The sequence below is a fragment of the Trichomycterus rosablanca genome, chromosome 17 (genome assembly GCF_030014385.1).
Source record: "Trichomycterus rosablanca isolate fTriRos1 chromosome 17, fTriRos1.hap1, whole genome shotgun sequence".
NCBI classification, from domain to species: Eukaryota; Metazoa; Chordata; class Actinopteri; order Siluriformes; family Trichomycteridae; genus Trichomycterus; species Trichomycterus rosablanca.
The window spans coordinates 3,464,161-3,531,121 of record NC_086004.1 but is presented as its reverse complement, the minus strand read 5'-3'; the positions used below and the strand labels follow the sequence as shown (position 1 = coordinate 3,531,121).

The 66,961-nt window shown below is 41.0% G+C and overlaps 2 protein-coding genes across 3 annotated transcripts; both read left to right on the top strand.

The window, feature by feature from the left end:
* The first annotated feature begins 36,539 nt into the window (after positions 1–36,539).
* On the top strand, positions 36,540–41,424 carry s1pr1 (sphingosine-1-phosphate receptor 1). The gene is made up of 2 exons (XM_063013187.1): positions 36,540–36,592; positions 37,557–41,424. The coding sequence occupies exon 2, from the start codon at positions 37,758–37,760 to the stop codon at positions 38,853–38,855; it is 1,098 nt and encodes a 365-aa protein (XP_062869257.1). The 5' UTR covers positions 36,540–36,592; positions 37,557–37,757; the 3' UTR covers positions 38,856–41,424.
* Positions 41,425–48,091: 6,667 nt separating this feature from the next.
* On the top strand, positions 48,092–66,613 carry zbtb37 (zinc finger and BTB domain containing 37). 2 transcript variants are annotated; one of them, XM_063013374.1, is made up of 4 exons: positions 48,092–48,182; positions 52,106–53,068; positions 53,224–53,323; positions 65,714–66,613. In XM_063013374.1, exons 2-4 carry the CDS (start codon positions 52,131–52,133, stop codon positions 65,726–65,728), a joined length of 1,053 nt encoding a protein of 350 aa, XP_062869444.1. In that variant the 5' UTR covers positions 48,092–48,182; positions 52,106–52,130; the 3' UTR covers positions 65,729–66,613. The 2 variants fall into 2 exon arrangements, with proteins under 2 accessions (XP_062869444.1, XP_062869443.1); XM_063013373.1 differs by lacking the exon at positions 65,714–66,613 and adding an exon at positions 56,754–57,754.
* The last annotated feature ends 348 nt before the right edge of the window (positions 66,614–66,961 follow it).

Here is a 66,961-nt window from a genome sequence, read left to right as displayed (position 1 = left end):
ACACTGTAGTATATACTTCTCTAAACATGTGATATACATTGATCAGCCATAACATTAAAACCACCTCCTTGTTTCTACACTCACTGTCCATTTTATCAGCTCCACTTACCATATAAAAGCACTTTGTAGTTCTACAATTACTGGCTGTGGTCCATCTGTTTCTCTACATGCTTTGTTAGCCCCCTTTATGCTGTTCTTTAATGGTCAGGACCCCCACCGGACCACTACAGAGCAGGTATTACTGACATGGTGGTGGTGTGTTAGTGTGTGTTGTGCTGGTATGAGTGGATCAGACACAGCAGCGCTGCTTAAATACCGTGTCCACTCACTGTCCACTCTATTAGACACTCCTACCTAGTTGGTCCACCTTGTACATGTAAAGTCAGAGACGATCGCTCATCTATTGCTGCTGTTTGAGTTGCTCATCTTCTAGACCTTCATCAGTGGTCACAGGACGCTGCCCACAGGGCGCTGTTGGCTGGATATTTTTGGTTGGTGGACTATTCTCAGTCCAGCAGTGACAGTGAGGTGTTTAAAAACTCCAGCAGCGCTGCTGTGTCTGATCCACTCATACCAGCATAACACACACTAACACACCACCACCATGTCAGTGTCACTGCAGTGCTGAGAATCATCCACCACCTAAATAATACCTGCTCTGTGGGGGTCCTGTGGGGGTCCTGTGGAGGTTCTGACCATTGAAGAACAGCATGAAAGGGGGTAACAAAGCATGTAGAGAAACAGATGGACTACGGGCAGTAATTGTAGAACTACATAGTGCTTCTATATGGTATGAATCTTGTGTAAGCATTAACTACCTGTTTCTGTCCTGAATGTAACCAGTGTGTAAAACATGATGGTAAAATCCTAAAAAATTAATAAATAAATTTTAGACAGGATTAGTTCAGACTATAGATGAGGAACAAACCCAGGTACCAGCATCTGTAACAGGGAGGGTCGCGCCTTATCACTGAGGCACCAGGTGTAGCCCCGATGCTTAACCAACGCAGAACAACACTGACAACTGAAACGACAAACTGAAAGGTGGACAAAATAATGGAAACAACTAAAAGACACAAAAGAAGCCGAGCAAAAAACCGCAGCCCGAAGCAGAGATGTAAAAGATGTGGTATCACACTTCCCACACTCGGCCAGAAAGGAAAAGGTTCACCACATAGGAACTTCAGCCAGAAATCAGAAATCTCATGCGGCCAGGCGCTCGCACCACAGGGGCATCGGTGATAAGCCCCCGGAGAAACGCACGACCACAGAGGAAAGCAGGAATATTAGATAAAAGAGTGAAGATAAAAACTTCCCGAATTCATCTGCTGCTCATATCAGAGCCTCAAGTGCACAGTAGGAGTCGATGTTGCAGTGGTAGAGAGTTGATTTTTCATCCGGCCCTTCCTTGTTCAGATACAACCAACTGTCTTCATTAAGTGCCTAGCCAAACTATACTAGCGTATTAAAGTCCTGCACCACCTACTGGATGCAATTTAATCATATGAACTCTGTACATACAGTGAGGGCCAAAAGTCTGAGACCACCAGCAAAAGTGCTCCCATGTTGCTGTTTTCATGACAGTTGAATTACCATAACAGGTTGAGTGAAAAGTTGAACCTTTGAATGGTTTATATGAATTTTACAATTTCATAATATTTGGTATGATCATGTTTATAATATGTGAACAATATTATATGTAAAGTAATATTAAAATCAAGTGTATTATTGTGACGTGTTAAGTAAAATCTAAAGTGTATTATTTACATTCAAATTAATCTTTGTATTTTCTGAATTAAAAATACATACCGTGACAGTAGAAAACTTTGAGAGTACCACTCCAACAACAAAAATGCACATTTTAATACTTTCAGTTCTGTAATTGTGTATCAGTATCAGTATTTGCACTCTGTAAAGTGTAGAGTAGATTCTTCCTCTCTGTAACAGCGCACATCTAACATCCGATCAGATCTGCTGTCCTGCTGGTACATGTTGTAGTATCTGTCGTGTATTCCTAATTCTTTTTGTTTCTCAAAGCTTATAAGGGAAAAATAAATGGCTTATAATGACTTTTAAGAGGCTTGTTATTTTCTGTGAATAAATAATTGTAACAGATATTTTATTTGGTCAAAAATGCTTTTACAGCATTCAGGATTTTTTAAAATAGGTTTATTTAAATATAGTTCATAAATATACGCACATATACACATCTAAATCAAGTTTTATTTTTCTCAGTCAGTGAGAAGGAATGACAGTTTGACATTTCCCATTGCTTTCTGTTCCACTGCAGACTGGATTGAATATACACTGTATGGACAAATGTTTGTGGACACCCAACCTAAGTTTTAGCCAAATCCAAAAAACAATAAGTTCAATATGTGCTTAATAACGTGTTAACATTCTCATACTATGTCTAAATGAAATTCATTTTGAATTACTTCAGTCCAGCGTCAGCTTTACGTTTCTTACGTTCCCAGAGTATTTACTGTTTGTTTGGGCCACAGATCAGGAAAGTTCGTTATTACTCTGGCATTTCCTGCATTATGATTATCTGTGTTTGGGACACAGACTTTTATAAGGTTGTGTTTTATCTGTGTATTTGTGCATTTGCAACTTCTATTCCCACAATTCAATTCTTCAATACAGTGACAATGCTGAGAAAATAAATCATACATTAGTATTGTTATCCAGTCGTCAGTCAGTGCAGCGTAAACGTAAACAATGTTAATTTCTGAAAGGTGCCGTCGCTTCCACACAGTTGGGACAGGAAAGCCCGGCCCGGCTGGAGACCACAGATAAACTTCCCCATATAGTCTACATTTCTATGTGTGTATGTATAGGGCAGCGTGTTGGTGCAGTTAGTGGAGTTAAAGCACAGCAACATACGTAGATCCCAAGTACCTTAAACATCCATGCAAAAGGTGGATTGGCTGCTCTGAAAGCCTTTAGATGATGTTTAGGGTGTATTCCAGCCGTCGGGCATGTTTTGGGTAATGTTGGACATAACAGGATATATATGTTGATGCCCAGGACATGAAAGGAATGCAAGGGTAGTTATAATGACCAAAAGACCACAAAAAGTGGAATTCTAAAACCTAAGATATGACTTAGTAACCCTTCTGAATGGGACATTTACTCTTTTTACTATTATTACTAAACCTTGACTTGTTACAGAAGAGAACAGAAGTGTACCCCACACTTTTACACTACAGTATTTAGCCTGTGAGCTTTCTTTTAACCACTGTAAGGACATAGTTGATCTAGGACAATAACAGGGATGTAGAAATCTTGATGTAAAATTGTGGCCAAACCTTTGGTGTAAAAACCTTATTATTTTACTGACTGACTGATGACCGTATGAATGTTTTTCAGTTGTATTTGGGTATTAGGTACCCACAGCCCTTTAACCTATAATAAACAAAGAGCTCCATTTAGAGAATTACAACAATATTATTCCAGGTGTGCTAAAGATATACAGCACAAACACTGAGTTTCTCACACTAGTGGTGTTTTAACACAAGAGTCAGAATTAAAATAAATATAAGTGCAAATCTTATTATTTTGAAGGCTGTGCTTTCGTAATAGAGAACAGTGGCTCCAAATAGATTTAATCCAACAGTTTACACAAAAAACTAATACAGCGGTATCTTGAAATTCAACATCAGTTGGTTCTGAGACTGGCGTTGAGTTTAAAAGGCGTTGAGTTTTAAGGTATTGGACTTGCATATATTTTAGGCTCATGTAAAACAATGGGGTTGTTTTTGACACGTATACACTGAAAATAACACAAATATAATATAAAAACACTGAAATAAGAAGCTGATTCTTACTATTACTCAGAACCTCGAGCTGTAACACGAGTTTAAAAGTGAAACAGTGAGGAAAATCCAGATACATGTGGAGCTTTCAGAGTGAAACTGATGGTTATTCCACACAAATGCGGATTCGTCTCATATTCACACTTTGATGATGTTCTTACCGCACCGCTCAAGCCTAGCGAGGAACAAAGCGGCTGTTCATGGTTAATCTGAAATTAAATTAATAAATGTAAAAAAAATAAACAAACTGAACATGTTGAGTTTAAGGTAAATGTTGAGCTTAAGGGTACAAATTTCTCAACAAAGAGAGTTAAGTTTCAAAGCTTTGGAGTTTAGGGGACATTGAGTTACAAGGCTTTTGGGTGTGTCTCTCCGTACACAACGCTGAGCTGCACTGCACTCGTCAAAGTGTAGGTGATAAAATGCATACGGCTGCTGCTCACGTGTCGGAGGGGGCATGGGTTAGCTTCGTTCTCCGCAATCAGAGCAGGGATCGGCATTGGTGGAGAGGAAGCATGACGCAATCGGGCAATTGGACGCGTTAAAAGGGAGAAAATGCAGATGGGTGAGTAAAATAAGTCCAATTAGTCTAATTACTTTCTTTGAAAATAAGGTAAGAAACACAATTTTAATATGAATAACACAAGAATAAAAATAAATATCACATGTTCAGATAGCCCATAGGCTATCATCATAGGTTTTATTTTTTTTATGTATCTGAAGAGCCGTTCCAGCTTCACTTCCTGTGTTTTGATATGTACTTTATGATGATTGCTTTTATGATGATTGCTCGGCTGAGCAGATCTTTCTATCTCTAAAATGATTATGCTTATCTAGTCTCTCTTTAAGGATGATGAAAGCTTTCCCATGATCACATGATCCTTTGAGCATTAAGATAACAGATTCTATATCTCAAGAGTCCAGACGTTCAAATTACATAAGAAATCTGAGTGCTTCTGAGAGTTAGAAACGTCATTACGTATAAGTGTTCAGCAATGATCGGATTGGTATCATTTATTGATGCAGAGATTGTTTTAATATTATTTCCTTTGTGTCGTGGTCACTTAATTCCTTGTTAGTGATTAAGTAAGTTTGTTGCTGATCACATGGACAAATTAATTGGATGTTCCAGCAACACTTACTCACTCACTTTCTTAACCACTCTTCCAATCATGGTCAGCGGGGTGCTGGAGCATATCCCAGCTTTTCAATGGGCGCAAGGCACACAATAACACCCTGGACAGGACGCCAGTCCATTGCACACACATACACACACACACCCATACACACATTCAGTGTCTCCAATTAACCTGACTGCATGTTTTTGGACTGTGGGAGGAACCGGAACTGCTGGAGGAAACCCACACAGACACAGGGAGAACATGCAAACTCCACACAGAAAGGACCCGGACCGCTCCACCTGGGAATCGAACCCAGGACCTTCTTGCTGTGAGGCGACAGTGCTACCCACTGAGCCACCGTGTCTGTTCCAGCAACACAATGTCTAAAAACTTTAAACCATATCAAGAATATGTGAACTGTACTGAAAACAACTCAGTTCCAGGAGACCAACAGACTTGGTTTAACTGCCAAGTAAAGTGATCAGAGATCTAACCATATGTGTACCAGAATTTGTACCAGAAACTTCTTCTTCAAGTCAAACTGTGTCCCAATACACAAACCAAAGTCCGTAAATACAGTGTTTGTCTTTTTTTGGTTTGGAGAAACTCCACTGCCATTCAAAGAGCTCTGAACTACCTTTAGGATTTTTTTAATGCATTTTCTCCCAACTTTTTAGCACGTCCAATTGCCCAATTGCGTCATGCTTCCTCTCCACTAATGCTGACCTTTGCTCTGATTTTAGGAGAACGAAGCTAACCCACGCCCCCTCCGACACATGGGCAGCAGCCGTATGCATTTTGTCAACCACACTAGGCAAGTGCATATATGCGAATCAGCCCTGTGTACGTAGAGACACACCCTGATCAACGCACTCTTTCCCCGCCTCTGTGCAGGCGCCATCAGTCAGCCAGCAGAGGTCGTAGTTGCATAAGTCACGAGGAGTCCCCATCCAGTTTACTACTACCCCACCCCTATGAACAACAGGCCAATCGTTGTTCATATGGCCGCTCAGCCCAGCCGGATGGTGTGCTAGCGTGTGTTTTTACTGCTGCGCCACCTGAGCGGCCCTCAACTACCTTTAGGATTAATCAGAATGTTGATTGTGAGCCCCCATGTCCAACATCAATGCCTGACCTTAGAAAATACTTCTTTGATTGAATGTGTACTATGCCATGCCATATGCTCAGTGTTTCCGGTAGCATTGGACTCACTGTGACTATGGAATAAGGTAAAATGTTTGATGAATGACTAAATAAGCCAACATCATGCAGCCCTACAAGTTAGAGTCAGATTATTTACTTTATGGAATATAAATTCCTGATAGTCAGGAGAAAACAAAGCTGCTGACCAACACACCAGGAGCCGAGTGCATCAGTCATCTGCCGGGCAGTGAAGAATATATGGGCTTCTCCCAGGCCTCTAGACTTCTGATTTGACCCCATGTGCACACCCATCACCAAAATCTTATCGCTGGTTCAGCCCCTGTGAGAGCAGCGTGGTTATGAACCCTGCACCCAGACAAAAGAAATCAGCCAGACAAAAGAATATCCGCACATGGCACCGGGTCACTTCCCATAGTGCTAATCCATCTCCATTGCTGCCCTCCGCAGAGAGACGAAACAGCTGAGACGCACAAAATCAGTCTGACAGAAAGGTCAGACAGAAAGCATATGTGCTTGTTTGCCCTTTTATATTATGAGCAATGAATATATTTATTTTCCACGGCTTTTATAAATCAGATCATTTATACAGAGCCGTATACACACTCAAACTAAATATAATTATGATACATAATGGTCCTGAACGTATTCAACAATACTGATAATGTTTTAATGGATAGCTGTCGTCTTATTGCACCCAGTACAGTGTAATTGACCAGTTTTTGGGGAGATTTGTGCAAATTTAGGATGGTTATATTAATGTTTTGAATATCCTGTAGTGTGGGGTGTATATAATTAAACACTGTCTATTATTACAGGGAGTCCCAACATTTAATGAAAAAGACAACTGCTGAACTACCACTGCCCAACAGTAAAGATCAGAATCAAATTAAGAGATAGATAGATAGATAGATAGATAGATAGATAGATAGATAGATAGATAGATAGATAGATAGATAGATAGATAGATAGACAGACAGACAGACAGACAGACAGACAGACAGACAGACAGACAGACAGATAGATAGACAGGCCGACAGACAGATAAATAGATAGATAGACAGACAGACAGGCAGACAGACAGACAGATAAATAGATAGATCAACAGACAGACAGACAGACAGACAGACAGACAGACAGATAAATAGATAGATCAACAGACAGACAGACAGACAGACAGACAGATAAATAGATATATCAACAGACAGACAGACAGACAGACAATAGATCGTGCCTCAGAGACTAAGAGACACTTATAGTCTGGATTTAGCGCCATCTGATTTCCATCTTTTTGGATGCTCAAGGAAGCTTTAAGGGGAAGAACATTTTCATGTGACGGACGGACGGACAGATAGATAGATGGATAATGCAGGTAGGTGCAGTTCAAAATTAAACAATGAAATAAACGCTGGTTAATTTTTATAAGCTTCACATACTCAGAATGTTCCTTCTTTATTTGAATTGAACACAAACATGTACATTAACTCCATGTATTTTTTATAATTTCTGAATCCCAAATGTGTTTTTTCTGATCTTACACACATACATAAGGTATGTAGAATCATTTGCATGCATTGCATGAGACACTTGGGCACCACACACACACACACACACACACACACGATTAAGAATCTCAGTTGGAGCACACACACACACACACACACACACACACACGATTAAGAATCTCAGTTGGAGCGCACACACACACACACACACACACACACGATTAAGAATCTCAGTTGGAGCACACACATACACACACACACACACACATATGTACACTCACATACGACGTCACTCTCTGGATTCTGAATCTGGCCTGTGCCCCGGGGGTCATTAACACATTCTTTTTACTGGGGATTTCACACAGCTTGAGCTTTTTCCTTCCTTTTGCATTCTTTCACTGGCCTTCTTTCCCAGCATAGGCTTGGCACCGACTGAACAGGGATCTCACGCTGGCAGTGAGTACTCAGTGTGTTCTGTTCCAGCGTTCCCTCTCTCACCGTCATTCTCTCTTTCCCACCTTATACTGTCCCATCCTTCCCGCTCACCCACTGCTCCAGCGTGGGTTTAACTTTCTTTACAGCTACAACGTTTCTTGGAAATCTGAGTTCTTATTAGAAACTGTCTGGCACTCTGGACTTATTATTATAAACGTTCTGAATTTTACTACACAGAGTCTTCACATTATGTTATAAAATTACATCAAATCTTTGTTACCCATCTTCTTAATAATAGCACAACATTATAAGTCATAACAAACATCCTTATTCCTGAGCCACAGTCACAATATTTGTGCACTAGTTGTGAAATAAATTGCAGTTCACATCTATATAGTGCAATTTAGCCTTAACTTAGCATTTCAGCTATGGCTAATTTAATATTTCGTGTAAATTTTGTGTTTTCCGGGGCTCGCAATTGAAATCTTAGTTCTGCTACCGGTAGGCTGGGTGCCCCTAGCAGGCACGATTGGCAGTGCCTGCAGCAGACAAAATTGGCCACTACTCTGCTGGGTGGGAAAAGACAGGACTAATAAGTGGGTGGGGTTTTCAACGCTGTGTAAGGACCCTGATAATCAGCCCAAGCCGCCTGTACAGAAGTGGAGGAGCATGAAGATCGGTGCGTGACTCTCTGTGCGTGATATCCGGCCTCAAATGCAAATCCACTAAAGTATGCGCAAAAAAGAAGGGGTTAAGGGACTGTGCACACATCAGAGGGTGCGTGGGGCAGGCAAATATAGCTGCTTCCCAGCAGAGGAAGACTAATTGGCTACGCCAAAATAGGGAGAAAACTTTTAAATTTTAATGTTCTAAAAACAGTCATCCATCATGCACACACTGTGTTATACTTTGGGAGAATCAACCTCATTGGTCAACCTGTCACAGCTGGTTGCAAGCAAACTAACTTACTGGGAAGCCATAAACATTCATTCATTCATTCATTCATTTTCTTATCCACTTATCCAATAAGGGTTGCAGGGGGGTGCTGGAGCCTATCCCAGCTTTTCAATGGGCGCAAGGCACACAGTAACACCCTGGATGGGACACCAGTCCATTGCAGGGCAGACACACACACACATACACACACACATTCACCTATAGGGAAATTCAGTGTCTCCAATTAACCTGACTGCATGTTTTTGGACTGTGGGAGGAAACCGGAAGACACACGCAGACACACAGACAACAGGCAAACTCTGCACAGAAAGGACCCGGACCGCCCCACCTGGGGTTCGAACCCAGGACCTTCTTGCTGTGAGGCAACAGTGCTACCCACCAAGCGACCGTGCTGCCCGCAAGCCATAAACAGTAAAAGACAAACACAACAGCTAAATTAGTCTACCAACGTATATGTGCCATATCTTGTATTTATTTGGAATTATTTATAAGTATAAAATCTGCTGTTTTCATTTATTTTTGATCTCCTGTGTCAAAAGTCAAGTACACAACTTGTTGAATATAAACTATGCCATACCTTAAATGATAAACGAAACATTGCAGTTTGTTTGGTCAGCAATGTAAATGTATATGTCAATTATTTTCCCGTCTCTGGAAGGCAAAACTAATTTAACTTCTTTATGCAATATTATCATAAACAAAGAGCACAGATGTGGTAAATGTGGCAGCATCCATTAAAAGTGTCATTACATAATAACAATACTGTCGTTGTAAACTGTGGAGTGAAGAACACAAAGCTCAGTTCTGCAAGGTACAGTGACCACACTCACATCCCATAATTGTTCCCCGTATGCTAATCTACTCTGGTATGGTAACGTAAGATCTCCACTAGACTTTGGCCTTTACTGAAGGTAATTGTTAGCTAAATGCTAAGTAGTTTTGAATGTTACTCAGAGGTGGGAAGCGTCACGGTACGTTACTCAGTTACACACAGTTAGTGCTGCAGTCAGGACCACTTTGATCAATTCCAAAATAAGTAACAATAATTAAATAGTCAAAATTAAGTCGACATTAGATAAAGTCTAAAGGGTGAGACTCTAGACATTGTCAGGAAATTGGCCTTGTCTTAAAAAAGGTGTATCAAAGAAGTTTGTTTCAATCATTTAATTACAGAAGTTACATTAACCTAACAGTCTGTCAACAACCATATACAGAACTGCCATGCTGATTTACTTTTAATACAGCTTCAGTAAATACATAAATATTTAAATATCATCTGTATACTTCTATACTTAATTGTGTTTGTTTGTTTATTAGGATTTTAACGTCATGTTTTACACTTTGGTTACATTCATGACAGGAACGGTAGTTACTCATTACACAAGATTCATCAGTTCACAAGGTTATATCAAACACAGTCATGGACAATTTTGTATCTCCAATTCACCTCACTTGCATGTCTTTGGACTGTGGGAGGAAAGACACAGGGAGAACATGCAAACTCCACACAGAAAGGACCCGAACCGCCCCACCTGGGGATCGAACCCAGGACCTTCTTGCTGTGAGGCGACAGTTCCCCAACTGTTCTGTAAACTTATGTAGAGCTAAACTGTGACCTCCTACTTTCAGTGGCTTAGATGCCATAGGTAAAACACTCATATTTTACAAAAATCTAAGTAAAAGTTCATCAATGCATGAAAACAACAACACAGCTCTGCCATGCTGCCACTGTTGGGCTCTTGAGCAAGGCCCTTAACCCTCTCTCTCTGACATATCTCAGCTTCCAAACAAGATGGGATATGTGAAGAAAGAATTCCATTGTACTGTATACCTGTAAGGCGGCACGTTGGCTCAGTAGATAGTACTGTTGCCTCACAGCAAGAAGGTCCTGGCACCCCGTCCAGGGTGTTACTGTGTGCCTTGCGCCCATTGAAAAGCTGGGATTGCCACCCTGATTGGGTAAGCGGTTAAGAAAGTGAGTGAGTATGTATATATGACAAATAAAGGCATTCTATATAGTGAAACAAAAATGACAATTTATACCATTTTTTAATGTCAACTGTAGATTTTAATAAATGTTCAACACTGCTGCTTGTTTAGATTTTATTCAATCCAACAAGTATTGAGCTATGCATCTATCTCTATCTATGCATCTTATATCTGCTTTGGGAGAGAAATGTTTAACTATCCCTAACACCCGTGTGTACAAACTAGCAGTAATGTGTACACACTAGCAGTGTCTGTAAACCTAATTAAACCGTCCACACGGACAAGAGCAGCCGTTGTTCTTTACTTTCTTCTCTTTCACTCGTTGGTGTTTGTGATGAGTCACGGCTTTCCAGTGACTACGTCCGTGCTGTCCTCAGTGACATTTCAAAGTTTGGACTGTTCAACCTTAAGACGTTTTTGAAATGAGCTCATCAGACGAGTGGAGGAACAGACATTCATTCCTCTGTGAAACGAGCTACACTGCATCTGCCACGTCTGCCTCCTCTTTCTCCAACCGCCTGATTTTCCAGTCGTCCCTGCCCCCCTCCCTGCGAGGCCCTCAGGAAACGCTCATTTGGAGACGTAATTATAGTCACTCTTCCTCTCTCCAAGGCCACTGTATGTTCAGAACTCACAAGGACACGAGGATATTTATGTTAGACTATAAAATACACGTATCATCGAACGGAGGAAATGAGACAATCGCTGTTAATAAAATAATCCAACCATGACTCAGATGCGCAGTGGAGTGAGTTTAATACTCAGTAGATTTAGTAAACACTCCTGGTTTTCCCATGGGTTTCTGTTTATATCCTGATTTCGGCTCATTAGCAAATCGCTGGGCTCCTCCTGTTGGGTAAGCTCTACCCGCTTCATTGGTGCGCTGCTGAACTTTTCATCCACTTTTTCTGTCAATTTTCTTCGCATGCTCGACCGACTTTCTTGAAACGCCAGCCAACGCCCACACACTTATTCCTCCTTTACCTCCTGTGATTTACCTCCAAATGATCAAACTCAATTGCCATTAATTGCCCCACATGTGGTATACACCATCAAAGCCTCAGAATCTCAGGACACCCACATAAATACACTGACTGAGATCAGAGGGTCCTGAACCCTAAACTGCCCGCTTCCCATAAATTCCTCTTTCTCGTATTCATCGTCAGTCTCGTTCCTTCTCTCTAGAGCATTTATTAATAGACTGCTCTGACATCTGCTACTATACTTAATTATCTGACTAATGCTGCAATAAAGCGTTTCCTAAAACTGTATTAATAAGTTTTATTTTCAAAAATCTGAACATTTCTTTGTACAGTGAACGACAAGTCAGACCTGACTGAACTGGTTTATAGCAAGCTAGAAAAAACCTAACAGTAAGTAACACCAAGTTACATTCATTTAATTTAAGTGGGAGGCACGGTGGCTAAGTGGGTAGCACTGTCGCCTCACAGCAAGAGGGTTTTGTTTTCGATCCCCAGGTGGAGTGGTCCGGGTCTTTTCTGTGTTGAGTTTGCATGTTCTTCCTGTGTCCGCGTGGGCTTCCTCCGGGTGCTCCGGTTTCCTCCCACAGTCCAAAGACGTGCAAGTGAGGTGAATTGAAGATACAAAATTGTCCATGACTGTGTTTGATATAACCTTGTGAACTGATGAATCTTGTGTAATGAGTAACTACCGTTCCTGTCAGGAATGTAACCAAAGTGTAAAACATGACGTTAAAATCCAAATAAACAAACAAACAAACATTTAAGTGCCTCACTGTTGACTCTTTGAGAAACGATGATAAATTATCATTCAATATTAATTATCACTGCCCAGCAGAGTGATCTCCCATTTTCAGTGGCTTAGATTTCAGAAGTATTTCCACTTATATTTTACCAAATTCAAAATAAAAAGTGCATCAATGCATTAAAACAATCCAACCACCTAGAAACATAACTCATGTTTGGAGGGGAAAGGCATGGACACAAGACTGTGCATTATTATAGTGTTTATATTAAGGAAAAGAGCTACAGATTGCATAATGATCTTTTATACTTCAGCTCATGTTTGAGTTTTATTGAAATTGTCATAAAATAGTGGCACAAAAATGACTGACTCGTTGGGCTTGGTGTCCACCTTTTTTAAACTCTATTTATTAAGAATTTTAAAACAAAATTCCATCACTTTTCTTTATGATGTATTTTTCCAGCGTCGTACCAACTTTTTAATGCCGTCAGCAAAAAAACATTTTTTTGGTTGAGCTTGTAGCCACTGATGCATTGCTGCTTTCATCATCATCACATGAAAATCTTCTTCACCTTAAAGCTTCTTTGATCGTCCAAAAAGGTGGAAATCAGATGGTGCTGAATCTGGGCTATAAGCGTCTCTCAGTCACTCAGACACGACCAATTACTACTCCACCCTCACCGCTTCCTACCAATATATAAAAGAGTGGAAACTTTTTGAAGATAATTATTTTACATCATTGACCAATAGAGCCAATTTGTTTTTCATTGTAAATAGAAAATTTTTAAAGCATTAACACACCAACCAGCAAGATACAAGACTGAGTATTATTGTATTTAGCAAGGGGAAGAGCTACATAATCCATAATGTCCATAATGACTTTCAGCTTATTATCTAGTGAAATTGTCTATGACTTAAGTCTTTGGGCTGAACCTCTTTTGTGTCTCCCTAACACTGTTTAAAACATGAAAGTCCCTATTAAACTAAATATAAACTTATTCTAAACTTAAGACTAAACTTAATTAAGAAAAAAGACTCCCAGTTTGTCCCATTAGCAGAGTATCACGTTTACTGTTTATTATTCATCAAACCTTCACTGCATCAGAACTTCAACTCTACAGCTTCAGACTTTAAGGTCTCTGCATAAGCTGTTAGCATCAGATAAAAATTGTGAGCACTAAACATTTGGCTGCATATGTGGAAGTAGAACAATCAGAATAGAGATTAATCTGTAGTTTTATTGCTAAGGGTGACATGAATGTCTGGTTATATTCGTCTATCATGTTAACTGAATAAAAACAGATGAACTATGAACACTATGAGCATTTTCTTGGAATAATCCTTGCAACAAGTCACATTCTTAAGCATCCATTTAAGGGCACACATGCCATAAAACTATGATTTAGAACTGAACTGAGGTTTATAGGCAGAAAAGATTTAAATAATTTCTAGCATGAAGCCACTGAGTTTATTGTCTGACCGTAAGCACCGGTCCCTACAGTGCTGACCCTGCTCCAGCTCTCTGCTCACTGTGAGAGGTCTGGAGTGAAGATCTGGAATGAACTGGTGACACTTGTAAAGATGATTAATGTCTGTTTAAGATTGTTTTGTCAGTGCTTACATTTTTAATCATGGCACAGATGATGTATGGAAACGCAGCATGTTTAACATCATGCTTTGATATTTTAATTAGGCTTTCATATTTTAATTTGTCACAAATATGCAAATCACTGCATAAGCATACGAAGCATGCTGGTCTCTACGTAAGCATATCTGGCATTTTGTCAGTAATCTGAACATTGTAATATTATAGCAATAACAATACCAATGGTACATTTACATATGATTTAAATAAGGGCATTTTCAGGTGTATACTAGGCCCACATTTGAGAGTAGCTTTTAAAGTGCTTTATTATTAATATTTCAATTAAAATTTGGTTAAATTCACATCTAAAAATACTTTTTAAATGTAAGTGTGACTATGGCTTTAGTAATTTGTTGGGATACGAACAAAACACTCTGTGACTGAAGGATTTCTGTACGAACCAGTTGATGGGCTCAAGCCAGACTATTGTGGTGCTGTCCGTCTGGACTGCGTATAACAGGAGACAGACTGTAAGAATAAGATTTGGAAAGTAAAACACACGCCTTCCTGCCAAGAATAATACGAGATCATGAACAATTACTGACTAACGCTGCCAAGTCGTGCAATGCAGTTCATTTAAAGAGATCAAGTTTGACAGCGGTCATTTCATTTTTATATAGGGAATAACACGACCGGCATTAGCTGGTCGTCTAAGCTAGTTCTGGATAACAAGTACTGATCTTTTACTTGTTTAAATTGGACTGTTTCTGATATATGCAACAAAATCTTTGTTGTGTTTGATGTGTTCCTGTGTCTAATCCATGTCTAATTATGTAGTTTACTTTGGTTTCTGGCTTTGAGTGTTCTTGTTCAAATGTGTTTGTTCACACATTCTGTACTTTGTGTGAATCTTTATACAGGGAAGGAAAACATACTGGACATTTAAAGGATTTACAGTTTAAAATTGGACTTCTGTTGTACCCTAAATGAGAAATGAGAAAGATTCAAACTAAAAGATCATAATATGTTAATTGTGTCTGCACACAGGTGGCGCAGCGAGGTATTCCACTAGCACACCAGCACCGAGATTCTGAACTCGTTGGTTTGAAACTCGGTGTTGCCACCGGTCGGCTGGGCGCCATTTGGCAGTGCCTGCAGAAGATACCAATTGGCCGACGTATCTGCAGGGTGGGGGCCGGACTATGTGTGGGTCTTCATACGCTGTCTAAGGACCCTGATTGACGGAAGAGACGCCTGTGCAGAATGCAGGAGCGACAAGAGGAGGGCTGTATACGTGTCGGAAGAGGTGTGTACAGCGACGTGCTCTCCTCGGATGCAATCTGGTATCTTTCAGTGGCAGAAGACAAATTGAGTGAGGAAAATGGGGGGGGGGGGGATGCATTTAATATATATATATATATATATATATATATACAGTGTATCACAAAAGTGAGTACACCCCTCACATTTCTGCAGATATTTAAGTATATCTTTTCATGGGACAACACTGACAAAATGACACTTTGACACAATGAAAAGTAGTCTGTGTGTCTAAGTAGTCAGCTTATATAACAGTGTAAATTTATTCTTCCCTCAAAATAACTCAATATACAGCCATTAATGTCTAAACCACCGGCAACAAAAGTGAGTACACCCCTAAGAGACTACACCCCTAAATGTCCAAATTGAGCACTGCTTGTCATTTTCCCTCCAAAATGTCATGTGATTTGTTAGTGTTACTAGGTCTCAGGTGTGCATAGGGAGCAGGTGTGTTCAATTTAGTAGTACAGCTCTCACACTCTCTCATACTGGTCACTGAAAGTTCCAACATGGCACCTCATGGCAAAGAACTCTCTGAGGATCTTAAAAGACGAATTGTTGCGCTACATGAAGATGGCCAAGGCTACAAGAAGATGGCCAACACCCTGAAACTGAGCTGCAGCACAGTGGCCAAGATCATCCAGCGTTTTAAAAGAGCAGGGTCCACTCAGAACAGACCTCGCGTTGGTCGTCCAAAGAAGCTGAGTGCACGTGCTCAGCGTCACATCCAACTGCTGTCTTTGAAAGATAGGCGCAGGAGTGCTGTCAGCATTGCTGCAGAGATTGAAAAGGTGGGGGGTCAGCCTGTCAGTGCTCAGACCATACGCCGCACACTACATCAAATTGGTCTGCATGGCTGTCACCCCAGAAGGAAGCCTCTTCTGAAGTCTCTACACAAGAAAGCCCGCAAACAGTTTGCTGAAGACATGTCAACAAAGGACATGGATTACTGGAACCATGTCCTATGGTCTGATGAGACCAAGATTAATTTGTTTGGTTCAGATGGTCTCAAGCATGTGTGGCGGCAATCAGGTGAGGAGTACAAAGATAAGTGTGTCATGCCTACAGTCAAGCATGGTGGTGGGAATGCCATGGTCTGGGGCTGCATGAGTGCAGCAGGTGTTGGGGAGTTACATTTCATTGAGGGACACATGAACTCCAATATGTACTGTGAAATACTGAAGCAGAGCATGATCCCCTCCCTCCGGAAACTGGGTCGCAGGGCAGTGTTCCAGCATGATAATGACCCCAAACACACCTCTAAGACGACCACTGCTTTATTGAAGAGGCTGAGGGTAAAGGTGATGGACTGGCCAAGCATGTCTCCAGACCTAAACCCAATAGAACATCTTTGGGGCATCCTCAAGCGGAAGGTGGAGGAGCGCAAAGTCTCGAATATCCGCCAGCTCCGTGATGTCGTCATGGAGGAGTGGAAAAGCATTCCAGTGGCAACCTGTGAAGCTCTGGTAAACTTCATGCCCAGGAGAGTTAAGGCAGTTCTGGGAAATAATGGTGGCCACACAAAATATTGACACTTCAGGAACTTTCACTAAGGGGTGTACTCACTTTTGTTGCCGGTGGTTTAGACATTAATGGCTGTATATTGAGTTATTTTGAGGGAAGAATAAATTTACACTGTTATATAAGCTGCACACAGACTACTTTTCATTGTGTCAAAGTGTCATTTTGTCAGTGTTGTCCCATGAAAAGATATACTTAAATATCTGCAGAAATGTGAGGGGTGTACTCACTTTTGTGATACACTGTATATACTGTATATATATATATATATATATGTGTGTGTGTGTGTGTGTGTGTGTTAATTGCTGTATTGCTAAATTCAAGTCTGATTTGGACTATACACTAATGTATCAGTCAATGGGCTACACTCGTGGTTATGCTGTGTCAGCATGTGTGCCATGTAATATTTTAATTCAACTATACATTTGTGCATTTGTTGGGGGCTGAGATCCAACTTCATATTGCCTCATATTTCAGAAACAAACCTTAAGCTTGGGTTGGGGATCAACAGGAGCACTACTGGAAACCCCTGGATCATCTATAAGTAGTGAAAAAACAAAACAGAAACCAGGGTGCCTTAGTTGGCTCTGGTCATTTGGAAATCACTTTTAAATGCTGATTGATGAACAATTATCAGCGAGATCAATCTGCAAGGAAAAATCAAGAAAACTGATCAAGCACAGCACAGGTTGTGTAAACTGTAAGCCAGACTTTACCACCTAATAATGGTTCCAGTCTGACCAATGCTTTTGTGGCTAAATCAATGTGATCTTCTGCAATCATATGCACAGATCTTGCAGGTAAACGACAGCTGTTGTAGCAGAAGTTTTACAGTTAGAATTTTGGCTATAATTATGAGCAAATTACTAGAGTAATTTGTTTATTTTTTACCACGGCACTTATCAATACACACTTTCGACTTTCAGACTTCCTCCTCCTTCATGCACAGTGGGTTTCTCGGTTTTAAAAAAAGCTTCTAGTTTTAATCTTTTTTGCATTATTTCCTTTTGCAGCAACAGTATCTTAACTATCTATAGCAACAAAGCCCACCATGGCTGTGAGCCTTAAATACGAGGGGTAAAACGTATTTGGTTGCTCGTGACTGGCAGGAGAGATGGAGACAGGCTAGCCTGAACAACAGTTGTAGGGTTTTTGTGTGTCTAATAAATATTTTAAATATATTTGTTGTATAGGGAACAACAAAGTGTGGATCAGTCAATATATGACACCAAATTACACTGATCAACCATAACATTAAAACCACCTCCTTGTTTCTACACTCACTGTCCATTTTATCAGCTCCACTTACCATATAGAAGCACTTTGTAGTTCTACAATTATTGACTGTAGTCCATCTGTTTCTCTGCATACCTTTATAACCTGCTTTCATGCTGTTCTTCAATGGTCAGGACCCCCACAGGACCACCACAGAGCAGGTATTATTTAGGTGGTGGATCATTCTCAGCACTGCAGTGACACTGACATGGTGGTGGTGTGTTAGGTTGTGTTGTGCTGGTATGAGTGGATCAGACACAGCAGCGCTGCTGGAGTTTTTAAATACCGTGTCCACTCACTGTCCACTCTATTAGACACTCCTACCTAGTTGGTCCACCTTGTAGATGTAAAGTCAGAGACGATCGCTCATCTATTGCTGCTGTTTGAGTCGGTCATCTTCTTGACCTTCATCAGTGGTCACAGGATGCTGCCCACGGGGCGCTGTTGGGTGGATATTTTTGGTTGGTGGACTATTGTCAGTCCAGCAGTGACAGTGTTTAAACACTTCATCAGCGCTGCTGTGTCTGATCCACTCATACCAGCACAACACACACTAACACACCACCACCATGTCAGTGTCACTGCAGTGCTGAGAATGATCCACCACCTAAATAATACCTGCTCTGTGGTGGTCCTGTGGGGTCCTGACCATTGAAGAACAGGGTGAAAGCAGGTTAAAAAGCATGCAGAGAAACAGATGGACTACAGTCAGTAATTGTAGAACTACAAAGTGCTTCTATATGGTAAGTGGAGCTGATAAAATGGAACAAGGAGGTGCTTTAATGTTATGGCTGATCAGTGTATATAGCAGTTGCTTGGCAGAGCCAGGATATCAAACCTTCAACCTTTATACTGATAAACCAAACCCATAAACACCAAACTACTGCTGCTCGTTATTTTCACTTAGACAAAAAAATACACCTCAGTCAGAAACAGGATCCCAGTAAGTGTTTAACGTTAGCTTTTGCTCATATTTCCACTGTGCCACATTCTGGCTGTGCTGTTGGTAAACCATCTAACCGGCTGAACTTAAGTCAGATGGTTGTGATAAATGACTCAGTGGAAAGAAATAGAGTCGGAAGTGGGAGGACTCTTCAGGAATGTATATACAATATCTGCATTTCTAGGAATGTTCATTCACAGGAATTCAATACTTCAGTACCATTAAAACTATATATGTGGACAGCACACATATGGATGTTGTTACAGACAGGCTGAAGTGTCCAAACCATGGAGCGTTCTGTATTCAGGTCCAAACTGAGCCGGAGAACTAAATCATTGGCAGGAGGGACTGTGAGAGATTTAGAAAAAGGAGGAATGGAGAAGAGGGAAAATAGGGTAGAGGGGGTGTTGTTTCCTCCCAACAAAAGACTCGTTCCTCTCAGCGCCGCTCTGTCTTTTCAGAACCCTGCATAGTTTATGTCGCTCCATGGAGACCGCTTTTTGGAAGGGGTCTCTGAGAACTTCGGGTTCACGCAATGCTTCATTTTCTCTGAGCTTCAGCAGCACTCAGCTTTTTGCCTATAAACCTTCTTCTAAAAATGGGACAAGAGAAACTATTAAAGTAATATGTGTACAATACATTTAAATTTTAATGCCCCCAAAATGGTAACATCTTTATACCTTCACTCATACTTTCACACCTGTAGGATCGAAATACAATAACATGCCTCCTAATTACAGGCCAGCTAAATAATTGCTTTTAAAATACATTATTTAACATTGTTTATAGTGTCACTATTTAGCCTGTTCTTCAATGGTTAGGACCCCCACAGAGCAGGTATTATTTAGGTGGTGGATCATTCTCAGCACTGCAGTGACACTGACATGGTGGTGGTGTGTCAGTGTGTGTTGTGCTGGTGTGAGTGGATCAGACAGCAGCGCTGCTGGAGTTTTTAAATACCGTGTCCACTCACTCATTGGACACTCCTACCTAGTTGGTCCACCTTGTAGATGTAAAGTCAGAGATGATCAGTGAGATGACAGTGAGGTGTTTAAAAACTCCATCAGCGCTGCTGTGTCTGATCCACTCATACCAGCACAACACACAATAACACACCACCACCATGTCAGTGTCACTGCAGTGCTAAGAATCATCCACCACCTAAATAATACCTGCTCTGTGGTGGTCCTGACCATTGAAGAACAGCATGAAAGGGGGCTAACAAAGCATGTAGAGAAACAGATGGACTACAGTCAGTAATTGTAGAACTACAAAGTGCTTCTATATGGGAAGTGGAGCTGATAACATGGACAGTGAGTGTAGAAACAAGGAGGTGGTTTTAATGTTATAATATGTGTATGTTCTTTCCCCGGTCTGTTTTTCTGGTGGGTTGTAACTCATTGGTGGATTGAGTAGCTGGCGGAGTTGCACAATCCTTGTGTTTTTAAGGTTGTCTCCCATGTCTCCTGGCAATCACATTATATGGGGTGTAGTGTTGTTGTTCCTCAACTTAGTTGTTTTCTGTTATTTTCCTTTTTTAGTTTGTGCAACTTTTGACATGCAGTCAGGTTAATTGGAGACACTGAATTGCCCAATATGTGAATGGGAATGTGTGTGTGTGTGTGTGTGTGTGTGTGTCCTGCGATGGACCGGCGTCCCGTCCAAGGTGTTACTGTGTGCCTTGTGCCCATTGAAAAGCTGGGATAGGCTCCAGCACCCCCCCAAATGAAAATGAATGTCTGCCTGTTGGCCTGGCAACCACATTTCTGTGTAGTCATAAAGCTTTAAGATCGCTTTAAAGGTCATAAAAAAGTTAAAGACTTTAATGACAATGTGGAATTTAACAGGCAGACTAATAAACTGTATTTACTACAATCATCTGTTTAAAATGTGAAAATGTGGCTTTTCCCCTGAGGTAACAAATATATAGGAAACACTATCAGCTTTCCAAAAGCAGGTAAACATCTAAACATCATATATTTTACTTTAGAGCTACACAAGCTTAATAATTCACAGAATAATGACTGATGAACACCAGCCTCACTGAAGTGAGTGTTTTGTGTTGCCGTCATTGACTGACACATGAAGTCATTGTGTTTGCTCTGTGTTCTCCTGCTGCACACACACAATAAATCCAACCGGTCAGCTGTTTCAACATCTATAGTGGGATTTATTTACAGAGCTTCCAATTTGCTTCCTATTGAGCAGTGTTTCGTTTTATCTAAGCACACAAACCGTAGTGAGGGCCGAACTCATGAACAAGCTGCAGGTCTGTCCTCAACACTTCACCAAGTGGAAAAAATATCCGGCATAACATTAAAACCACCTCCTTGTTTCTACACTCACTGTCCATGTTATCAGCTCCACTTACCATATAGAAGCACTTTGTAGTTCTACAATTACTGACTGTAGTCCATCTGTTTCTCTACATACTTTGTTAGCCCCCTTTCATGCTGTTCTTTAATGGTCAGGACCCCCACAGAGCAGGTATTATTTAGGTGGTGTATCATTCTCAGCACTGCAGTGACACTGACATGGTGGTGGTGTGTTAGTGTGTGTTGTGCTGGTATGAGTGGATCAGACAGCAGTGCTGCTGGAGTTTTTAAACACCTCACTGTCACTGCTGGACTGAAATTAGTTCACCAACCAAAACTATCCAGCCAACAGCGTCCCATGGGAAGCGTCCTGTGACCACCGATGAAGGTCTAGAAGATGACCAACTCAAACAGCAGCAATAGATGAGCGATCGTCTCTGACTTTACATCTGCAAGATGGACCAACTAGGTAGGCGTGTCTAATAGAGTGGACAGTGAGTGGACACGGTATTTTAAAACTCCAGCAGCGCTGCTGTGTCTGATCCACACATACCAGCACAACACACACTAACACACCACCACCATGTCAGTGTCACTGCAGTGCTGAGAATGATCCACCACCCAAATAATACCTGCTCTGTAGTGGTCCTGTGGGGGTCCTGACCATTGAAGAACAGGGTGAAAGAGGGTTTAAAAAGTATGTAGAGAAACAGATGGACTACAGTCAGTAATTGTAGAACTACGAAGTGCTTCTATATGGTAAGTGGAGCTGATAAAATGGACAGTGTGTGTAGAAACAAAGAGGTGGTTTTAATGTTATGGCTGATCAGTGTATATCTCCTGCACATTAGAGTTATTTTGCTCTAACATTTGCCCACATCCACCTGAATACAAATGCAGAGATCTACAGAAACAGCAGGTAGTTTTTAAATCTGAAAACATTTGCAAAACATGTACCAAGAAAGATTAAAGTCTATATCGGCTTTCTATAGATTAGTCTGGCTCGACCTCTGAAGTGTTTTGTTGTTTATCTGTGCATCTTTTAATATGCCCTAAAAAAACAAGCATTTTAAGGAGATGGTTAATGTTCCTAAATTGACAAAGTGCCAAAATAAAGTGATTTTATTTCTGTTCCGTTCTCATTTTTCTCATTGCTGATAAACTTAGGTCAGTTTGCTACATTCTGTTCTGTTTTGTTTGAGATTACGATGGTGGATTAGAGCATCAAAAAACACTTTGTTCCTCATATCTGACTTTTCATGCTTTTCAGTCTCTTTTACTGAATGTGTGAGTGTGTGTGTGTGTGTGTGTGTGTGTACTTATGTTTCTATGTGCTTAAACACAAAGTCCTCTTTTGTTCAGAAATCTGCAAAGCCTCTTTAGTAACTAGAGGTACGAGGGGGCTTAATCACATTTGGGTGAAACCCAAACAAACTCATTCCATGTGTCACCGCTGTTAATGACCGATGTATGACACATGACAGGAATCTACTCTGGATTAACAGTGAGAAGTAAGATCATGGTATCGTAATCCCACATTATACTGATGCACATCAGGTGTGAAGGGTTATATGAAGTTTTTTCTCCTTTTGCTGCTTCTGTAGTGATTGGACGGTTCCCCTGGACACGAAGCACAATTTTAAAACGCTCATTTATATGTAATACTCAAGAAAGAGTACTTATGTTGATTTAGACTTTATCCAAATACAATTAAAATACAAGACAAGGTCAGTACAATGATGGAGCAGGTAGTGTGGGTGCCGCACAGCACCAGGATCCTGGGAACTTTAGATTGATTCTTGTCTCTGGCCGCTGTCTGTGTGGAATTTAGCTTATTTTGTCATCACTAGATGTACACATTGTGAATTGTCACTGCATGGCTTATATACAAAAACATTATATGTAGAAAACATTGGAGCCTTCTAAGAGATTAAAATATATATTTTTACAAACTCATCTTAATTTATTGAATATTTAGAGCCATGAACACAAGCTGGATGTAAAGATCAAAATTTAGGATCAACAAATAAGTGTCACACAGCTAGTAATTTTATGACCTTTCCAAAGAATGGGTATTATTAATTTCACAGTGGGCAGCACAGTGGCTCGGTGGGTAGCACTGTCGCCTCACAGCAAGAAGGTCCTGGGTTTGATTCCCTGGCGGGGCGGTCCGGGTTCTTTCTGTGTGGAGTTTGCATGTTCTCCCCGTGTCCCCGAGCTCCAGTTTCCTCCCACAGTCCAAAAACATGCAGTCAGGTTAGTTGGAGACACTGAATTGCCCTATAGGTGAATGGGTGTGTGTATGTTTGTCTGCCCTGCGATGGACTGGCACCCTGTCCACCCATTGAAAAGCAACCCCCCGCCACCATGACTGGATAAGCGGTTAAGAAAGTGAGTGAGTAACATCACAGTACCTAAGGCCTCTATGCAGCAACTCAATACCAAGGCCTGTCGTAGGTCAACTCAATACCAAGGCCTGTAGTGAGTGGTGGGGTGTGTGAGCAGTCACAGAGCACATCTATAAAGTCTGGCATAGAGTTTGGGTTTGGGGTCAGAGTGCAAATAAGTCATATAGAAAATGAACGAGGAGGAAGAGCAGAATTGGGTCAGAGTAGAACATTGGTGCCAGCTTCATTTGACTAGGACAAAATCACTAGTCAAATGAAACTGTTAGCTCAACAATCACTAATAAAATAAAACTAAACTACAGATTTAGAGCTTCGTTTTAAAAACCCTATGGCTGAATGATTTATTAGTATTTGATATATATTTTTATATTTAATATATAATTTCAGTACAGAGATGTGTGCTGGAATTGTCAGTAATCACAGTCAGTAAAAAAATTCCTTCATGAAAACAAAACTTCACAGCTGGACCCGATTTGAGTAAGAACACACACATTACACACATTACACACATTACACACATTACACACATTACACACATTACACTCAGCTTGTGGACGAGCTTAATCCATACTGAGATTTCTTTGACTCTGGATGAAAGATAATAATGCGCTGATGAGGTTCAAATGTGACGTTTGGAATGCAGCCATGTAGCCAATGCAGCCTGGGAACTTTGGGAAAACGATGCTATTTGGTGAAAGGTATTCACAGCTGGGTTTAAATGGTGCAGGATTTTCACAGAGAACGAGTGAGGGCATTTCCGACAGGACATAACAACCATGCCAATACAACCAGGAACGTAACTACCGGGGGGGCAAGAGGGGCATATGTACTGGGGCCCATGGTGGGTGGAGAGCCTCCACAACATGAATTAAACCCCCACCGCACAGGTCGGTGATATTATATTACAATATTTTCGTTAAGTAAAATATTAAGTGAGTGAGTGCCTTTAATTCATTCTGATATTGCATATATATATATATATACAGTGTATCACAAAAGTGAGTACACCCCTCACATTTCTGCAAATATTTTATTATATCTTTTCATGGGACAACACTATAGACATGAAACTTGGATATAACTTAGAGTAGTCAGTGTACAACTTGTATAGCAGTGTAGATTTACTGTCTTCTGAAAATAACTCAACACACAGCCATTAATGTCTAAATGGCTGGCAACATAAGTGAGTACACCCCACAGTGAACATGTCCAAATTGTGCCCAAAGTGTCAATATTTTGTGTGACCACCATTATTATCCAGCACTGCCTTAACCCTCCTGGGCATGGAATTCACCAGAGCTGCACAGGTTGCTACTGGAATCCTCTTCCACTCCTCCATGATGACATCACGGAGCTGGTGGATGTTAGACACCTTGAACTCCTCCATCTTCCACTTGAGGATGCGCCACAGGTGCTCAATTGGGTTTAGTCCATCACCTTTACCTTCAGCTTCCTCAGCAAGGCAGTTGTCATCTTGGAGGTTGTGTTTGGGGTCGTTATCCTGTTGGAAAACTGCCATGAGGCCCAGTTTTCGAAGGGAGGGGATCATGCTCTGTTTCAGAATGTCACAGTACATGTTGAAATTCATGTTTCCCTCAATGAACTGCAGCTCCCCAGTGCCAGCAACACTCATGCAGCCCAAGACCATGATGCTACCACCACCATGCTTGACTGTAGGCAAGATACAGTTGTCTTGGTACTTCTCACCAGGGCGCCGCCACACATGCTGGACACCATCTGAGCCAAACAAGTTTATCTTGGTCTCGTCAGACCACAGGGCATTCCAGTAATCCATGTTCTTGGACTGCTTGTCTTCAGCAAACTGTTTGCGGGCTTTCTTGTGCGTCAGCTTTCTTCTGGGATGACGACCATGCAGACCGAGTTGATGCAGTGTGCGGCGTATGGTCTGAGTACTGACAGGCTGACCTCCCACGTCGTCAACCTCTGCAGCAATGCTGGCAGCACTCATGTGTCTATTTTTTAAAGCCAACCTCTGGATATGACGCCGAACACGTGGACTCAACTTCTTTGGTCGACCATGGCGAAGCCTGTTCCGAGTGGAACCTGTCCTGGAAAACCGCTGTATGACCTTGGCCACCATGCTGTAGCTCAGTTTCAGGGTGTTAGCAATCTTCTTATAGCCCAGGCCATCTTTGTGGAGAGCAACAATTCTATTTCTCACATCCTCAGAGAGTTCTTTGCCATGAGGTGCCATGTTGAACATCCAGTGGCCAGTATGAGAGAATTGTACCCAAAACACCAAATTTCACAGCCCTGCTCCCCATTTACACCTGGGACCTTGACACATGACACCAGGGAAAGACAACGACACATTTGGGCACAATTTGGACATGTTCACTGTGGGGTGTACTCACTTATGTTGCCAGCTATTTAGACATTAATGGCTGTGTGTTGAGTTATTTTCAGAAGACAGTAAATCTACACTGCTATACAAGCTGTACACTGACTACTCTAAGTTATATCCAAGTTTCATTTCTATAGTGTTGTCCCATGAAAAGATATAATGAAATATCTGCAGAAATGTGAGGGGTGTACTCACTTTTGTGATACACTGTATATATATATATTCATCCAGTGTTCTCTTTAATCCAAACCGACCACCTAGTCTTAGAGGCAACTACATCCCTGCCAATAAACCCAGGAATCACTGATTAGAGAAATGTATTACTGGAAACACTGGACAAATAAGCAGCTGCATGCAAGTCTAGGATTAAGATGAATAATGGCGAGTGTTTTCTGGAGTGGTGTAGAGAGCATCATTATTGACCATTTAAGTAATAAATCTTGTTTTATCAGTTAGCAGTTTGATGGCAAATGTTAGAAAAATGCTTCAACAAAAAGTGCTTCAACGTTTCCAGCTGTGAATCGTATGAGGAATAATGTTCAGGAGCTGATTTTAATAGTTTGAACCACTTATTTTTCCATTTAATGTTATACTGTGTAATTTATTTATTCATTTATTAGGATTTTAACGTCATGTTTTACACTTTGGTTCCATTCATGACAGGAACGGTAGTTACTCATTACACAAGATTCATCAGTTCAAGTTTTAATGTCAAACACAATCATGGACCATTTTGTATCTCCAGTTGACCTCACTTGTACACCTTGGACTGTGGGAGGAAACCGGAGCTCCCGGAGAAAACCCACATGGACACGGGGAGAACATGCAAATTCCTCACAGAAAGGACCCGGACCGCCCCACCTGGGAATCAAACCCAGGACCTTCTTGCTGTGAGGTGACGGTGCTACCCACCGAGCCACCGTGCCGCCCCTGAATTACAGAATTATGTGCATCAAAAGTTGTGCTAAGATGCAGAATAAGATGCACAGAATAATCACTTGCTGAGTTTAGTGTGGATGGATTTAACTGTACACAGCAGAGCCCTGGTATCAAATCCATCTAAAGCTTTGGGATTAATTGAAATGCTGAGTCAGGCATTATTACTCAACGTGAGTCGAAACTTACTTATGCTCTTAATGGAAATGATTCACCTGCTATGTTTTAAAATGTGCGGCATGTAGCGCAGTAGGTAGTGCTGTCACATCACAGCAAGAAGGTCCTGGGTTCAATTTCACAGCTGGGTGGTCAGGATCCTTTCTGTGTGGAGTTTGCATGTTCTCCCTGTGTCTGTGTTGGTTTTCCTCCCACAAGTCCAAAGACATGCACGTTTATTTGAAGCTACTAAACAGTGTGTGTGTGTTTATTCTTTTTCTTAAAACTGTAACTAAGCTCTATACGAATGTCCTCATTTGTCATGTCAATAAAGCTAATTTTAATTGTTTGTTTGTTTATTAGGATTTTAACGTCATGTTTTACACTTTGGTTACATTCATGACAGGAACGGTAGTTATTCATTGCACAAGATTTATCAGTTCACAAGTTTTAAAGTCAAACACAGTCATGGACAATTTTGTATCTCCAATTTACTTCACTTGCACGTCTTTGGACTGTGGGAGGAAACCGGAGCACCCGGAGGAAACCCACGCAGACACAGGGAGAACATGCAAACTCCACACAGAAAGGACCCGGACCGCCCCACTTGAGATCCTTCGAAAGCTACCTTAGAACTTGAATGTGTGTGTGAGTGTCCTTTGATGGACTGCCAACCTGTCTGGTCCCTTCTCACAATGAATCAGAACCACAGCAACCCTGACCAGGATAAGGTGGCAGTAAAACAGACGATGACTGAATGTTTCAAAGCTAGACTGACGTGAGGTGTCCACAAACATTTGGCTGTGTTTGGCGGCAGGGTGACTTGCGTTCGGGCTCGATGGAATTCATGTCCAGACTGTGAGAAAGAACCAGAGCAAGGAGGGAGCGCAGCTTTTATTTAGAGCAGAAATTTGGGGGCCTGAGAGCACCGTGCGGATGATTGTTATCTGCTGTTGACGTTTCCTTCTCCTGGCTTGACCCTATTAGCAGGCTGAATGTTTGCAGAGCTGCAGGGGAGGTTTATTTTGCTGCTTCACATATCAAACCAGCATGGCATTCCTTGTGTACTCTTGGGACGAATTCAGACGTCACACACAGATGGTGGATTTTCTCCACTCCTCTCTGAACTCCTTATCATATATAACATTTCTCAAGCTCTTTGGGTTTCTTTATAAATGATGCAGCTACACACCGATCAGCCATAACATTAAAACCACCTCCTTGTTTCCATATAGAAGCATTTTGTAGTTCTAGAATTACTGACTGTAGTCCATCTGTTTTCGTCTCTGACTTTACATCTACAAGGTGGACCAACTAGGTAGGAGTGTCTAATAGAGTGGACAGTGAGTGGACACGTTATTTAAAAACTCCAGCAGCGCTGCTGTGTCTGATCCACTCATACCAGCACAACACACACTAACACCACCACCATGTCAGTGTCACTGCAGTGCTGAGAATGATCCACCACCTAAATAATACCTGCTCTGTGGTGGTCCTGTGGGGGTCCTGACCATTGAAGAACAGCATGAAAGCAGGCTAAAGAGGTATCTAGAGAAACAGATGGACTACAGTCAGTAATTGTAGAACTACAAAGTGCTTCTATATGGTAAGTGGAGCTGATATAATAGAGAGTGTAGAAACAAGGAGGTGGTTTTAATTTTATGGCTGATCAGTGTATTGTTCCTTTGAGCTGATGACAACAAGATACTCACTCAACAAAGCAGAAATCATCCTATGGCCCCGCCAGAAACTCAACACAATGTTTATGTGGTTTCACCTTGGAGTTTCACATTTCAGTTGCAATGTTTCAAACAGATTACTCAACAAATACTGTATCACCAATCACACAACACAAGACTTGGGTGCGGGAAGAGGTGGAACTGCATCCCGATACTTGAGCAAGACTAAATGAATTAAATGGATAAGGAGCATCACATGTATGGAATATATCAGTATGAAACTTAATGTATTCGGCAGCACATGGACCAGAGGAGAGCTGCTGTGTCCCAAATAACATGCTACATACAAAATAGTGTGCTAAATTAGATTCCGACCAATGACAAGGCTACTATTTCACACACACTAAAATAATTGAGTGTGAATTGAGACACAGCCTTTTAACTTGCCATCAAAGCATCCTACTTTAACCCCTGCATAACGCCCACGTGACCGTCTTAAAGAACATACTGTGTGGATCTGTGTGTGTTTATGTGTGTGTGTGTGTGTGTAGGTTCACGTCTCAGCTCTGACTCGTCCATTCATTTCTCACAGCGTTCCCGGGATCGTGTTCCTCTGGAATGTTTTACAAGACCAGCTCGGTGTTGTGACTGAATGTTAGCAGTATTTTTACAGCCCACGTCTGACGAGGAGCCAAATCGCTCCACCTTCCTGCCTTGCTTCTTCTCCGTGTGCCACCGGAGAGGGCGGCACCTGAACGCAACGACAGACCTATAACCTTAAATAAGGTTAAAGAGGCTCTTTTATTACATCTGTATTACATGTCAGATTAAATACGGTTACAGAACACGCTCGTTTCTGATTGGCTATTGTGTAAGAGCAAATGGAACCTTGACAGTGATCAGAAATGATGGTTTAAGTCAGTGTTTCTTAAACACAGCTACAATACTAAGGGGAAATGTAGGGGGGAAATAGAAGTAACTTTTAAAGAGATACAGGAAAAAGCGTTAATGTTTGAAATCTTATTTTCATTCCATTACAACTTAAGTTACTGGAACACTGGGTGCAGGGCAGGGACACAACATATTCAGGGGTTAAACTCATGATCTACAGATAACATACTGAATGATTTTCTGTTACAGTTAGTCCTCTACATGTGAACATGATCCGTTCCAAGAGCTCATCCAAAAGTTTAGTTTATTCACTAGTCCAACAAAGTTAGCAGTTGTAGCCTAGCGGTTAAGGTACTGGACTAGTACTGGACTAGTAATAGCAAGGTTGCTGGTTCAAGCCCCACCACTGCAAGGTTGCTGCTGTTAGGCCCTTGAGCAAGGCCCTTAACCCTTAATTGCACTGTCACAGTACTGTAAGTCGCTTTGGATAAAGGCATCTGCTAAATGCTGAAAATGTAAATGTTAGCCAAGGCCAAAGGTTTCTATAAAGACAACTTAGTTTATATACATTAAATAAAGTTTATACCAAACAAAAATCTGTAAACTTTCCTATAATAAGTGGCACAAAACATAGATTATAGTTTATACATCCTGTATGTCGTGTGAGTTCCATTTTTGCTAGATCAGACTATGGTTATAAAATAGCCAGTGTGTTTTTTTGGTTGACCACTGTAAATGTGAACTTAGAATGTGGGATCCTGGATAGTGGAAGAGACACAAACTAACCTGACATGCGCTCACAAACATCCAGCACATGTTTGAATTTATATTGAGCTTATTATATGTATTTAAACATTTATTATTTTTTAGGATTTTAACGTCATGTTTTACACTTTGGTTACATTCATGACAGGAACGGTAGTTACTCATTACACAACGTTCATCAGTTGACAAGTTTAATATCAAACATAGTCATGGACAATTCAGTGTCTCTAATTCACCTCACTTGCACATTTTTGGACTGTGGGAGGAAACCGGAGCTCCCGGAGGAAACCCACACAGACACGGGGAGAACATGCAAACTCCACACAGAAAGGACCCAGACGGCCCCACCTGGGGATCGAACCCAGGACCTTCTTGCTGTGAGGCGACAGTGCTACCCACCGAGCCACCGTGCCGCCCTTTTGAATCTATTTTTTAAAAATTGAACAAATGGACATGAGTGTTGATATTTTTGAAAGTTTGCAAGTTGAAGGTTTGGTGTCTGTCTGAAAACCTGGTGATCTCTCTACATAGATGCATTTTACATCATCTTATGGGGCACAGCAAGAAGGTCCTGGGTTCGATCCCCAGGTGGGGCAGTCTGGGTACTTTTTATGTGGAGTTTGCATGTTCTCCCCGTGTCCGTGTGGGTTTCCTCCCACAGTACAAAGACGTGCAAGTGAGGTGAACTGGAGATACAAAATTGTCCATGACTGTGTTTGACATTAAACTTGTGAACTGATGAATCTTGTGTAATGAATAACTACCATTTCTGTGATGAATGTAACCAAAGTGTGAAACATGACGTTAAAATCCTTTTAAAATAAATAAATGCATCATCTTATGAGCTCGGGCGGCACGGTGGCTAAGTGGGTAGCACTGTCGGCTCACAGCGAGAAGGTCCTGGGTTCGATCACCAGGTGGGGTGGTCCGGGTCCTTTCTGTGTGGAGTTTGCATGTTGTCTGTGTGGGTTTCCTCCGGGTGCTCCGGTTTCCTCCCACAGTCCAAAGACATGCAATTGAGGTGAATTGGAGATGACTGTGTTTGACATTAAAACTTGAACTAATGAATCTTGTGTAATGAGTAACTACCGTTCCTGTCATGAATGTAACCAAAGTGTAAAAACATGACGTTAAAATTTTTATAAATAAATTAACACATCATCTAATGAGCTCTTAGAATTCTTTCTACTGAGGCAGCTGATCAGGTAGGCATCAAGGCAGCTCACTAGGTTTTCAGACAGACCCTTCTGTACTTATAAACTCTCACCTACCACACTGCCTGTTTGTACTGCAGTGATTAGAAGGTATTAAGTTGTTTAACTAAAATTAACTAACAAAACGTGGTTCTTGTTTTTATACCCGTACAGCAGAATAACCATTAATGCCACATTTTTCCACGTTAAACATTACGTGTGAGATTTTGGCTCTTACCGGTTTTTTTTTATGTCTGTCTGATATTTATTTGGCCTCTGAGTAGCACATGTTTCTGTAATAGCCCAGTTTAATAGGCTCAGGTCGTGTGAGCGCTGCTCATGGGGTGAACGTTGAGAGGAACCACATGGCATGGTGAAATACAGGCTGGGAAAACGAGAGCCTGTTGCAGACACCATGACTGGATGAAAGAGGACATACGGTACAAACTGGGATGACAAAACATTACTGGGCACGTTGTGTAACCGTATACAGTACAGCATGTTTTCTGTTCCTGGTTTGTACTTTTTATGGATGTGAATGGATAAGAATGGTCATAGCAAGTGCAGGAAGTAAAAAGCCCCCCTACTGCCCCCCTGCTGTCCCTCTGCTGTCCCCCTGCTGTCCCACCGCTGTCCCTCCGTGTGACTTTTCGCCTTTCCTTCTCCCAGACTTCTGAAACAGGAGTGTAAACAAAGGCAGGGGGTCTTTATAAAAATTCCACTTTACTATTTTCCTGCTTGCTTTCTTCCCCTCCAATTTTCACTTGGTGCGAGTTCACCCCTTTAAGCTGCTCTCTCAGCAGGGGGTATGCCCTTAATCTTTCAAGAAAAAAATCATTCAGCCTCTTTGGGTCTTACACGGAGGTCCAGAGCGGTGACCCATGGCCTCTGGGACCATGACCTCTAAACATGGTTTCACATTGTCTACAGGACGATCTATCAACGTCCTACTGCTGGACGGCACAATGTGTGTGTTTAAATGAGCAAAATAATCAGCGATGAATCTAATTTTTGTAATAATTTATACAACATATGGGTTTAAGTAATCTGATTATAAGAATACTCATCATTATATGAAGAAAGATTATTTTATACCCACACACACACACACACAAACACACACACATATGCAGAGTTTGGATGAGGCCTTTGGCTGTTCTAGCATGACTGTGACCTCCTGCACACAAAGAAAGGTCTTTAAAGACGTAGTCTGAAGAGTTTGGTGTTAATGTGGCCTCTATCCTCAACCCAAATGAACACTTTTGGGATGAATTACAATGTTGAACGTGAGCCAGGCCCTCTCATCTAACATTAGTGCCTGATCAAAAGCTCTGGTGACTAAATGGACAGAACTTCAACATCTTGTAGGACGTCTTTCCAGAAGAGTGGAGGCTGTGATAGCTACAAAGGAGATGGACAGAGTAACCTTTCTAACAAAATCTAGCAATCTAACCATGATCAGGTGTCCACAGATTTATGGTTATACATTAAGCCATTTTCATTACTACCTAAATAATCTGCTAACGATTCAAATCTGATCCCATTATTAGTGTGATAAAAACACACTTGGGTTGATCTGCATTAAGGGGACAGTGGTAGCCTAGTGGGTAGAGCTTAGGGCTTTTTAGTTGAGAGTTTGAATCCCGGCTCTGACATGCAGCCACTGTTGGGCCCCTGAGCAAGGCCCTTAACTCCCTCAACCCATCAGGGTGCCGTACAATAGCTGCGCTATACCCTGCGCTCTATTGTACACTTGTATATGACAAATATTGCATTTACTTTTGGAGCATTTATCAGACGCTTTTATCCACATCGACAATTATGACATGAGTTCAATTAAAGCAACTGAGGGTTAAGGACCTTGCTCAAGGGCCCAACAGTGGCAACTTGGCAGTCCAGTACCTTAACCACTAAGCCACCACTGCTTTCTAAATATATGACTTACACTGATCAGGCATAACATTATGACCTAATATTGTGTTGGTCCCCCTTTGCTGCCCCATACACAACAAACTGTGCTGCTCTGTGTATTCTGACACCTTTCTATCAGAACCAGCATGAACGTCTTCAGCAATTTGAGCTACAGTAGCTCGTCTGTTGGACCGGACCACACTGGCCTTCGCTCCCCACGTGCATCAGTGAGCCTTGGCTGCCCATGACCCTGTCACCGGTTTACCACTGTTCCTTCCTTGGACCACTTTTGATAAAAACACCCCACAAGAGCTGCAGTTTTGGAGATGCTCTGACCCTCTCACTCAAATCCTCACGCTCGTCCATTTTTCCTGCTTCTAACATCAACTTTGAGGATAAAATGTTCACTTGCTGCCTAATATATCCCCCCCACTAACAGGTGCCGTGATGAAGAGATGATCAGTGTTATTCACTTCACCTGTTAGTGGTCATAATGTTATGCCAGGTCGGTGTATATGACAAATAAAGGCGTTCATTCATTCTCTCTTTCATTGATTCATTATTGAAGCTGAAATGTGAAATAGGTTGAACCGCTTGGTTTCAGATAACTCCTTTTTTTTCGCTGGACTGCATGTCGATATGAATGAAGCGAGGATTATAAGAGTTATCTCTGAGTAATGAGGGTTGGAAATAAAGAGAAGTAACAAAAAACTCAACATCAGGAAACCACATTTTTCCCCCGACAGAGCTGCCTTAAATCAGCAAAGGTGGAGGAAACCCACCAGAGACACTTCAAGTCTCCAACAGAGACTGATTTATAGTGGCACTGTACAGAGCACAAAGCTGGAGCATCATTTGTCACGTTATATTTTTCTCTTGGGAATGGCTTTAAAAATGGGCAGTTTGAGGCTCAGATTTAATTGGTGGAGGTTCGGGATTCACTTCAGATTTATAACCACGACGTCTATCAACTGAAATATTCCAGACTGATAATGAACTCGGGAATAGGATTAACCTTAATTGTAAGTAAAACCAATCTGACAGATGAAGCATGAAGATGTGCCCGAGGGTGTTATCTCAAATGAGCTCCCCCTACTCCCCTCAAAGCACAAACAACCCCCTCCTTATCTCCAGGCACCAGGACTCGCAATGCCCTTGACGTGAAGAGACGGTCGGAATCAGAAGACTGTCCAGCGAGTTTGATTAACGGACAGAAGAAACTGGAAGTGAATAGGTGGATATTTAGACCTTCCTCAGATCTCAAGATTTGGGGTTCCACCACAGGATGGAACAATGGGATCACAGTTCAAGGACATTAATAAATAATATTTCAACACTTTTCAGCCTAATCTATTGAGGAATAAAAGCAAAGAAATGTAAAAAAATCAATGCCTGTGTTAATCTAAATGTTAATCTAATGGCAGCTGTTATTTATAACAATAATAACTACTTTCATTTTCATTAACTGCTTTATCCTGGTCAAGTTTCTGGTTCAAGAGAGGCTTAATTGTTATTTCAGCTACACCGACTAGGCATAACATTATGACTACTTACAGGTGAAGTGAATAACACTGATCATCTCTTCATCACGGCACCTGTTAGTACGTGGGCTATATTAGACAGCAAGTGAACATTTTATCCTCAAAGTTGATGTTAGAAGCAGGAAAAATGGGCGAGTGTGAAGATCTGAGCCAGTTTGACGAGGGCCAAATTGTGATGGCTAGACGACTGGGTCAGAGCATCTCCAAAACTTCAGCTCTTGTGGGGTGTTCCCGGTCTGCAGTGGTCAGTATCTATCAAAAGTGGTCCAAGAAAGGAACAGTGGTAAACCGGCGACAGGGTCATGGGCGGCCAAGGCTCACTGATGCACGTGGGGAGCGAAGGCTGGCCCGTGTGGTCCAATCCAACAGACGAGCTACTGCAGCTCAAATAGCTGAAGAAGTTAATGCTGGTTCTGATAGAAAGTGTTCTCCCCGTTTCTGTGTGGGTTTCCTCCGGGTGCTCTGGTTACCTCCCACAACAACAAGACCTGCAGTCAGGTTAACTGGAGTTACTAGAAATCACCCTGAGTGTGACTGGCGATCTGTTTAGGGTGTTTTGTGCTTTTTGCCCAATGAATCAAACCCGCCGCGACCCTGATCAGGATAAAGCGGTGGTAAAACGATGAAAGAATAAATGACAGTGGCACAATGACAGTGGGTAGCACTGTCACCTCACAGTAAGAAGGTCCTGGGTTTGAATCCCCATCCAGGCATCCATAATACGTTCTGTGTGGGTTTCCTCCGGGTGCTCTGGTTACCTCCCACAACTCTAAAGTCAAGTTAATTGGAGATACTAGAAATTGCATTGTGTGTGTGTGTGTGTGTGTGTGGACGGATCAGTGTGTGTGTGTGTGTGTGTGTGTGTGTGTGTGGACGGATCAGTGGGTGTGTGTGTGTGTGTGTGGACGGATCAGTGGGTGGGTGTGTGTGTGTGTGTGTGGACGGATCAGTGGGTGTGGGTGTGACCAGTGGGTGGAGCTGGATGTTTGCAGCTCGTGCTCTGTAGCGAAGCCCCGTAGAGCGCGAGACACACGAGACTGTCAGAGCCGCAGCGCGCGCTTTCACTACACAGAGCAGGTAAGATTCCATCTCCTCTTCTTTATAATTACACTAAACTGGTTTAATTACATAATCTGGTGTAAAATATGGTTTTATAGGTTGAAAAGTGAATAAAGTGCATTATTATATTTATCCAAGTTCTATTATAAAGAAATAAAGATGTAAAAATATGCGCCACTGAACTGGAGCTGGAGCTGCTGATGATCCACCTGCATTAAGATCTGATCATTTTAACTAATGGATTTAAATCACATCATTAGATTAAAACTATTCTGGAGAAAATCATTAAATCAGTTGGGAGCTGGTAATGTAAAAGCATTTTGCATTTTATTCTTAACATAGTGTAAAAACTGTGATAAAGAATCCGTTTCCTAACACCTGAAGAAAAGCATCCAATAGATATTTAACAGACAGAAAAATAATGAATTACATTTCTTTCTGTGTTTAACACTTTTTTGAGTATTTTAACGAGATTAATGTGATTTTTAGAGCGATTTTCTTATGTTGGGTTTGTGCTGTTTAATCAGAATTAAAGTTCCCAAACGCAAATGATTCAGTTCTGTATAAAGTTCTCATATTAGAATGAAAAGCATTATAATCTGATCTACAAATAATTTGGTTGTATTTTTAACATTTGGTCGTATTTATGAATCACTTTTATATGGTTTGCATGGTCATTCAAGGGGGCAAATACTCTTTTTGAGTCGTTTTGGTTTTAATCTTACATGCATTTGCATCTACGTTTATTAACAAGGTCTAATTTCATTTTTAACCATTTAAAAGTCCAATGTTTGAATTAAGGATCCATATTAATTCTCTGCTCAGTGGAACTTTTCCTAGTTTTTGTATGATACATAGAAGAAACTGTTAAATCTAAGTTATAAAGAATAAATGCTGTATGTAAGATGTTTAGGGGATGAATGAAGTATAACATTGTTCTAACACCATTCATTGTATTTATTTCTGTTTCTGTTACTTTCAGCCTGTTCACAATGCCATCCTTGGATTTGCCTTCACTATTCTTCCACACTAAGGATTTTTATCTGACCTAAGGAACGTTAGGAAACTTATCATCATATAAGAAGTGGATACAAACCAACCCTGGTCCTCCAGAGCCCCTCAGTGGACTAACAGTGGATTGCACTACTCCTGGATCATACACTAGCTCAGCCAGACTGGGACCATGGCAGACTCGGTGTACTCTGACCTGATAGCCAAGCACTACAACTTCACTGGGAAGTATCGTAAGATAGAAAAGCCTTCCGGACTCAAGGCTGATTCTGTTGTGTTCATCATCGTTTGCTGCTTTATCATTTTGGAGAATATCCTGGTTCTTCTCACGATCTGGAGAACCAAAAAGTTTCACAAGCCTATGTATTACTTTATTGGGAACTTGGCGCTGTCAGACTTGCTGGCGGGAGTGGTGTACACGGCGAATATCCTGCTCTCAGGAGCCAATACGTATAAACTCAGTCCTATGCAATGGTTCTTCCGAGAGGGGAGCATGTTTGTGGCCTTGGCTGCTTCGGTGTTTAGCTTGTTGGCTATTGCAATCGAGCGTCACCTCACCATGCTTAAGATGAAGCTCCACAACAGCGGTAATACATGTCGAGTCTTCATGCTCATCAGCACCGTCTGGTTCATTGCTGCTATTCTCGGTGGATTGCCTGTAATGGGCTGGAACTGCATCCAGAGCATGACCACCTGTTCCACGGTGCTGCCGCTCTACCACAAAACCTACATCTTGTTCTGCACGACTGTTTTTAGTGTCATCCTCATGGCCATCGTGGCCCTCTACGCCCGGATCTACGTGCTCGTGCGCACCCGCAGCCGCAAGCTGGTCTTCCGAAAGGTCACTAATGGGCGCGCGAGCGGAAACAAGAGCTCAGAGAAGTCGATGGCTCTTCTGAAGACGGTCATCATCGTCCTGAGCTGTTTTATCGCCTGCTGGGCGCCGCTTTTTGTCCTGCTCCTCCTGGATGTAGCCTGCGAGATTCGCACCTGCCACATCCTGTACAAAGCAGAGTGGTTCCTCGCTCTGGCTGTACTCAATTCTGCCATGAATCCACTCATCTACACGCTCACCAGCAATGAGATGCGTCGGGCGTTCATCAAGATGCTGATGTGCTCTCAGCCGTCAGGCAAGTTCTCCAGGCCTATCATGGGTGCTGAGTTCAGCCGGAGCAAATCGGACAATTCTTCACACCCAAACAAGGAAGAGCCGGAGTATTCACCCAGGGAGACTGTTGTATCCTCGGGAAACATCAATTCTTCTTCTTAAAAAGACTGTGGACGTGTTTTTTTCCTAGTAGTGAATGTATGTGGATGTAAATGTGTATAAGTGTGAAATTTCCAAGGGTCCTAAGAAGATGAGGTGCCAAGATGAGAACCCGAGGAAATAAAACATGTTCAGTCGTCCACATTGTCCAGAGGAGTGAACATTTAATACTGGTCCCCCTGCAGCACGGTTGTATAAGTGGTACAATAGTTTCTACACCAACTTTCTTTAATGGTATGAAACCACGAAAGGGCAAAGCTGGGAGAATCTAAGACTAAACATAGAGATCTTTACGCCCTTGCCTGAACTACAAACTGCTGCTCTCTTACAAAACCATTCTTGCCACTTACGAAGAAGCACTGAAACGTCTTCCTCTTCCTCTGAAACCTTTCAGAAAAAGCACTTAACCAACGGAGCTCTGTAAACTTGATTAATCAGTATTACCCACCATTTCTATGGAGTGTTTGTTTGCATCTGGCTGAAAAGGGCATTAAAAACAATTGGCTTGTACTGATTTTGTAAAAGGACTCACATTTCTAGTTAAATAGTTCTAGTTTAATTTTAGTCAAATGATAACAAGGCAGCCAGCGTTGGTTGTTGGTTTCACACGTGCTTCTTCTGGTTTGATTTCTTCCTGCTTACATGAGTATACGTGAATATAAAAGTGAGAGTGATAAACTGGTGCCTGTGTCTAAGATAAATTCCCATTGCCAGATAGTGAGTTGGCTTACAAGCTAGTCATTGCAAGGCCTGCTGTTTTCATAACTAAAACGCCAAAACGCTTGTGTTAGCTCTTATTTTAATTTATCTGATGTGATCTTTGAAGTTAACTCTGTTGTTGTCGACTTAATAAATGCAGTTTAACTTTCAGAAATGAACATAGAGGCCGCTCAGGTGGCGCAGCGGTAAAAACACACGCTGGAACCAAAGCTGGGATCTAGAATACATCGTATCGAATCTCACATGAACAACGATTGGCCTGTTGTTCAGATATGGGCAGGATTAAGCCGGATGGGGTCTCTCTCTCATAACTAATGCAATCACGACCTCTGCTGGCTGATTGATGGTGCCTGCACAGAGATGAGAAAAGAGTGCTGTCAGGGTGTGTCTCTCCGTACACAACGCTGAGCTGCACTGCACTCGTCAAAAGTGTAGGTGATAAGATGCATACGGCTGCTGCCCACGTGTCGGAGGGGGCGTGGGTTAGCTTCGTTCTCCTCAATCAGAGCGGGGATCGCCATTGGTGGAGAGGAAGCATGACGCAATCGGGCAATTGGACGAGCTAAAAGGGAGAAAACGCATAAAGAAAATATATTATAAAAAAAAGAAATGAACATAGAGGTTTCTGTCACTTTCCAAAAACATGCAGATAGTGGATTAGCTGCTTTAGATAGTCCCTTAATATAAGTAAGTAAAGGAATAGTGTGTGTTGCCCTGCAATGGTGTTCCTGGTGTTCCTGACCAGGAGGAAGCATTTAGTGAAAATGAATAAATAAATTAATGCATGAATAAATAATTGGGTAACAGTGTATAAAATATCAATCTGTACACCGCTATATTTATAGTTACAGTTATAGCACTTACGTGACTTTGGATTTTCTGTGTTATAGTTTGAAGTTTTTCCCTTGTAGATTTTCAAAGCAGACCAGCTTTAGGTCAACAAAGTCACTTTATGGGACAAATTTGAACACAATTGGACTTTCATTTGTCTTAAAACCCATTTAATTTGACTTGTAAAGACTAATTAATGCTGCATCAACTAAATAATGCATTTCAATTCATGCAATTGGCATCAACTAAACTAGATGCTAATTCTACTTTTTACCTTTCTGTTTTCACCCAGATGCAAACAGTCACTTCCTTACTGTTGTGAAGAACATGTAGAATAGCACTTGTTATAAAAGTGCTCTCTGAGAGCCAGGATAGGCCTTACTGACATTAGACAGTGTTATTAGTTTGTTTATTGTATCATTTTATTGCAATTAAATGAAAGAAACACAATAAAAGGATAAAAGGTACTTGTGTTTTTGTTTTAACTCAACACAGTATTAGTGACATTTCTACCCTCAGAGAATTCAGAATGTATTTTTCTAATGTTTGATGTCACTTTTGTATCGAACAGTGGTAGAAATTCAGAACTTTGTACAGTAGTTACCAGTATTAATTTATCTTAAACATGCATGTAAATGATGAGGTTGTGATATCTGTACCACTCCGTAGTGCATTCTCTGGTTTTAACTATAGCACCAGGTCTGGTCTCATTACAGCATCAATCTTGGGTTTGATCCTACAAATTCTGGGGTAATTCAGTGATTAGTACTGAAACCCAGAAATGCAAACCTGATCAGAGATTTTTATCACTGTTACATTAGCCGTCACATCTGTACTGAAACGCTGCAGAATGTCAATATTGTATAAAATTAAATGTGTATTTCTCTTTACATGGCATTACGTGTGCGGTGCAATAGGTCGGTCATGAGCTCATGTGTCCCTGTGGTTTGTTTTTTGCACATTGTAACACCTGTGTCTGTGTTTTGTTAGCTTGTAAATAAATATTTGCTGTATAAACAAAGTATGTGATGGTTTCTGACTTACTGCAGTGATACAGCGGCCTGATTTAATAAAGACGTGTGTAAAACGTGCACATTTAACACAGCTGATAAAAGGTGACTGGTTGTACAGGGGTTTGTCTTTCACATAGGGGCCACTGAGATCAAATGGGATCAAATCTCAGCGCCGTGTATAATCACACACTCAAGAACGCTTTACTTCACCCAATCATTACTGCTTACAAATGAAAACATGACAGACTCACTTTTTAAATAACAAATATCTTGAGTTTCTATGGTTGTGAGGCAAAACATTTAATGACTATACATAGTGACTCAAGAGCAAATACTAATCGATATTCAACTTACATTTGAGGCATTTAGCAGTCAATATTTTACCAAAACTACTTACAATTATGATTGAATACAGTTTGAGCAATTGAGAGTTAAGGGCCTTGCTCGGGGGTCCAACAGTAGCCAAACATTTGTAAATAAATGCTGTTTAGAGTCAGATCTCCCTTCTTTCACAAAAAAGATGCACCAAGTTGGTTTAAAACTAACAGCACAGTTTGGTGGAAGTTTACTTCACACATTATTAGATAAAGTCTGTTAATCCCGGAAGGAATGTTGAGTAAATTATTCATCCATATGATTGAATTTGTTTTCTGTACAGGCAGTTTCTGGTACCATAGTTTGGTTGAATGTAAAATGACATAAAATTCTGTGTTATTTTGTACCAACTGTGTCTTTTCTACGTGGTACCACCTTGATTTCATGATAAATTTAAACAAACCTACTAATTTATCAATAGCACTTTTTAAATCCTGCTGGTTGACCTGCTCTTACAGACAAAGTTGACCATTTTGACTTTTTAGTACTAAACTATTTTGTTTATAAAATTATTATTATTCTTTTAAATGATTTTGAACAATGGAATTCAATAATTATGAGGAGTGTCCACATACTTTTGCCCATGTTCAAAACCCATTTCTGCTCAAACAGCCCCATCTAGAGGACAACATCCAAAACAACTCACACTGAATCGTGCTCAACTGAGATCAAGGGTTCGAATCTCAGCTGTGGACAGTCGGGCATCTGCATGGACATGATTGTCTACTGTCCAGTGAGGTGACTGAAAAAGAAAAGGCCTAACCATTGGGAGTGCTGGTCCCAAACCCAAACTGTGCCAAGTCTGGTGTGTGCTGTGGCATAAATATGTGAGTAAAATTCTCATGTCACAATTGATTCAATTATTTTCTAAGCAAATATAACATGAAACAAAGACAACCTGAGTAAATACAAGATAAAAGTTAAAAATATATATTTATTTATTCAAAAAAAACCAACGACTCCTGTTCACATCTAAAAAATGTCCCCTAGTTAACCAGTTTATTAAACAATCACCCAAATGTTATTGATAATTGGGTTGTTGCACTAGACATTAGATGTCAGCACTACAAAATACACACTATGCCATGATCAAAAGAAGTTCAAGGAATAAGAAAGGACATTTCACAGTGAAAGTCATTATCTCCAAATTAAGAAAACCTGAAACAGAAATAGGTGACCTATCAAAATCCAATGCTGCATTGACGATGCATCCACAAAGTCACTTAAGAACCCAGAATAACATCTTAAAATTGCAGGCCTCACTCGCCTCAGATAAGGTCAGCAATTTAGATTCCACCAATAGAAACAGACTGGGCATACACTGTACCCATGGGAGATTTGCAATAAGAACATTATCCCTTCTAAATGCCTCAAAATGGCATTTATCTTATGTGTTGTGTGTTTCCTACTGTTTTATTTTTATATTACAGCATGTATGAGGATCTGAAACCATTTAGTGTGAACACTGGTTATAAATAGAATGCTCTGGGGGACCCTGAGGCTGTTTACCTGCCAGTAAAACTAGTGTAATGTAAAAATGGATAGAATTTTAAAAAGGAAGCTTAGCAGAACCCCAAGTCATCAGCCAAGGGATTAAATATTGGATTCAATTGCTTAGATGCAATTGGCTTGTGCCACCCTTGGCAGTTAACAAATGCTATCTGATGTTGCGATGACTTGGACTAAGTCTTTTACATGGCTGTGGAAGAATGTTGGACCACTCTTCTTTACAGACTTGTTTTAATTCCACTACATTGGAGGGTTTTTGACCTTTAAGGTGTTATCAATGCATCTCCATGAGATTCAAGTCAGGATCTGTATCTGTTTTTTGTTTCTTTTGAGCCATTTAGAGGTGGACTTGTTTGTGTGATTTTAATTGTTGTCCTGCTGCATGACCCAACTGTACCTGAGCTTTAGGTGACAAACTGAGGGGTGGACATTCTCCTTCAGGAATTTCTGATAGAGAGCAGAATTCATGGTTGCATTTACTATGACAAGTTGTCCTGGTCCTGCATAAGCAAAGCAGCCCTGGACCATCACATGTTTGTTGGTGTGTTCTTATAGTGGAATGTGGTGTTAGTTTTACGCCAGATGTAACAGAACGATTATGAAAATGTTCTATCTTTGACTGATCAGTCCAGTGAATATTATCCCAAAAGTCTTGGGGGTCATCTAGATGTTTTAGCGAATGTGAAATAAGCCTAAGTGTTTTTTTTTTTTGGTCAGCAGTGGTTTGCACCTTGCGTGCCACATTTGCCCAGTGTCTTTCTTACTGTGAAATCATGTACATCAGCCTAAACTGAGGCAAGTGAGGCCTGCAGTTCCTTAGATCTTCGCCTGGTTTCTTTTGTGAAATTCTGTTAGGCCGGACACTCCAGGAAAGATTCACCACTGTTCCAAGTTTTCTCCACTCTAGTTCGCTGCAGTCACAGAACACTAGCAATGGCTTTGTATTCCTTTCCAGACGGGTAGATACTAATGACTTTGTTTTGCATCTGTATACAAATGTCTTTAGAATTTGGCATCATGTGCTGCTTTTTGAGACTTTCTAGCCTGCTTCCCATTCCCAGACAGGTTCTACTTAAATGATGTTTAGATTCAACAGATCTGGCAGTAATCTTTCCTGGGTGTGGCTAGTGAAATTGAACCCAACTGAAATTGGTCAACTGGTTGACTTGGTAGCTGAGGGAGCCAGGTAGGGCTGAACAGCATTTTCCTTCAATAAATGAAATCATCACTTTTATAATTATATCATATTTTGTTAATACTGCCATGTCACAATCAAATTTGTGTTCTAACATGATCCAACACTCTCTATTTGCTTTAGCTGATCTGGTACGACAGATCACAAATGGAAGTGTTTGGCCCTATGGATCAGCGGTACGTCTGGCGCAAGAAAAGGCGAGGCTCATGACCACAAGCTTTTCATGCAGCTGCAGCACAGAAGCCATCAAACCTCAGTGAGCTGGAAGTTTTGGCACAAGAAGAATAGGTGAAGATTCTATTCTATTCTAATTAGAGGCAATTAAAGCAAAAGGATGTTCCACCAAGTCCTGGGGCTAAAGGCTGGATAATAGTGCACACAGACATTTGTCAAGAGAACTAAATGATTTTAAAACTGATGTTTTAAGACTGTATGCATTAATAACTATTTTCTGTTTACTGAGACTGTTTTGTACATGTATATTTGTACACATCACAATAATACCTGTTAAGTTGAGGGGGTTGAACATGTCAGATTACAACTGTGTATATAATAATTTAGCTCACTTAAAAGGGGGACATGAAACACTAAATATAGTTAACATAAAATACAAGATGGACTATCAGTCTAAAAATCTATACAGGTTAAATAGTCAGTGAAACTAGATTTAAAGTTATAAACTTTTTATTAGACAAATGGGGCAGCACGGTGGCTTGGTGAGTAGCACTGTCGCCTCACAGCTAGAAGGTCCTGGGTTCCTGGGTTCGATTTCCAGGTGGGGCTGTCAGGGTCCTTTCTGTGTGGAGTTTGCATGTTCTCCCTGTGTCTGTGTGGGTTTCCTCCAGGAGCTCCGGTTTCCTCCCACAGTCCAAAGACATGCAAGTGAGGTGAATTAGAGATACAAAATTGTCCATGACTGTGTTTGATATTAAACTTGTGAATTGATGAATCTTGTGTAATGAGTAACTACCTTCAGTCAGAAATGTAACCAAAGTGTAAAACATGACGTTAAAATCCTAATAAATAAATAAATATAAATATATCAGACAACTGTAGCGTCATCTTTGTCCTAGCGTACCTTGTGACGTCAGAATGTTGGTTGCCATGGAAAACCTGCATAAGTTTACATTAGCTAATGTTGATTATTAGCTTTTATTAGTTTTTCATTAGCTAATGTTGTTAACTATTAGCATTTCATATTATTTTTTGCAATGTCAATAATTTTAGCTGATGTATTCATAAGTTACAGTATTTATATTTTTTATTTATATTACTGTGTTGTATCAGTATTGACAATTATATCATTTTTTTTATATCGAGCAGAATCTCACATCACGTTTGTACTGGTCATTTTGCTTCAAATAAATAAACATTAAAAACCCCAAAAGTTTAATATTTGATAATGCTTTTTTACCAAACAAATGCATGCAGTAAATCGTGCTTACCTTAGCTTCTGTTCATTAAATACACCTGGGAGTACAGCTGTGTGATTCGATTCCTAAGAATGATTCATTTGAACAGAGTTATTCGTGTCGAAAATGACTCGTTTGAAGTGAGTCGTTCATAAGTTTGGATTTTAGGATTTTAACGTCATGTTTTACACTTTGGTTACATTCATGACAGGAACGGTAGTTACTCATTACACGAGTTTCATCAGTTCACAAGGTTATATCAAACACGGTCATGGACAATTTAGTATCTCCAATTCACCTCACTTCCATGTTTTTGGACTGTGGGAGGAAACCGGAGCTACCGGAGGAAACCCACGCATACACGGGGAGAACATGCAAACACCACACAGAAAGGATCCGGACTGCCCCACCTGGGAATCGAACCCAGGACCTTCTTGCTGTGAGGCGACAGTGCTACCCACTTAGCCACCCTAAGTTTGGATTTATACACATTTACAAAATAATGGATTATATTCTTAATGGAACAACACAAGCGTGATTTATATATTAGGCAAGCCATAGCCTAGTGGTTAAGGTACTGAACTTGTAACCAGAAGGTTGCTGGTTCAAGCCCCACTACTGCCAGGTTGCTGCCAGGTTGCTGCCCTTGAGCAAGGCCCTTAACCCTCAATTGCTCAGACTGTATACTGTAACTGTAATGTAAGTCGCTTTGGATAAAGGCGTCTCCTAAATGCCGAAAATGTAAATGTAAATATATATGAAGCAAAATTGCCAGTATACATGTGATTGTATATAAATATGATGTGAAATTCTGCTCGTTTGCAGTGTCAAATTTTTATTATTTTTTAATGCACATTTATATATTGTACTATAAAATGCACTGGTATATACTACACACAGCACCACTATACTGTATATAACATACCGCACCAGTATATGCTCTATACTGGATATTGCACCCATGTATACTGTATACTAAATGTCGCACCAGTATATATTGTATACTACAAACGACACCAGTATATATCATTTTATTTATTTATTTATTTTCCCTCTAAGTATGTAAAGCGTCCTTGGCATTGTGAAAGGCACTATATAAATGTAACATATTATTATTATTATTATCATTTTGAAGAATTAAAGCTAAAGTAAGCGTGAATGAAACTTTTTGGATTTTTAATGCTCATTTACAAAAAAGCAACATTGCCAGTATAAATGTGACTTGTATATAAATATGATATATGATTGTTTAATAAAAATTGTCAGTGTTAATGCAAATATTGGCATTTCTTATTTTCTGCTGAGTTAGCTCATGTAAGCTAACACAGGTTGACCAGGACAACCAACCTGCTGTCACATTCAATGCAGGATAAATGCATTTGTCCTTAAATGTAAATTAAAAGCTTGTTGTTTTAGCTTGTGAGGACTTTAGTTTGAGGATCCATCTTGTATTTGAATGCTGTCTGGTGCTTCATGTCCCCTTAAACTGACTCAAGTTCAACTGATAAAAAAACCGAGATTGCAGATAAACTGACACTAGCGACCGTGGTACAAATGTTGTTTATGTTTCAAACAAGCATTAAGTTTTGAATATTCACAGCTAACTTGATTAATATTTATTTAAATTCATATTTATTTAGTAATGCAGAATGTTTGTCAGATGAAATAAAAACGTTCAGACGAGTCCTAGAAATGCAACCAAACAACAACTCCCTCCCCTGAGTCTGCCGAAAACACAGAGCATGATGGGAATTTGAGTCCTTCGAGGTCTTTACGCTGCACATTTAAACTGGCATTAGAACTACATTTCCCAAAATGCTTTACGGGTTCTGCACATCGACTCATTTTCATACATGGGGAATATGAGATCGGAGAAGAAATGGGAAAGAAAGCGAACACGGAGGGGATAAAGTGTTCTATTAAACTCATGATGGCTGATGTGTGAGCTCTTATTTGATGATAGAAGTGTTGTCTGTATGAGCAATGAAGAATCGGCCTCAGTCTTGTCGGATTGGTTTGGGTTTTTAGCGTTGAGAGGCTCAAGGCGCCTCCCTGTAGCTGTTTTTTATGGTTTGGCTTCAGTGCTGCAGTGCAATGACCCAAAGCCAAACAAGTCACATTTACATTCATCTGTTCTCATCTATGCAAGAAATCATGGAAACTTCTGTCGCTGATGATCTGAGGATCGTTTCTTCAACGGACTGCCGACTGTAGCCATAAAACATCAAAAGTGCCGAACATATAGGAAGCGAGTTTGTGCTCGTTAGTATAAAAGGTAAGAATTGATTTTAATGACAATTTCTGCACTACTATGTTATGTACAAGTATAATAAATACTACATAATGTACTGGTGTATATCTTACTGTGCTGTAGAATGTTATGCATACTACATACTGCACCAATATCTATAACATAATGTATACTACACCACCAATAATGCAAATCTATTTATGCTACATAATAGTACTATACTGTATATATTGTACTATAAAATGCACTGGTATATACTACACACAGCACCACTATACTGCACCAGTATATGCTCTATAATACATACTGCACCAGTATATGATCTATACTATATACTGCACCCATATATACTGTATACTAAATGTCGCACCAGTATATACTGTATACTACATACTGCCCTAGTATATACTGTATACAACATACTGCATTAGTATATACTGTATACTACATACTGCATTAGTATATGATCTATACTATATACTGCACCCATATATACTGTATACTACATACTTCACCACTATTCGGTGTATACTACATACTGCCCTAGTATATACTGTATACAACATACTTTAGTATATACTGTATACTACATACTGCATTAGTATATAATGTATACTACATACTGCCCTAGCATATACTGTATACAACATACTTTAGTATATACTGTATACTACATACTGCATTAGTATATAATGTATACTACATACTGCCCTAGTATATACTGTATACAACATACTTTAGTATATACTGTATACTACATACTGCATTAGTATATAATGTATACTACATACTGCCCTAGTATGTACTGTATACAACATACTTTAGTATATACTGTATACTACATACTGCATTAGTATATAATGTATACTACATACTGCCCTAGTATATACTGTATACTACATACTGCCCTAGTATATAATGTATACTACATACTGCCCTAGCATATACTGTATACAACATACTGCCCTAGTATATACTGTATACAACATACTTTAGTATATACTGTATACTACATACTGCATTAGTATATAATGTATACTACATACTGCCCTAGTATATAATGTATACTACATACTGCCCTAGTATATAATGTATACTACATACTGCCCTAGCATATACTGTATACAACATACTTTAGTATATACTGTATAATACATACTGCACTAGTATATACTGTATACTACATACTGCATTAGTATATAATGTATACTACATACTGCCCTAGTATGTACTGTATACAACATACTTTAGTATATACTGTATACTACATACTGCACTAGTATATACTGTATACTACATACTGCACCAGTATATACTGTATACTACATACTGCACCACTATTCAGAGTATACCTTATACTAGTGTGTACTGTATACAACATACTTTAGTATATAATGTATACTACATACTGCCCTAGTATATACTGTATACAACATACTTTAGTATATACTTTATACTACATACTGCATTAGTATATACTGTATACTACATACTGCACCACTATTCAGAGTATACCTTATACTAGTGTGTACTGTATACTACAAACTACACCAGTATATACTGTATAGTACATACTGCACTAGTATATACTGTATACTACATGCTACACCACTATTCAGTCTATACAACATAACGCACCAGTATATGCTCTGTACTACATATTGCACCCATATATACTGTATACTACATACTGCACCAGTATTCAGTGTATACTACATACTGCACCACTATTCAGTGTATATGCTCTGTACTACATACTGCAGCAGTATATATTGTATACTACAAACGACTCCAGTATATACTGTATACTACATACTGCACCAGTATTTGGTCTGTGTTGTCTGAAATACAGTGGGAACAGTCATTCTTAAACAGAAGGCACATATTTCATGCGCTCCAAAGTAATGAAAACAAAAAGTGATGAAACTATTGATCATTAATTTAAAGACGTGGTTCGTGATCTTCCTGACGGTTTTGTGTTGCATAACTCGTCATTTCAAAGGATTTCTGATTTTTTTGTCAAACAAGGGCTTTCTGTACAGTCAGTGACAGCTCTATAGATCTCACATAGAAAATGGTGTCATTTCTTCGCTGATCTCTTCTGGATCCAGATACCCTTGAATTAAAGCTGAGACTCTGTCTATAAATCATACCTATTATTTACTCTAAACTATATTGCGCTGTACTATACAATCAAAACAACCGAAACATTGTCAGTGTCCAATTATTTATGTACCCCATCTTATACTGTGGATAAATACTGTGCCAGTATATCATTTTTACCATGGTTTCTTACTGTCAGTCCTTAAGGCCCACTGCTCTGCAGAGTTTTGAGTTCTCTTTACTCCCAACATGCCTAACTCAAGTATAATTATATAATAATAATTATCAAGTATTTATGAGCCTGTATCAGATGTGAAAGCAGAGAAAATGTGAAACTCTGCAGAGCAGTTGAGCACTTCAGGACTGGAAGTGAATCAGTACTGCATACTGCACAAGTGTATAACACGTACACTAGACACCTTCGAACTATGGGCACTTACAGAAGCCTCAACTCCTCTGAGGAGACTTTTCACAAGATTTTTGGGTGTGTCTGTCAGGCTTTGCTAATTCCTTGGGCAATTTGATGTTCCAGTCCATTGCATTGGTGTTCAGTGGGGTTGCAACGAGGGCTCTGTTTAGGTCACTGGAGTAATTTCATGTCAAACCAGGACTTTGCTTTGTGCACAAGGGATCAGTAAGATGGAATAGCTTCTAATTCATGGCAGGCCTGTTTTAGGAGGTTCTTGCACCAGTATGTGCTATTTTAGGTTATATTTGACCACCTGGACAAAATTGCCTTGGAAAAAAAGCCCACTGCTCCCTGTACTTTGTACTAATGGACAACAATTTATGGTGCTTAAATGGCTTCCAAAATGATTATTGTGAGTTTTATAGACTTTCCCCACAGTTATGCCCATGGCATCAGTCAAACAGATGCAGTCAAACTAGCCTTATTTAAGTAGGCAGAGAAAAATCACCAGCTGTTGTTATTTCTAATTAATAAGAAGCACTTTGGAGGCCACACCTCAAAATCTAATGACATTATAGAACTTTCTATGCAACCAGTTAAATAATTCATTGCTGTATGTATATTTTGGACCAGCAGATTTCTTTCCAGTTTTGCTTCTAATCTAGTCGTATACAAATACTTGAAGCATTTTGCTTCCTCTCTCCTGCTGCTGTAGTACTTTTTACACAAGTATATACTGCACTAAATACCCCTCCACCAGACTTTACAGTTGCCACTCTGGTAGCCAACTGGCGTGTTCTTCACTTCATCACTTTATAAAAGACCTTTATGTGACATGATCAAAACTGAACATGTATAATAAAGACCCCCTCTAGACTGATGAATGTATCTGTGTTTGGGACATGCTAAGCTAACTGTAGCTCTTTTTGGTATTTTAAAAATTTGGTTTAACAGCTGATTCTTCTTGTTCCTCAGCCTTTGTCCTGTTTCTCGGTTACGGGGTCGGCATTTCTGGCTTCTTCCCATTAGGTGTCGCCGGCGGGATTAGGCACAGTTTTACGCCGGACGCCCTTCCTGACGCAAATCTCCCTATTAATCCGGGCTTGGGACCGGCACTACAATGCACTGGTCTGTGCATCCCAGCGGCTAGGTACCTATAGGACAATTCAGTGTCTCCAATTAGCCTAGCGGCATGTCTTTGAACTGTGGGAGGAGAACATGCAAACTCCGCACAGAAAGGACCCGGACCGCCCCACCCGGGATCGAACCCAGGACCTGCTTGCTGTGAGGCGACAGTGCTACCCACTTAGCCACCGTGCCGCCCGTTTAACAGCTGATTAGACTGTTTATATTACTGAATGATGAACTCTTAATTCCTAACTGCTGTATTTTATACAAGCTTCAGCTTTAATGGTTACCCCTTTTTCTTTGGCAGTTTTGTGGGCAGAAGTGGAGGCCACATGGAGCGGACAGGGAGCATTCAGCTGGACATTCCTGACTTCAGCAACTCAGTCCTGTCCCACCTAAACCAGCTGCGCATGCAGGGTCGGCTATGTGACATCGTGGTGAACGTCCAGGGCCAGAGCTTCCGTGCTCACAAGGTGGTCCTGGCTGCCAGCTCGCCATACTTCAGGGACCACATGGCGCTGGGCGAGATGAGCACCGTGTCCCTGTCCGTTATCCGCAACCCCTCCGTGTTCGAGCAGCTCCTTTCCTTCTGCTACACGGGCCGCTTGTGTTTGCAGCTGGCGGATATCATTAGCTACCTGACGGCTGCCAGCTTCCTGCAGATGCAGCACATTATCGACCGCTGCACGCAGATCTTGGAGGGTATTCACTTCAAGATTAGCCTGGCCGACGTGGAAGAGGAGCTGCGGGCCCGCCGGAGTGCAGGAAGGACCGTCGAAGCTGAGAGGGCCAGTGCGCGCTCACTCAGCCCCAGGCACGCAGGCACCAGAGTCATAGCGACCCACGGAAGTGCTTCCAGTGCCATGGAAGTCAGCGAAATCAGGGAGGTCAGCCCACCCGGGGAATCCATGAGCCCGCAGATCGTCGAGCACAGTGGGCTCGGCCCGGAGGCCACGGGGGCGGTGAACGAGCCCATACTGCGAATTAACCGCGCGGGTCAGTGGTACGTGGAGGCGGGGCATGGCATGGAGAGGGGTGGAGACGAAGCAGTGCACATAGTGGAGGGTTTCCGCATCAAGACCGAACGCATGGAGGAGTGGATGGGGGCGGAGACGCAAGCCTCCGCCGAGGAGGGAAGTGGGACGGAGGAGGGGCCCACCGTGATGATTGACACCTCAGGACGCAGCACGTTGTTACAGGAGGGATTCGTTACTGGAGCATCCAGAGCCAAGAGCACTCAGCCATCAAGCAGCTTCAACGAATCTGAGAGGTGAGTGTGTGTAAACAATTATGTTAGTGATAGACGTGTCACAATAATGACATTTAGAAGATTTTCTGTTATACGTGTAGATTTGAAGTCAAAAGTTTACATACACGTGTAGGGTTAATGTCAAGTCCTCTGCTTTTTGTGTGTGTGTGGAACAGGTTTAGTCCGACAGGCAGTGTGGTGGTGATGACGGAGAGACAGAGGGCCAAAAGTGAGTCTCCAGGACAAGCGGATGACCAAAGGCATCCCACCTCTCAGGTACACTCAATAACCAAACACTTAAAAGTAATTATTATAGTATTTTTGTAACCAAAAGGGATGTCAATGAGTAACTGATAACCCACTGTGTCTGAATGTTGTTGATTAGAAAAGGCTTCTAAATTCATTTCCAACACTCGACGCTTGATTTCAATTGACAGTACAACTACAGATCTCTTCTGAGTAAGAATGCGCAGGTGCCAGCTCTGTATACAAGCTGCATTTAGAGATTCGAATCCACACACAAACCTTTTATGCATTTATTTTATTTAAATAATGAACGGCTGAACTGTTACGCATGAATGTGTGAATATTTTTAATTATTCATTATGTAGAAAGGTAGAAATCTGATCTTTATCTCATAATAATGACACTAATGTTGCGCCTCGGGCTACTAACCGGGGTCCTTAGTCAGCGTCGAAGACCCCACCCACTTTCAATCCGGCCATTTTTCCCACCCGACAAACTTTAATGGCCAATTTTTGTCTGCTGCGGGCACTGCCAATTATGCCCACCAGTAGCAAAGCTGAGGTTCAAACCCGGGGAGTTCAGAATCCCAGCGCTGGTGTGCTAGCGGAATATCCTGCTGCTCCACCTGGGCGCCGCATCTCTAGTTAGTTAGCCCTTGGAACGAAATGTTTGTTACTGACTTTTTATCATCTTCAGTTTGTTGGCACCATTAAATCAAGGATTTCAGGATTTGCTTACTTACTGGTCATAAAGGATAAAGACAGAAGACAGTTCTGCCATTAAATGACACACGTGTTTAACATTGCGTAAAAAACCCAAATAAATAAATACTTACTGGTCATCAAACTAGCATTTTCTTTCTGGGAAGCAGAAGCGGTTTACAAATTCATCTGAATCATTTTATTTATGCTTATCTAAGACTTGTAGTTGGAGTCCAAGCCAACTTCAGACATCTGGGTTCATGGTTCTTAGGAATCATCCTGGGACCTTCTTAGACCTGTGGCATGGAAGACCAGGTGGCTAAATAATATTAGTGCCAAGGTTGGAGAGTTTCCAATCCCTGCAGTCTTTGGCTACGTTCCAAAGTGTGGATGGCCCTGGCTTATAGTTATGGAATTAGTCGATTCAAGTCATTTTCACATGAGTCTGTCACCAGGATGGATTAGGGGTTTGTTTGAGGGAGGGTGTCATTACTGTAAGATGGTCTTCACACAAAAATAATCCACCTGAACACAGAAGTGATGGTGCAGCTCTTAAACGTCATGTCTAATGTGAGGGAAATCTTTGTAATACGCAAAATAAAAGCTTACTTTACTTTGGCTCTGTCTGAAAACCTAGTGAGCTGCCTTGCTGCCTACTGCCTACCTGATCAGCTGCCTCAGTAGAGAGGATTCTAATAAGACATGAAACTCATGAGGCAGATTATTTAGACGCACTAGTTTAGCAGCGATTACGTCACCGCAGTTTTTGCTTACTAAGATAACACAGGTAGCCATTCAAACCGACGGGATGAGGCGCCACAACTCGTTATCAGACCAGCTAACGTCTCCCTCCATGTGCCGAAAACTTGTGCACCTTTATACAAAATAACCATCAATGAGAACTTATTTACATTTGAAAGGAACTCCGTTGGTTGCCCCGCATTCGTCCACTACGTTTGACATTTTTTGTGAGAAAAGTCGTGCCGCACTGAATGCTGGGATTGCCTTCAGCGCTGAGTCAGATTATCACTCAGAATTAAGGCGCCTCAGTAGGAGCATTTTAAGTGATCTAAGAATTTAGACACGCCCTCTTCTCGGGAGTGTAGGATGACATAAAATGCGTCTGTGTAGAGACTCACTAGGTTTTCAGACAGACCCAAAATATATTTATTTGGTGCCCTGTATGTCCATGCCAGGGATTACATCCATCCAGGCTGTAAAAGCGCTTTTACACACTTTTATTTTTCATCTTGTTCTGAATGACATCAACCTGCCACAGGCTGTTTAAACACCATAATGGCTGTAACACTGATTTTCTTCTCCTCATTCGCTGCATTCTGTGTTTCTCTGTGCATCGTGCTTGTTAAATCCGTGCCTGTGTGTCGTCAGTCTGGTCTGGATCGTGTTTGGGTGCCACCTGCCTCTCTGTTGTCTGGTTTTGAAGCAGATCAGTATTTCCAACATGGTGAGAAGCAGAACAGGAATAATGAGGACGGTTGATGTATAGGAATAAACCTGCTGTTTGCATTTTGCCCGAGGCTGCAGACGCTCTTTACTTTTTGAACAAAATGTGCTGAATACGAGGTTTAAATTAGGCCTGACGTTTTCTCAGCACTGTCCTGGTACTTCTGGCTTGTCTTGATGTCAGCAGGTTCTTGTATGAACTGGTTTCTCATCTCATCTGATTAGACTTTTTTTATTGGACTGAAAAGCACATTCTGAAAGGAGGTTACTGATCTGTGTTCAGAACTCTCAGTACCAGAGCTGTTAATGTCAGTACTGTAGTACCAAGTTTAATACCAGAGCTGTTAATGTCAGTACTGTAGTACCAAGTTTAATACCAGAGCTGTTAATGTCAGTACTGTAGTACCAAGTTTAATACCAGAGCTGTTAATGTCAGTACTGTAGTACCAAGTTTAATACCAGAGCTGTTAATGTCAGTACTGTAGTACCAAGTTTAATACCAGAGCTGTTAATGTCAGTACTTTAGATCCAAGTTTAATACCAGAGCTGTTAATGTCAGTACTTTAGATCCAAGTTTAATACCAGAGCTGTTAATGTCAGTACTTTAGATCCAAGTTTAATACCAGAGCTGTTAATGTCAGTACTTTAGATCCAAGTTTAATTCCAGAGCTGTTAATGTCAGTACTTTAGATCCAAGTTTAATACCAGAGCTGTTAATGTCAGTACTTTAGATCCAAGTTTAATATCAGAGCTGTTAATGTCAGTACTTTAGATCCAAGTTTAATACCAGAGCTGTTAATGTCAGTACTTTAGATCCAAGTTTAATACCAGAGCTGTTAATGTCAGTACTTTAGATCCAAGTTTAATACCAGAGCTGTTAATGTCAGTACTTTAGATCCAAGTTTAATACCAGAGCTGTTAATGTCAGTACTTTGGCACCAAAGAGCTGGAAAAATTCATGTTTTTATTAGACGTGGTAAAAAAGAGTTTGAGAACATTTTATTTCAGTTTCAGTTGGCGGGTCCGATTTCACTGGTTTCTTCTTGTGCTGATTGGATGAATGTTACTTGTAGAATCCCTCCTCATTCTTATTGGCTGAATGTTACCTGTAGAACTCCTCTTTGTTCTGATTGGATGAATGTTACCTGTAGAACTTTTAGCTGATTGGTTAAAAGTTGACAGAACCTTGTGCACTACAGAGAGCAGTTTTTTCTGACATCCTGGAATGTGTGGAGAACTTAATGTGAATGTTTTCTGATGCGAACGACCCGCTTGTTCTTTCTTCTGCTCTGCAGGCAGAGGAAGCTGCAGCGTTTGATGTGGGAGGCTACGAGGAGTATCTGCGAGAGCAGGTGGGGGATCGCTGGTTCCGCTACAACCCGCGCCTCACCTGCATTTACTGCTGCAAGTCCTTTAACCAGAAGGGCAGCCTGGACCGGCACATGCGCCTGCACATGGGCATCACGCCCTTCGTGTGCCGTATGTGTGGCAAGAAGTACACGCGCAAGGACCAGCTGGAGTACCACATTCGCAAGCACACAGGCAACAAGCCCTTTCACTGCCACGTCTGTGGTAAGAGCTTCCCCTTCCAGGCCATCCTAAACCAGCATTTCCGCAAGAATCACCCGGGGTGCGCCCCCCACGAGGGCTCGCACAGCGCCTCGCCCGAAACCACCACCAACAATAACAGCAGCGGCGGCACAAACGCTAAAGCCGGGACCCCGCGCCGGAGTAACCACGACGATGAGGAGGAGTCCGAGGGGAGCGGAACGGGAGGCAGAGGAGGGGGAGTGGCGTCAACGTTTGGGGAAGGTCTGCAACCTTCTGTCTCCACTACTGGGCCCGATTGAAGAGCACAGGTTTGAGATGACAAGAAAAATAATACGGTGGTTTTCTGCAAGCCAGGAATGTTTGAAAAGCTGCTGTTATTAAAAAAGGAAAAAATAGAAACAAAAGAAGAAAATGGAATGAACTTGAGCGGATGGTGGGACTCCATCGTCTGTAAGAAGACTTTCTTTAACTGTAAGTAAACAACAAAACAAACAAAATGCAAAGAGCGTCTGCTATAAAACTCAAATAATAGTGTTCTTTAGTTATTTATAAATAATAAATGCGCTTTAAACCGCATCTACCTGCAACCACACAGACTGTACCGTTACGTCAACAAATGAAGACAAGCCACACTCCAACAACCTCACACACCACTGGATGCAGTTATTTCTCTTATTTTATTTGATTTGCCTTTCCTGTCTTTTATATGTGTTACTTTTTTATATTTTTGTACAATTTAACAATGAAGCTTCTGGATTCAGGACAAAGAAAATGAGACGTTGTCGTACTTATGATTTGGTCAAATTGTGTTCAAATTGCCAAACTCTTCTCTGTGCCAGATGGTGATTATATCTGTATGGAGGATGTTTCAATCCTCTTTTATTATTTTGCCTTGAGACAATCTTAACCAATTGATCTGGGGTTCGATGCTGCTGCTCCCCAGTCTATAGCATAACTCGGCTAAAAAACGGGTTCCATGTTTTCCGTCTTACCGTTAAAGCCCCTCAGGTCTTCGAACTTCTGCCAGATTCCTGATTTGTTTCGTTGTTTTTGGGTGCCGGCTCGGCTCGTTGAAAATCCGTCTGTACGTGATCGGTCGATAGCCTGAAGTGCTATTTTAAACGGGATGCAGTGATCTAATACTGAGCGTTTGTAATGGTAGGAATCAGCAATTTATTAAAAAGGAAACATTAGGGCACTCATGTGGCGCAGCAGTAAAACACGCTAGCACACGAGCTGACATTTCGAACTCGTCGGTTCGAAACTCAGCTTAACTGTTCATACAGGGTGGGAGCCGGACGGGACCTCATACCTCAACCTCTGCTGGCTGACTGATGGCGCCTGCACAGAGTCGAGGAATAATGCTGATCAGGGTGTGTGGCTCTCCGTACGCAAAGCTGATCCGCATGTGAACGCACCTCGTGCAGGTGAAAAGATGCAGTCGGCTACTGCGCACGTGTCGGAGGGGGCGTGTGTTAGTCACAGCACTCCTCAACCAGGGTGGAGGTCAACATCAGTAGAGATGAAGCGTGCCCCAAACTTATTTGCACCACAGACCGGTTTCATATAAGATATAATTTTACGGACCAGCGGGGGCGGGAGGATTGGGGCCTGGTGGTTGGAGACCACTGCAATAGGGTAACTGGATACGACTAGATTGGGAGGAAAATTGGAAAAAAAAAGGAAACCTTTACGACACTTAGTAGAAGCTTTTATCCGAATACAGTCATAGCCTTGCTTGGGGTTTGAACCAGTGACCTTCTGATCACTAGTCTAGTATTTTAACCACTGAGCTACCAGCTGCTCAGAGACATTGGATGCAGGACAGAGATACACCCTGGATCCACCATAAGTAATCCTTACTTTCGGTTACTGTCTGTGTGGAGTTTGGCATGTACTGCCCATGCCCATGCCCATGTGGATTTCCTCTAGGTACAAAATCCTCCCAGCACCCAAAACCATGACTGGCTTCTATAAAATGCCCTCGGTATGGCACCCAGGTGGTGCAGCGGGATATTGTGCTAGCACACCAGCGCCGAGATTCTGAACTCCTCGGTTCCAGACCAGTCGGTTCCGGGCATAATTGGCAGTGCCTGCAGCAGACAAATCTCTGCTAGGGCGGGGTGTCCGGACTATGTAGGTGGGGTCTTCAAACGCTGTGTACGGACCCTGATTGGCAGATGGAGAGGCGTCTGTGCAGAATGCACAGGTGAAAAAGGGTTCCGCTAAGGGCTGCGCGCGGGTCGGAGGAGGCGTGAGCAGCAATATACCCACCTCGACTGCAATTTGACTACGCTAAATTAGGAGAAAATGGGAGAACCCCTGTATTCCTGCCTTAGCCTGATGGTTCCCAGTGGTGCCACACCCTTGAATACTATCAATGCGATCAGTACCAGAGCTGGCAGTTTTGTCATTAAACAGTTAATCGCTGACTGATAATGATTGGTTATAGGTTTAAATAATTGCATTCCTATCATTACTGTAATTAGATCTTCAGAGCTCTGATGTTAAATCGCTGCATCCCGTCGCTTTACAGTAAATTCATTAAACAATACGATTAAAAGTTTGGGGGAGAAAACATCAGCAATGGTTTTATTTAAATCCCTTAATAGCTTCTTTTTTAATTCCCATATTTTAGATCTAGCTGCTGAATGTTAATAATACAGTACTATACTATAGAACACAGGAAAGTGTTGAACCTCAGATAAGCTACCGTACCACTCAGTTACCTCTTCATCATCACTACGCAATACACACGGCGTCCACCGTTCAGACCGGGGGAGGCGCTCAGCTCAGTTAGTTTCACCTCTAAACCTTTCTTTGTTCTTTCTGTATGTTTTACTGTTTCTTGTTTTCGATATTTTATGATTTTATTGTTACTCGAGCATGTCGCTGTTGGAAGGGATTTGTTTCGTATGGGGGAGAAAAAGTTCAATGTGTATGGGAGAAGGTCTGAGAAATGGAGATGAGCCGAACCCAGGACAGAAAGTGGGTGCCTGTTTCCGTGTACGTTTTTTTTGTGTGTGTTTTTGATGGGACTTTTCAAAATGCCACGGAATGACTGAGATTATCAGCAAGGAGAGCACTTTAATAAAATATAGAGTCGAGTGGGTTTTATATTTCCACTCGACTCATGGACAGAAGTTTCCAGCTGGTGCTATGATGATTCAACTTGAGTGACGGAAGCTCTCGGGAACCAAAGGAACAGAAATCGTAGATGTTATACCTCTGATGCTCGCAGGAATATGAGGAGGAATAAAAAGAGATTACGTCGGCACTTAAAAAACGGCGGAGGGGATTTTTCTTCTTTAAAATATCGATTTATATATCAGTTATGCATATAGAGATGAATTTTGTATGATAAAGATGCAATGAAAAGAAGAAAAGCTTTGTTCAAGGTAAAGGCTGTGAGCCACGGTGGGTTTTTAAGGCTGTGAATCACACCTGATGTGACTTTTTTTTTTTTGGCTTGGGAGAGTCAGGAAGAGAAACAGCTACTGATAATTTAATGGAACACACCTCTTACTGAATCAGGATTCAGGACTTTTCTACAGCTTATTTTTGCTTCCGTGAACAACAGGTCAGCACCTCGTACAACAATCAGGAACTTTATCCGCTCTGGATGTTTACCTTTCTCTTCACACTAAAGCCGTTTGATGAACTCGGACCTCACTCAGCACTCGGCATGAACGCGACCATCCAACATTTCGGTACCTAGAGCCTCACGTGCAGTAGCAACACGACGTTTTGTATTGAACTGTGTACCTGCGGCGTCGGTGTGTCAGGCTGCGTTCACAAGGGTGTTTAACATCTGTTTGAACAGAACAAAACACATTTTTTATGTTCATTTCAGTGAGAACGATGCATAAAAAATACACTCCGTTATCTGTTCAAGTTTAACTGTGTTAAAATTACAGATCTGAATCTGTAATCTCTAAATCTAGTACAGCTCTAGTAACTGTAACTATCTGGTTCTTCTATTAATTTCCTCAATAGACATTTCAAAAATGTAAAAATCGAGCAAAGACTGAACGCAGTAAATGAGCAGCAAGATGCTTCTTTTATTTTGCTGTTTTATACATTTTAAGTTTCGTATGAACTGAATTTAAATACCTGGTATTTAAATAGACTTGTATACCTATACCTAGTATAGTTAGACTTGAATCTTCCAAAAATGAGCAGTAATCATTGTGTATAATGTGTATAGTGGCCTGAACTTGAGATGGCAGATTAACTGCATTTATTTTAGCACCACAGACTGAAGCACTTTGACCACACAAAGCTTGAGTGATTGAACTGTACATGTAATGCCAGTTAAGACAGGCCCAAGTTGTACACAGATTAGATGTATAGAGACCAATTGTCAATGCTGGCACAATATCTTGCTTGCCCCTCCTAAGTGCACCTTTGTTAACATCACTGTGATTCATATCTGTTGTGTTCTAGCCATTGGTGGTGTAAAAAGTACTCCATCATTTTCTCAGTTATGTTGCCAAGAAATACATTTACATTTTCGGCATTTAGGAGACGCCTTTATCCAAAGCGACTTACATTACAGTTACAGTATACAGTCTGAGCAATTGAGGGTTAAGGGCCTAGCTCAAGGGCCCAACAGCAGCAACCTGGCAGTGGTAGGGCTTGAACCAGCGACCCTCTGATCACTGGTCCAGTACCTTAACCACTAGGCTACAGCTGGCCTCAATAATACATGAACTCGTTATTGTATTATTAGTGATCTCGCCATGAAAGACCTACTGAGTAACACAGATAGTCTGCGCAAAATGGGTGGCTGGGTGGCACGGTGGCTCGGTGGGTAGTACTGTCGCCTCACAGCTAGAAGGTCCTGGGTTCGATCCCCAGGCGGGGCGGTCCGGGTCCTTTCTGTGTGGAGTTTGCATGTTCTCCCCGTGTCCGCGTGGGTTTCCTCCGGGCGCTCCGGTTTCCTCCCACAGTCCAAAGACGTGCAAGTGAGGTGAATTGGAGATACAAAATTGTCCATGACTGTGTTCGATATAAATTTGTGAACTGATGAATCTACCGTTCCTGTCATGAATGTAACCGAAGTGTAAAACATGACGTTAAAATCCTAATAAACAAACAAACTGCACAAAATGTGCATCTCCTGAGCACCCTCATTAATGATTTGACCCCGAGACTAAACACAAGTAGTTTGACACGTAAAGGTGTGCGCAGAGGTGGAAAGAGTACTAAAATATTGTACTCAAGTAAAAGTGCTATTACTTTAATGAATTTTTACTTAAGTACGAGTAAAGTTACTAGTCTAAAATCTACTCAAGTAAAAAGTAACTCGTTTAAAATGTACTCAGAGTAAACGTTACTTAGTTATTTTTTAGCAGGAGGGCGTGTCTCTTCTGTGTAATGCAAACAGGACAATTGGATATAAATCTCACAATAGTTGTTTTTAATTAAAATATAATAGAAAAAAAACATGTTGATACAACATTTAAAACATTTAGGGGTGTGTAATGTGTAATTTTAGTCCCTTAAAACTTTTTCAAACTATAACCACTAGTGATGTGTCGTAGAATGATTCGATTCTATTGAACGGCCCTTTAAAATGAAACAAAGGAACTGAGTCGCGCTTCTGGGAGTCGTTATGTATACAGTATATACGGCTCTTTAAAAAGAACCGAGCCGAAAGATCCGACTCCCCATCGCAGAATTCACTGCAGCAGTTTCCCAGACGCGATTTTTTTTTTTAGCGTTTTTTCACTCAGTAACGGATGTTATTTAAAATGTAGCGAATTACAATTCTTAATACAAAACATACTTAAGTAAAAGTAAAATTACAGGCTGTAAAATCTACTTTAAAAAGTATAAGTACACAAAAAACTACTCAATTACAGTAGCGCGAGTAAATGTAACTCGTTACTTTCCACCTCTGGGTGTGCGAATGTAACCTTGTGCACTGAAAAGGAACAGTAGTAGTAGTAGAGTACAAGCTGAAAGTAACAACCTGGAAAACCTGGTTTAAAACCTGAATACACCCTTGAGGCTTAAGTATATCATGAAAGTAATGCAGTGGGCCAACAATGTTGAGAGGTTGGCAGCTTGTAATTGTAGAGAAAGTATGCTGTGTTTTATTTAACACAACTACAGATCTGTTAAACTACAGTCATGTACATGTACTGTAATATCAGCATTGCTAAATACAGTATAATGTCATTATTAAAGTAATACAGCTCAAAGCAGGATGGACTGGCGCCCCGTCCAGGATGTTACTGTGTGCCTTGCACCCATTGAAAAGCTGGGATAGGCTCCAGCACCCCACCACAACCCTAATTATATAAGCGGTTAAGAAAGTGAGTGAGTGAGCTCAGAAAAGTAATACAGTCAAAGCAAAACTGTAGGTACTACCAAATTCTATTTTCTGTCCCCGTTCTGTATAATACTGCAGATTTTAAGGATGTAATACGTGGATTACCATGTGACTGAATTTCTTAGTAATGTGACACGCACTTGCCAAACATTCCTTGTGAACGCAGCATTAAAGTCAGGTTAATGAGAAACACGCCAGCGTGGCAGGTCTGTTTTTACTCCAGTAAAACCTCATAAGAACAGCCGATGTAGATTAAAACTTCATAAACTCAACAGTAACCTCATTACCGTAACCATGTGTGATAGAAAATGTTTCAACACAAACATGTTAAAGGTCTTTTACATTTGTTTTTTTGTTTGTTTGGGTTTGATTTTGGTTTTATGATTAGCCAGTCTTGTAATAGGAGGGTGGTGGTTTTGGTGATGGATGATCTCTGGATCTGATGTGTATTTGTGTGTTGGTTTTCTGTTTAATATAATGTGAGGGATTTATGTGTAACGAAGCATTCCACGTGTTCAGTACGTTATCAGAGGGAAATGTTAGAGAACGTTTTGGGTTTAGGGCTAATAAGGTTTGTTGTTCATATCCGCATCAAAATGGTCAGCAAAACCTTCCTTAACACAAATACTCGTCTTTATTACAATCTTTGTGCTTTTCAGAGAACTGGGTTATTCCTTGGTTACTTTTTAATCATACTTTGGCTTTTACTGTTTGTTTTGGAAGCTTTAATAGCATATGAGAAACATATTGTCATATTGTAAATAATAGAACTATTTAAGACTTAATAATCAGCACAGCTACTGCAGATGAAACGGCATTGACTGAACAAGGATTCTGTATTAATGCACACCAGTGTTACACAATCCACAACAGGTTTTACACTGTTTAAACTTTCACCACACTGTCCAACCACTTTGTTTCCTATGGAATGTGTCATTAATATACATCGATTTTCTAGCTATTGAAAGAAAGAGGAAGAACAAACTTACAGAAACATATAACTTGAATTAGAGGCGGTCGTCTGCTTTCAGAACAGCTTTAATCCTTCATGCAGTGCCGTCATACAACCGCTTATTGGTTTCAGTCTCCAAAACTTCCTATTAAGGTTCAATCATTTTTAAATCTAGAGATTAGGAGGAACATAGAAGTCGTCCGGCCTCTTAGATACTCTTAGTTTCCTTATATTGCTTTGAAATTTCACACATTAAAATGCAGAAAAAGCTTGTTATTACTGATACATGTTGCCAATTGTGTTGCTCAGGAATCTCAGGGGGGCATCAACAAGGTCCTGGGTTCGATCCGCATGTGGGTTTCCTCTGGGAGCTCCGGTTTCCTCCCACAGTCCAAAGACGTGCAAGCGAGGTAAATTGGAGATACTAAATTCTCCATGACTGTTTTTGATAAAACCTTGTGAACTGATGAATCTTGTGTAACGAGTGGCTACCGTTCCTGTCATGAATGTAACCAAAGTGTTTAACATAACGTTAAAAATAAATCAGGAATCTCAGGGTTAAGATACAAGCTTACCCTGTCGGTTGGGGTTTGTGAGTTTAAGCCCTATTAATGTAACAGTCGTCTGTGTCAAGTGCTCCAAGAGAGCATCATTCACTTTGTACTCTGACTGGAACGGCTGGGATTCTTCTGTCCTTTTGAGCAAAAGTGGCACTCGCCAATCTAGGCTGTGTGTCAGGTCAAGTCAAATGTATTTATATAGTGCTTTTTACAATAGACATTTTCTCAAAGCAACTTTACAGAATCCAGAACCAACAGACCAAAAACCCCAATTGAGCAAGCCGAGGGCGACAGTGGCAAGGAAAAACTCAGTAGGGACCCCCATCCTTCTTGGGTGACCTGGAGGGAGCTGTGTGAGCTCACTTGTACAGAGACGCAAAATTGGTGCCTTTCTCCAAGCTCACTGATCTGCCCAATAATGTTGTTTAGGACATTTTAGGAACACCAAGGCTGGTAGGACTAGCTTGGGGTACCGTGGTCCTCCATCTCGCCCTAGACAATGTTTCTCTCTGGCCCCTTGGAACCACCGTCTTCTCATGGGTTTAAAACTCATTTCTGCCTTCCTTTATGTGAATCCTGAGCAACACCTTTTTAAACATGTGTAAATGCTAATGACGGGCCAGAATTGTTCTATTTGGATGCACACTACACAACACCATGAACTAATCCTACAGTTCCACCCCAGTTTGAACCCATTAATTAGTCTGGCACTGATTGATGCCTTCGGAAAGTGTGGTGAAATGTTTTTCAGTGACTTCACTTACCTCAGATTCTCACTTTGTTTTTCTAATAGTAAGCTCGTGAAGTTTTTTAGTTGCATGTCTCGATTACATAGTATTTCTTTTTTATCAGATCTGGGAACACTGAATAACAGTGCTGAGCCATATCGGACAGACTTCTTCAGTCTCATCTCCTCGATCACGTCCATCTAGATAGATCGTTTCTACAGGGAGCAGAATAGACTCGTCTAAAACTACACTTAACACAAAGAGCAACAACACTGATCGTCCGTGAGGCTGCGACAGAGACGTTTTTCTCTCTGTGTTGTTTTGCGGTCTTTGATGATGTACTTGTGCGTGTTGGGGGGGGGGGGGGTGTACACAGACTCGGTTCAAATGTTACTTTGCATGTTACTTTTATTTGAAGTTGCACCAGTATATGCCAAAAGATGCCCTGTCTCACGTCTTGCTATATTGTTCATGTCCTGAAAGCAATATAGCGTACAGAGTCATTTCCTACGTCTGCCTCGATAACAATACTCGTAATCGTACGTTACTTTGTTTTACATTAACGGGACTGAAACATATTTTTAAATAAGATATTTTACCTTGGATTAAGTTGAAAGTTAAACTGATTAGTAGTGTATTAGACATCAGTTACACATATATTTAAATTTAGACATTTATATAACCAGAATATTGTTAAAAGTAATATAATGTAAGAAGATGAATTATTATTGCAAATCAGAAATTTCTACGAGACTCTTGATTTTCCGTTGGGGAAAAGCTACAGAGGTCGGTGTGATTATTAGTGATTTATAATGTGAACATTTCTTTAACAACCACTGTTTCTTTTTTTTCTTCACTAGCAGATTTTAAGTCCATTCTCCTTAAAGGAAATAAAGCACTTTAAGTGTTTAACTGTGAAGGATTTCTTACAATATTCTATAAATGTCAAATTATACAAAATCCACATTGTGTGATCTGCTAAACCCAAGTTTATAACATGGATAATAAACCTGTTTTAATCCAAGCTGCCCAGAGTGTGTCTTTATTTATAGCATTATTTTCCTCCTCGTTGTTTGTCTGGATTAGTAAACTGAGTGTTATATACAAAATCTTCATCATATGTTGGAGGCATAACATTATGAGCACTGACGGGTGAAATGAATAACTGATCATCTCTTCATCACGGCACCTGTTAGTGGGGGGGATATATCAGGCAGCAAGTGAACATTTTATCCTCAGAGTTGATGTTAGAAGCAGGAAAACAGGCGAGCGTGAGGATTTGAGGGAGTTTGACGAGGGCCAGATTGTGATGGCTGGACGACTGGGTCAGAGCATCTTCAAAACTGCAGCTCTTGTGGGGTGTGTCCCGGTC

Bases quoted from the DNA above. Each gene is read 5' to 3' on its own strand.
- zbtb37 (XM_063013373.1), top strand. From the start codon at position 52,131: ATGGAGCGGACAGGGAGCATTCAGCTGGACATTCCTGACTTCAGCAAC. The intron at 53,069-53,223 runs GTGAGTGTGTGT...TGTGTGGAACAG, and splicing joins AGCTTCAACGAATCTGAGAG to GTTTAGTCCGACAGGCAGTG. The intron at 53,324-56,753 runs GTACACTCAATA...TCTGCTCTGCAG, and splicing joins AAAGGCATCCCACCTCTCAG to GCAGAGGAAGCTGCAGCGTT.
- s1pr1 (XM_063013187.1), top strand. From the start codon at position 37,758: ATGGCAGACTCGGTGTACTCTGACCTGATAGCCAAGCACTACAACTTC.